Genomic DNA, 72,089 nt, shown 5'->3' on the forward strand with positions numbered 1-72,089 from the left:
TGTCCTCTCTGAAATCCATGGAGTTCCGTTTGTCGGTCATGCAGTCCTCTGACCCTGGGAATGCTTCCCAGCTGGCCAGCCTCCAGCAAGAACTCACACAGCAACGCGACACCCAGGTCCATATCCTCAACTATATGTCGTCAGTGGACAGTCGGCTTCTTTCCATACAAGCCGTTTCTGCTCAGTCCTCGGCCCCGCACCCGCTGCCGCGCCTCGGCAAGCCACCCCGATATAGCGGGGACCCTAAATTTTGTCGAGCATTTCTGAACCAATGCCGGTTACATTTTGAGCTTTTGCCGCAGCACTATCCCACTGAGCGTGCCCAAATTGCCTTTATTGTTTCACACTTAGAGGGGGAGGCGTTAGCATGGGTGAACCCCCTCTGGGAGCGCAATGACCCACTCGTCTCTCAGCTTTCTACCTTTTTGGACACCTTCCGCAAGGTGTTCGATGAGCCGGGTCTGCTGGCCTCTACCACCGAGTCTCTATTTAACCTCCATCAGGGTACGCTACCGGTGGGACAGTATGCCATCCGTTTTCGTACCTTGTCCTCCGAACTCGGTTGGAACAACGAGGCTCTCGTAGGGATCTTTTGGCGTGGCCTGTCCGGTCGGATCAAAGACGAACTGGCAGGTTGGGATACTCCCACCTCTTTAGAGGATCTGATCTCTTTGGCGACACGCATTGACCTGTGGTTTCAGGAACGTGCCCGTGAATCAGCCAGAGAGAGGAGCTCCTCTCACCTCCTTCGTTCCTGCCACAAGAAGCCGGGAAACTTCTCCGCCTAGGGTTGGTAGGAGAGGCCTCCCTAGGTGTACGTGATCCCTCTCCTCCCCTGCTCGTGTCTGTGTTATTGAATCTCGGTGCCAAGCATTATTCTGAGGAGGCTTTTCTGGATTCTGGCGCGGAGGGGAATTTTATCACACTCGAGGCGGTTAAAAAATACCAGATTCCTGTCAGATCCCTGGAGCCTCCTCGGTCGATAGTTTCGGTCAATGGTACGTCTGTGCAGGAGACCGTTACCCAGGCCACCGAAGACATCGAGCTGCAGATCGGAGCCCTGCACCAGGAGAAGATCTCCTTCCTCGTCTTGTCTACCATGTCTCACACACTTCTTCTAGGTCTCCCTTGGCTACGGACTCATGAGCCAACCCTGGACTGGCGGTCGGGTGAGATACTCCGTTGGGGACCGTCCTGTCAGGAGAAGTGCCTGTTGCCCGTCCATCCGATGAACTCTGCCTGTCCATCCCCGGCACCTACAGGTCTGCTGTCGGCTTACTGGTCCTTTGCAGATGTCTTCGACAAGAAGGAGGCCGAGACTCTGCCCCTCCATCAGCCATATGACTGTCCGATTGACCTCATTCCTGGTTCTACGCCAACCAGGGTTAGAATATATCCGCTATCTCCTGCTGAAACCCAAGCTATGTCTGAGTATATCCAGGAGAACCTTGCGAGAGGATTTTTCTTTGTCAAAAAGAAGGACGGCTCCCTCCGTCCTTGCATAGACTACCGAGGCCTGAACGATATCACGGTCAAGAACAAGTACCCATTGCCATTGATCCCGGAACTCTTTGACCGGCTTAGAGGAGCTCGAATTTTCACCAAACTGGATCTTCGTGGGGCCTACAACTTGATCTGCATTCGTTCCGGTGATGAGTGGAAGACCGCCTTTAACACCAGAGACGGTCACTACGAGTATTTGGTCATGCCCTTCGGCCTCTGCAATGCCCCAGCGGTGTTCCAGGAATTCGTGAATGACGTCTTCCGGGATATGCTGTACTCCTGCGTGGTAGTCTATCTGGATGACATCCTCGTTTTTTCTCCAGACCTCTCCGCCCACAGAAAGAATGTGCATCAAGTCCTCCAGCGTCTGAGGGAGAACCGCCTTTATGCCAAGCTCGAGAAATGTGCCTTCGAGCAAACGTCCCTGCCATTCTTGGGGTACATTATCTCAGAATCAGGTCTACGCATGGATCCGGCAAAAGTGTCCGCCGTCCTCGATTGGCCACAGCCCCATGCGGTGAAGGCAATCCAACGCTTCCTTGGTTTTGCGAACTACTACCGACAGTTCGTTCCTCATTTCTCCTCGTTGGTTCGCCCCATCTCGTCCCTTATCTGCAAGGGAGCTAACCCAAAGGCTTGGCCCTCTGAGGCTGAAGAGGCCTTCCAGTCAATGAAACAAGCCTTCGCCGCTGCTCCGGCGCTTCACCGACCTGAGGTTAGTAGATCTTTCACTCTCGAGGTGGACGCATCCTCTACCGGGGCTCGCGCAGTCCTTCTGCAGAGATCCTCTTCTGGACGTTTTGTCACCTGTGGCTTCTTTTCTAAAGTATTCTCCTCCACTGAACAGAACTACTCCATTGGCGACAAAGAGCTATTGGCCACTAAATTGGCCTTGGAGGAGTGGAGGTACTTACTGGAAGGCGCCATACATCCACTCAAGATCTTCACGGACCATAAGAACCTGGCGTACATCCAGTCCGCACAGAGGCTCAATCCTCGGCAAGCCAGGTGGTCCCTATTCTTCGCACACTTTGACTTTGAACTACATTTTGGCCCGGCGATAAAAACATTAGAGCGGATGCGTTGTCAAGATCATTCCTGTCGTCTGATGCAGAGGAAGAACCCTCTCATATCATTGATCCATCAAAAGTAATTACCGTGGCTTCTGTCAAGTTAACCACGTTACCTCCGGGAAGAACCTTTGTGGCTGAGAATAACCGAAAACGAGTGTTAAATTGGGGACGTTCATCCAAGATTGCCGGCCACGTTGGTGTCCAAAAGACTTTGGACTTAATCTCTCGCTATTATTGGTGGCCTTCACTCTCCCAGGATGTTAAAGACTTTGTGGCATCTTGCCCGTCCTGTGCCCAGAACAAGATACCCAGACAACCACCCTCTGGTCTTCTGCTCCCGCTTCCCGTTCCGTTGGCTCCATGGCAGCACATAGCCATGGATTTCATTACTGATCTGCCTGGTTCTTCCGGTTGTACTGTGGTCTTGGTGGTTGTAGACCGATTTTCAAAGATGGCCCACTTCATTCCTCTTCCCAGACTACCCTCTGCTCCTGACTTGGCGAAGATCTTCATTTCCCATATCTTCAGGATTCACAGCTTCTCCCAGCATATCGTGTCAGACAGAGGGGTCCAATTCACCTCTCGGTTCTGGAGAGCTCTATGCGGACTCATGAAAGTGTTATTGGATTTCTCTTCCGCCTATCACCCCCAAACCAATGGGCAGGTGGAACGTACCAACCAGATCCTTACATCCTACCTCCGGCATTTTTCTAATGCTCATCAGAATGACTGGGTCGGTCTACTTCCTTGGGCTGAGTTCGCCTACAATAATCACTCCAGTGAATCGTCTACCAAGTCTCCTTTCTTCATCGTCTTTTGACAGCATCCCAATGTGCCTCTACCGGTACTTCCTGTCTCGGGGGTACCTGCTGCCGATTCTCTGTATGTGGAGTTCTCCAGGGTATGGCAGGAGACCAAAACCGCTCTCGAGAAAGCACGGGACAGAATGAAATTACACGCTGACAAGAGGCGCCTGGACGTTCCTCCATTTCTCCCTGGTGACAAGGTGTGGCTCTCCACCAAATACGTCCGCCTTAAGGTACCATCTTACATACTGGGTCCCCGTTACATTGGTCCTTTTGAGGTCCTCAGGCGGATTAATGATGTTGCTTACAAATTGAAGCTGCCTCCTTCACTCCTTATTCCCAATTCCTTCCATGTGTCTCTCCTTAAACCTGTGGTTCTTAACCGATTTCATCCTTCTCCTGGCCACACACCCCAGCCTGTTGGCTTGGGGGATGAGTTTGAGGTGAATGACATTTTGGCCATGAAGAAGGTAAGAGGGAGAACCATGTTCTTGATCGATTGGAAGGGTTTTGGCCCTGAGGAGAGGTCATGGGAGCCCAGGGAGAATAACCACGCACCCCAGATTTTGTCTAAGTTCCTCTCCAGTTTTAGAAAGAGGGGGCGTAAAGGGGGGGTACTGTCACGCCGCGCTCACCTGGGGCGGGACCTCGGCTCCGACGTCATCTCTTCCGGAGCCGCGGTCACTCCGGGGGTCCCGCCGCGCTTGCGCGCTTTTCTCAGTTCGGTCTCCAGGTCAGTCCTCTCTATGGTACTGGAGGACTTGACCCGGAAGCTCTCGTGATCAGGTGCTGTATCAGGCTACCTCTTCCTAGGGGAGGTGCCTGATTATTGTTGTGCTTCCTGGCTTGGTCAGCCGTGTCCCTGCCTGGCTGTGCGCTGTATTCAGGTCCCCTGCCTTGCACTCTGTTGTGCCTCTTGGCACCCGCTCTGATCCTGCACTCTGACTTGTACTCGGTTGTGCCTCCTGGCACACGCTCTGACCCTGTGCTCTTTCTTGTACTTAGTTGTGCCTCCTGGCACACACTCTGATCCTGTGCTCTATCTTATACTCAGTTGTGCCTCCTGGCACACATTCGGACCCTGTGCATTGTCTCATACTCAGTTGTGCCTCCTGGCACATGCTCTGATCCTGTACTCTGTCTCTTACTCAGTTTTGCCTCCTGGCACATGTTCCAATCCTGCACTCTGTCTTATGCTCAGTTGTGCCCTCTGGCACACACCCTGCTCCTGTACTCTGTTACACCTCCTGGCACACCTGCTGCCTGACTCAGTGCTCTGACGTGCTCGTTGCACGCATCATGCTTCACTCACACCCGGACGTGCGAAGTCTCTGTATACCACGTGTTCCCGTGTCCACGCTTTACACGTTCCTGCAGACACACTCACCCACTCGTGTCTCCTGTGAGCTGGCCGCCTGGTGCCAGCAGTTGTGGTACCTCACCCCCTGGGGCTTTCCCCTGACACTCCCTGTATAGGGGGTGGTCTTCACTAGGTCAGCTCGCCCTGGGAGGGTTGGTGCCACGACCCAGAGGGTCCACTCCAGGAGTCGTCACAACATACACTAGGTGTGGACTGACCTAGCACAGTATTTATACTAGTTTTGGGACTGACTTACCACAACATTTACAATACATTGTGCACCGACTGACCATAGCATGTATACTAAGTGTAGTCTGACTGAGCACAGTAATAATATCAGACTGTGGAATGACTGTCTATACAATTTACACTATTATGTGGAGAGACAGACCACAATATTCACTATAAATTGTAGACCAGCTCATCCCAGCATTTACACTAGGTGTGGACTAATTAAACACAGTATTTATACTGGACGGAGGACCAACTGATTACAATATTTACTCTTCACTATGGACTGACAAAAACATTGTGCACCGACTGACCATAGCATGTATACTAAGTGTAGTCTGACTGAGCACAGTAATAATATCAGACTGTGGAATGACTGTCTATACAATTTACACTATTATGTGGAGAGACAGACCACAATATTCACTATAAATTGTAGACCAGCTCATCCCAGCATTTAGGCTGAGTTCACACGTGGCGTTTTTTTCGAGTTTCCGCGGCGGTTTTAACCGCGCGATTTTGCCACGAAAACGTGAATAAATAAGCATCCCATGCATTCCTATGGGATTCCGCAATGCTGTGCTAATGCTGCGGTTTTTACCGCGGCGTAATCGCTTCGCGGTAAAAAATACAGCATGCTCATTAATTAGGTGTGGACTAATTAAACACAGTATTTATACTGGACGGAGGACCAACTGATTACAATATTTACTCTTCACTATGGACTGACAAAAACATTTAAGAGTATACTGTGGACTGACTACAGCTTTGACAATAAACTGTGAATAGATTGACCACATGTATTATCTCTGAGATAAGTAATTTTGGCTCTAGTGAGTTATACTTATTGGTGTGTATAGCATGTAGCCGGAACATATTATCATACGTTTGTCTTTTTACAGGTTACTGCTCCCATTGACATATTGAAGTGTAAAATTTTTCTTTGTGGACTACAACAAGACAATTGGAAGAAATACATAAAAGGTAATTAATTTTCAAATTAATTACTGATAATCATTGATCTAGGCTTTATTTCTAGATCTACGGAGGTGTAATAACACCTTCCTGATACATGACAATATACTGTATGTGTTATTTTAAATGTATATCTTCTATACACAATTGTTTGTATAACACCACCTTATCTCAGGTACAGAGGTAGGGAACATTTTTTCTCATTATCATCTGTCCTCGAAATTGGGAATACCCTCTTATATTTCACAAAATACACTTGTTTCAGCGGTGAAACAATTAATACCATGATTACACGAGACACAATGGGAACACGCTGGATACAGTAAAGCGCAGAGCATGCACTGAGAAGCAAGTAGAGAAACAGTAGAATACAGAACGTGCACTGGGATGCAAGTAGAGAAACAGGAAAATACAGAGCGTGCACTGGGAAGCACGCTGAGATGCAGAGAGTGCAGAGCGCGCACTAGGAAGCATGCTGAAATACAGGAGAATACAGAGCATGCAATGGGAAGCATGCTGAGATACAGAGTGCAGAGCGTGCAGTAGGAAGCACGCTGAGATACAGAGAGTGCATACCGCGCACTGAGACACACGGTGTAGGACCTAAGCATATAAAAGCACCCGCACTGAGACCTGCACAGATGCGGAAGTAGTAATCAGTTGCTTCTTCTAGCAGATAGCTTCCTGAAATACCTGTTGCTGTGGCCAAGAATGAGGTACTTCCGGGTCAGGCAGCATAATGATCGGAGGAAGTGCGCCGCCGCAGCCTAAGCAGCCAGGTGCGTGCTCCTGGTGGATGGGATCCCTGACGTGCCCGCCAAGCTGGAAGTTGAAGAGAGACCTCTGGAAGAGCCCGGTCAGCGGCACGCCAAGTGAGGTAAGTATCCTGCTGCTGGGGGGCGTGCGGCGTTGTAACAGTACCTCCCCCTTTACATCCCCTCCTTTTGAAGCTAGAAAGAAACCTCTCTAAGATACGAGGTGCAGTGATGTTCTCCCAAGGTTCCCACGACCTCTCCTCAGGACCAAACCCTATCCAATCGATCAAAAAGAAGGTTTTCCCTCTCACCTTTTTCATGGTGAGTATATCCCTCACCTCAAAAATGTCCTCATGGCTAACTGGATTAGGCGTGTGACAGACGAATAATAGCGATTAAACACCATGGGTTTGAGGAGGGAAACATGGAAGGTGTTGGAAATACGGAGCGAGGCAGGCAACGTCAACTTGTAGGCCACGTCATTGATTCGTCCCAAGATCTCAAAGGGACCAATGTATCGAGGACTCAACTTGTAGGAAGGACTTTTAAGCTGGATAAACTTGGAAGATAGCCATACTTTGTCACCGGGAAGGTACGGAGGTGGGTCCAAACATCTTTTGTCAGCATGTCTTTTCATCCTGTCACCAGCTTTGATAAGTGCTTCTTTGGGCTCCTCCCAAATTTTAGAGAACTACACGGACAAGGAGTCAGCTGTTGGTACACCCGAGACTGGTGGAACCGGCAGGGGCATATTAGCATTTTGTCCCGAGACAATGAAAAAAGGAGACTTGTTGGAGGAGTCACTAGGATAATTATTATAGGCATAATTCGGCCCAAGGAAGAAGACAGGCCCAATTATCCTGGTGAGCATTTGAAAAATGGCGAAGGTACGATGTCAAGATCTGGTTGGTATGTTCCAACTGACCGTTGGTCTGGGGGTGATAGTCCAAAGAAAAATCCAAAGTCACGTTCATAAGCTTGCAGAGAGCTCTCCAAAACTGAGAAGTAAACTGAACTCCTCTGTCGGAAACAATGCGTTGCGGGAATCCATGAATGCTGAAGGTATGAGCAATAAAAGTCTTGGCCAATTCGGAGGCAGAGGGCAAACCCGGCAGAGGGATAAAGTGAGCCATCTTAGAGAACCGATCCACGACCACCAAGATTACCGTAAAACAACAGGATCGAGGGAGATTTGTGATGAAATCCATGGCGATATGTTGCCATGGGGCTGAAGGTACCGGGAGAGGCTGCAGAGTACCAGAGTGAAGTTGCCTCGGAATCTTGTTCTTGTCGCATGAGATACATGAGGATATAAACTCCTCGATGTCTTGGCGTAAAGAGGACCACTAATAGTGGCGAGATATGAGAGAGTTAGTCTTCTTTATCCCAGCATGACCGGCAATCTTGGATGAATGGCCCCAAAGCAGCACTTTCTTTCTGTTATTCTCGGCGATAAACGTCCTCCCCGGGGGTAAGTTAGCAAGACCTAGGGGAGTCAACGTTATAATCCTGGAGGGATCGATGATGTGAGAAGGATCCTCCTCTGCATCAGCTGGCTGGAAAGACCTAGACAAAGCATCGACCTTGACGTTAAAATGGCCTGATCGGAGTGAAATTCAAAATCGAAGCAGGCAAAGAAAAAGGACCATCTGGCCTGCCGGGGGTTAAGTTTTTGAGCCGATTGGATGTAGGACAGATTCTTGTGGTCGGAGAAAATTACGAAAGGATGAGCCGCCCCCTGTAGAAGGTATCACCATTCCTCAAGAGTCAGTTTGATGGCCAACAACTCTCTGTCTCTGATTGAATAATTGCGCTCAGCAGAAGAAAACGCCTTGTAGAAAATACCGCAGGTGACTAAGCGACCAAAAGGGGATCTTTGGAGAAGCACTGCTCCAGCTCCCGTGGAGGAGGCATCCACCTCGAGCATGAACGACTTGTTAGTCTCATGACAATGAAGCACAGGGGCGGCTGCAGAGGCTTGCTTTAGAGACAAAAAGGCATCTTTAGCCTCCAGATACCAGATGTGGTAGTTGGCTTCCTTACGGACAAGAGCCGAGAGAGGCTTAGATAGTGAGGAAAAATGTGGGATGAACTGCCTGTAATAGTTCACGAATCGAAGAAACTGTTGGATGGCTTTTACCCCGAGAGGCCGTGGCCATTTGATTATGGCTGATACTTTCTCCGAATCCATGTTCAGGCAGGATTCCGAGATAATGTGTCCCAAAAATGGTAACGGGGTTTGCTCAAAGACACTCTTCTCGAACTTGGCATAGAGACGGTTCTCTCTTAAACGTAACAGCACTTGGCGAACGTCTTGCCGATGAGATGACAGATACGGAGAGAAAAAGAGAATATCGTCCAAATATACTACAACGCAGTAATACAGGAGGTCTCGAAAAATGTCATTAACAAACTCCTGAAATACAGCGGGTGCGTTGCAGAGGCCAAAGGTCATGACCAGGTACTCGTAATTTCCATCCCGCGTATTAAATGCGGTCTTCCACTCGTCACCAGCGTGGATGCAGATCAGGTTGTAGGCACCATGAAGGTCTCATCCTAGCATTTACACTAGGTGATGACTAATTAAACACAGTATTTATACTGGACGGAGGACCAACTGATTACAATATTAACATTTCACTATGGAGTGACTGACAGCAACATTTACAATATACTGTGGACGGACTGACTACAGCTTTGACAATAAACTGTGGATAGATTGACCACATTCATTATCTCTGAGATAAGTAATTTTGGCCCTAGGGAGTTATACTTATTGGTGTGTATAGAATGTAGCAGGAACATATTATCATACGTTTGTCTTTTTACAGGTTACTGCTCTAATTGTCATAACGAAGGGTAAAATTTTTCTTTGTGGACTCCAGCAAGACAATTGGAAGAATCACATAAAAGGTAATTAATTTTCAAATAATTACTCATAATTGTTGGTCTAGGCTTGAGTTCTAGATCTGCGGAGGTGTGATAACACCTTCCTGATACATAACAATATACTGTAGGTGATATCTTAAATGTATATCTTCTATACACAACTCTTAGTATAACACCACTTTATCTCAGGTACAGAGATAGGGAACATTTTTCTCATCAATTTTCTTCCAAATTGGGAATACCCTATTATATTTCATAAAATACACTTGTTTCAGCGGTGAAACAATCAATACCTTGATTACACGAGACTGACCCCAGCATTCACACTAGACCGCAGCCTGACAGAACATAGCATTTACACTATGTGACCATAAACTGAGGAAAGTATTTATAAAAACTGTCGACTGACTGACCACAACATTCACAGTAGACTGTGCACTAATTGACCAGAATTTACACTAGGTGTGGACTGACTGAGCACAGTATTAATACCTGACTGTGGACTGACTGTCTATATAATTTAAACTAGTCTCTGGAATGATTGACCAGAACATTCACAGTAGACTGTACACTAATTAACCATATAATATACACTATGTGTAGACTGACTGACCACATTATTAATACCAGACTTAGGACTGACTTACCACAACATTTACAATAGATTGTGCACCGACTGACCATAGCATTTATATTAAGTTTGGACCGACTGACCACAGTAATAATACCAGAGTGTGGACTGACTGTCTATATCATTTAAACTAGTCTGTGGACTGACTGACCACAACATTCACAGTAGACTGTACACTAATTGACCATATAACATACACTAGGTGTGGACTGACCTAGCACAGTATTTATACTAGTTTTGGGACTGACTTACCACAACATTTACAATACATTGTGCACCGACTGACCATAGCATGTACACTAAGTGTAGTATGACTGAGCACAGTAATAATATCAGACTGCGTAAATGACTGTCTATACAATTTACACTATTATGTGGAGTGACAGACCATAATATTCACTATAAATTGTAGACCAGCTCATCCCAGCATTTACACTAGGTGGGGACTAATTAAGCACAGTATTTATACTGGACGGAGGACCAACTGATTACAATATTTACTCTTCACTATGGACTGACAAAAACATTTAAGAGTATACTGTGGACTGACTACAGCTTTGACAATAAACTGTGAATAGATTGACCACATGTATTATCTCTGAGATAAGTAATTTTGGCTCTAGTGAGTTATACTTATTGGTGTGTATAGCATGTAGCAGGAACATATTATCATACGTTTGTCTTTTTACAGGTTACTGCTCCCATTGACACAATGAAGCGTAACATTTTTCTTTGTGGACTACAACAAGACAATTGGAAGAAATACAAAAAAGGTAATTAATTTTCAAATTAATTACTGATAATCATTGATCTAGGCTTTATTTCTAGATTTGCGGAGGTGTAATATCACCTTCCTGATACATGACAATATACTGTATGTGTTATTTTAAATGTATATGTTCTATACACAACTCTTAGTATAACACCACCTTATCTCAGGTACTGAATTAGGGAACATTTTTTCTCATTATCATCTGTCTTCGAAATTGGGTATACCCTCTTATATTTCATAAAATACACTTGTTTCAGCGGTGAAACAATTAATACCATGATTACACGAGACGCAATGGGAACACGCTGGATACAGTAAAGCACAGAGCATGCACTGGGAAGCAAGTAGAGAAACAGGAGAATACAGAGCGTGCACTGGGAAGCAAGTAGAGAAACAGGAGAGTACAGAGCGTGCACTGGGAAGCAAGTAGAGAAACAGGAGAATACAGAGCGTGCACTGGGAAGCACGCTGATATACAGAGAGTGCAGAGTGCGCACTAGGAAGCACGCTGAGATACAGAGAGAGCAGAGCGTGCACTGGGGAGCACGCTGAGATTCAGATAATGCAGAGCTTGCACTGGGGAGCACGTTGAGATACAGAGAGTGCATAGCACTCACTGAGAAGCACGCTGTAGGACCTGCGCATAGAAATGCACCCGCACTGAGACCTGCACAGATGATGTAGTAATCAGTGGCTTCCTCTAGCAGAAAGCATCCTGAATTACCTGTTGCTGTTGCCAAGAGTGAAGTACTTCCGGGTCAGGCAGCATAATGATCGGAGGAAGTGCGCCGCCGCGGCCTAAGCAGCCGGATGCGTGTTCCTGGTGGATGGATCCTTGACGTGCCCGCCAAGCCAGAAGTTGAGGAGAGACCCCCGGTAGAGCCCGGTCAGCTGCACGCCAAGTGAGGTAAGTGTCCTGCTGCTGGGGGGCGTGCGGCGTTGTAACAGTACCTCCCCCTTTATATCCCCTCCTTTTGAGGCTAGAATGAAACCTCTCTAAGATTTGAGGTGCAGTGATGTTCTCCCAAGGTTCCCACGACCTCTCCTCAGGACCAAACCCTATCCAATCGATCAAAAAGAAGGTTTTCCCTCTCACCTTTTTCATTGAGAGTATATCCCTCACCTCTAAAATGTCCTCATGGCTAACAGGATTAGGAGTGTGACAGATAGACGAATCATAGCGATTAAACACCACGGGTTTGAGGAGGGAGACATGGAAGGTGTTGGAAATACGGAGCGAGGCAGGCAACGTCAACTTTTAGGCCACATCATTGATTCGTCCCAAGATCTCAAAGGGACCGATGTATCGAGGACTCAACTTGTCGGAAAGACTTTTAAGCCGGATAAACTTGGAAGATAGCCATACTTTGTCACCGGGAAGGTACGGAGGTGAGTCCAAACATCTTTTGTCAGCATGTTTCTTAATCATGTCACCTGCTTTGACAAGAGCTTCTTTGGTCTCCTCCCAAATTTTAGCGAACTCAACGGACAAGGAGTCAGCTGTTGATACACCCGAGACTGGAGGAACCGGCAGGGGCATATTAGGATGTTGTCTCGAGACAATGAAAAAAGGAGACTTGGTGGAGGACTCACTAGGATAATTGTTATAGGCATAACTCGGCACAAGGAAGAAGACAGACCCAATTATCCTGGTGAGCATTGGAAAAATGGTGAAGGTACGATGTTAAGATCTGGTTGGTATGTTCTACCTGACAGTTGGTCTGGGGGTGATATTCCAAAGAAAAATCCAAAGTCACGTTCATAAGCTTGCAGAGAGCTCTCCAAAGCCGAGAAGTAAACTGAACTCGTCTGTCGGAAACAGTGCGTTAAGGCAATCCATGAATGCTGAAGGTATGAGCAATAAAAGTCTTGGCCAATTTGGAGGCAGAGGGCAAACCCGGCAGAGGGATAAAGTGAGCCATCTTAGAGAACCGATCCACGACCACCAAGATTATCGTACAACCAAAGGATCGAGGGAGATTTGTGATGAAATCCATGGCGATATGTTGCCATGGGGCTGAAGGTACCGGGAGAGGCTGCAGAGTACCAGAGTGAAGTTGCCTCGGAATCTTGTTCTTGTCGCATGAGATACATGAAGATATAAACTCCTCGATGTCTTGGCATAAAGAGGACCACCAATTGTGGCGAGATATGAGAGAGTTAGTCTTCTTTATCCCCGTATGACCGTCAATCTTGGATGAATGGCCCCAAAGCAGCACTTTCTTTCTGTTATTCTCGGCGATAAAAGTCCTCCCCGGGGGTAAGTTAGCAAGACCTAGGGGAGTCAACGTTATAATCCTGGAGGGATCGATGATGTGAGAAGGATCCTCCTCTGCATCAGCTTGCTGAAAAGACCTAGACAAAGCATCGACCTTGACGTTAAAATGGCCTGATCGGAGTGAAATTCAAAATCGAAGCGGGCAAAGAAAAGAGACCATCTGGCCTGCCGGGGGTTAAGTTTTTGAGCCGATCGGATGTAGGACAGATTCTTGTGGTCGGAGAAAATTACGAAAGGATGAGCCGCCCCCTGTAGAAGGTACCACCATTCCTCAAGAGTCAGTTTGATGGCCAACAACTCTCTGTCTCTGATTGAATAATTGCGCTCAGCAGAAGAAAACGCCTTGTAGAAAATACCGCAGGTGACTAAGCGACCGGAAGGGGATCTTTGGAGATGCACTGCTCCAGCTCCCGTGGAGGAGGCATCCACCTCGAGCATGAACGACTTGTTAGTCTCATGACAATGAAGCACAGGGGTGGCTGCAGAGGCTTGCTTTAGCCTCTTTAGCCTCCAGATGTGGGAGTTGGCTCCCTTACGGACAAGAGCCGAGATAGGCTTAGATAGTGAGGAAAAATGTGGGATGAACTGCCTGTAATAGTTCACGAATCGAAGAAACTGTTGGATGGCTTTTACCCCGAGAGGCCGTGGCCATTTGATTATGGCTGATACTTTCTCCGAATCCATGTTCAGGCAGGATTCCGAGATAATGTGTCCCAAAAATGGTAACGGGGTTTGCTCAAAGACACACTTCTCGAACTTGGCATAGATACGGTTCTCTCTTAAACGTAACAGAACTTGGCGAACGTCTTGCCGATGAGATGACAGATCCGGAGAGAAAAAGAGAATATCGTCCAAATATACTACAACACAGTAATACAGGAGGTCTCGAAAAATGTCATTAACAAACTCCTGAAATACAGCGGGTGCGTTGCAGAGGCCAAAGGTCATGACCAGGTACTCGTAATTTCCATCCCGCGTATTAAACGCGGTCTTCCACTCGTCACCAGCGTGGATGCAGATCAGGTTGTAGGCACCATGAAGGTCTCATCCTAGCATTTACACTAGGTGATGACTAATTAAACACAGTATTTATACTGGACGGAGGACCAACTGATTACAATATTAACATTTCACTATGGAGTGACTGACAGCAACATTTACAATATACTGTGGACAGACTGACTACAGCTTTGACAATAAACTGTGGATAGATTGACCACATTCATTATCTCTGAGATAAGTAATTTTGGCCCTAGGGAGTTATACTTATTGGTGTGTATAGCATGTAGCAGGAACATATTATCATACGTTTGTCTTTTTACAGGTTACTGCTCTAATTGACATAATGAAGGGTGCAATTTTTCTTTGTGGACTCCAGCAAGACAATTGGAAGAATCACATAAAAGGTAATTCATTTTCAAATTATTACTGATAATTGTTGGTCTAGGTTTAAGTTCTAGATCTGCGGAGGTGTAATAGCACCTTACTGATACATGACAATATACTGTAGGTGCTATCTTAAATGTATATCTTCTATACACAACTCTTAGTATAACACCACTTTATCTCAGGTACAGAGATAGGGAACATTTTTTCTCATCAACTTTCTTCCAAATTGGGAATACCCTCTTATATTTCATAAAATACACTTGTTTCAGCGGTGAAATAATCAATACCTTGATTACACGAGACTGACCCCAGCATTCACACTAGACCGCAGCCTGACAGAACACAGCATTTATACTATGTGACCATAAACTGAGGAAAGTATTTATAAAAACTGTCGACTGACTGACCACAACATTCACAGTAGACTGTGCACTAATTGACCAAAGAATTTACACTAGGTGTGGACTGACTGAGCACAGTATTAATACCTGACTGTGGACTGACTGTCTATATAATTTAAACTAGTCTCTGGAATGATTGACCAGAACATTCACAGTAGACTGTACACTAATTAACCATATAATATACTCTAGGTGTGGACTGACTGAGCACAGTATTAATACCAGACTTAGGACTGACTTAACACAACATTTACAATAGATTGTGCACCGACTGACCATAGCATTTACATTAAGTTTGGACTGACTGACCACAGTAATAATACCAGACTGTGGACTGACTGTCTATATCATTTAAACTAGTCTGTGGACTGACTGACCACAACATTCACAGTAGACTGTACACTAATTGACCATATAACATACACTAGGTGTGGACTGACCTAGCACAGTATTTATACTAGTTTTGGGACTGACTTACCACAACATTTACAATACATTGTGCACCGACTGACCATAGCATGTACACTAAGTGTAGTCTGACTGAGCACAGTAATAATATCAGACTGCGTAAATGACTGTCTATACAATTTACACTATTATGTGGAGTGACAGACCACAATATTCACTGTAAATTGTAGACCAGCTCATCCCAGCATTTACACTAGGTGTGGACTAATTAAACACAGTATTTATACTGGACGGAGGACCAACTGATTACAATATTTACTCTTCACTATGGACTGACAAAAACATTTAAGAGTATACTGTGGACTGACTGACTACAGCTTTGACAATAAACTGTGGATAGATTGACCACATGTATTATCTCTGAGATAAGAACTTTTAGCTCTAGTGAGTTATACTTATTGGTGTGTATAGCATGTAGCAGGAACATATTATCATACGTTTGTCTTTTTACAGGTTACTGCTCCCATTGACATAATGAAGCGTAACATTTTTCTTTGTGGACTACAACAAGACAATTGGAAGAAATACAAAAAAGGTAATTAATTTTCAAATTAATTACTGATAATCATTGATCTAGGCTTTATTTCTAGATTTGCGGAGGTGTAATATCACCTTCCTGATACATGACAATATACTGTATGTGTTATTTTAAATGTATATCTTCTATACACAACTCTTAGTATAACACCACCTTATCTCAGGTACAGAATTGGGGAACATTTTTTCTCATTATCATCTGTCTTCGAAATTGGGTATACCCTCTTATATTTCACAAAAGACACTTGTTTCAGTGGTGAAACAATTAATACCATGATTACACGAGACGCAATGGGAACACGCTGGATACAGTGAAGCGCAGAGCATGCACTGGGAAGCAAGTAGAGAACCAGGAGAATACAGAGCGTGCACTGGGAAGCACTCTGAGATAGAGTGCAGAGCGCGCACTAGGAAGCACGCTGAAATACAGGAGAATACAGAGCGTGCAATGGGAAGCACGCTGAGATACAGAGAGTGCAGAGCGCGCACTAGGAAGAACGCTGAGATACAGAGAGAGCAGAGCGTGCACTGGGGAGCATGCTGAGATTCAGATAATGCAGAGCTTGCACTGGGGAGCACGTTGAGATACAGAGAGTGCATAGTGCGCACTGAGAAGCACGCTGTAGGACCTGAGCATAGAAATGCACCCGCACTGAGACCTGCACAGATGATGTAGTAATCAGTGGCTTCCTCTAGCAGAAAGCATCCTGAATTACCTGTTGCTGTTGCCAAGAGTGAGGTACTTCCGGGTCAGGCAGCATAATGATCGGAGGAAGTGTGCCGCCGCGGACTAAGCAGCCGGGTGCGTGTTCCTGGTGGATGGGATCCCTGACGTGCCCGCCAAGCCGGAAGTTGAGGAGAGACCCCCGGTAGAGCCCGGTCAGCTGCACGCCAAGTGAGCTAAGTGTCCTGCTGCTGGGGGGCGTGCGGCGTTGTAACAGTACCTTTCCCTTTGTATCCCCTCCTTTTGAGGCTAGAAAGAAACCTCTCTAAGATTCGAGGTGCAGTGATGTTCTCCCAAGGTTCCCACGACCTCTCCTCAGGACCAAACCCTATCCAATTGATCAAAAAGAAGGTTTTCCCTCTCACCTTTTTCATTGAGAGTATATCCCTCACCTCAAAAATGTACTCATGGCTAACAGGATTAGGAGTGTGACAGATAGAGGAATCATAGCGATTAAACACCACGGGTTTGAGGAGGGAGACATGGAAGGTGTTGGAAATACGTAGCGAGGCAGGCAACGTCAACTTTTAGGCCACATCATTGATTCGTCCCAAGATCTCAAAGGGACCGATGTATCGAGGATTCAACTTGTCGGAAAGACTTTTAAGCCGGATAAACTTGGAAGATAGCCATACTTTGTCACCGGGAAGGTACGGAGGTGAGACCAAACATCTTTTGTCAGCATGTTTCTTAATCATGTCACCTGCTTTGACAAGAGCTTCTTTGGTCTCCTCCCAAATTTTAGAGAACTCAACGGACAAGGAGTCAGCTGTTGGTACACCCGAGACTGGTGGAACCGGCAGGGGCATATTAGGATGTTGTCTCGAGACAATGGAAAAAGGGGACTTGTTGGAGGACTCACTGGGATAATTGTTATAGGCATAACTCGGCACAAGGAAGAAGACAGACCCAATTATCCTGGTGAGCATTGGAAAAATGGCGAAGGTACGATGTTAAGATCGGGTTGGTACGTTCCACCTGACCGTTGGTCTGGGGTTGATATTCCAAAGAAAAATCCAAAGTCACGTTCATAAGCTTGCAGAGAGCTCTCCAAAACCGAGAAGTAAACTGAACTCGTCTGTCGGAAACAATGCGTTAAGGCAATCCATGAATGCTGAAGGTATGAGCAATAAAAGTTGGCCAATTCGGAGGCAGAGGGCAAACCCGGCAGAGGGATAAAGTGAGCCATCTTAGAGAACCGATCCACGACCACCAAAATTACCATACAACCAAAGGATCGAGGGAGATTTGTGATGAAATCCATGGCGATATGTTGCCATGGGGCTGAAGGTACCGGGAGAGGCTGCAGAGTACCAGAGTGAAGTTGCCTCGGAATCTTGTTCTTGTCGCATGAGATACATGAAGATATAAACTCCTCGATGTCTAGGCGTAAAGAGGACCACCAATTGTGGCGAGATATGAGAGAGTTAGTCTTCTTTATCCCCGTATGACCGGCAATCTTGGATGAATGGCCCCAAAGCAGCACTTTCTTTCTGTTATTCTCGGCGATAAACGTCCTCCCCGGGGGTAAGTTAGCAAGACCTAGGGGAGTCAACGTTATAATCCTGGAGGGATCGATGATGTGAGAAGGATCCTCCTCTGCATCAGCTGGCTGGAAAGACCTAGACAAAGCATCGACCTTGACGTTAAAATGGCCTGATCGGAGTGAAATTCAAAATCGAAGCAGGCAAAGAAAAAGGACCATCTGGCCTGCCGGGGGTTAAGTTTTTGAGCCGATCGGATGTAGGACAGATTCTTGTGGTCGGAGAAAATTACGAAAGGATGAGCCGCCCCCTGTAGAAGGTATCACCATTCCTCAAGAGTCAGTTTGATGGCCAACAACTCTCTGTCTCTGATTGAATAATTGCGCTCAGCAGAAGAAAACGCCTTGTAGAAAATACCGCAGGTGACTAAGCGACCAAAAGGGGATCTTTGGAGAAGCACTGCTCCAGCTCCCGTGGAGGAGGCATCCACCTCGAGCATGAACGACTTGTTAGTCTCATGACAATGAAGCACAGGGGCGGCTGCAGAGGCTTGCTTTAGAGACAAAAAGGCATCTTTAGCCTCCAGATACCAGATGTGGTAGTTGGCTTCCTTACGGACAAGAGCCGAGAGAGGCTTAGATAGTGAGGAAAAATGTGGGATGAACTGCCTGTAATAGTTCACGAATCGAAGAAACTGTTGGATGGCTTTTACCCCGAGAGGCCGTGGCCATTTGATTATGGCTGATACTTTCTCCGAATCCATGTTCAGGCAGGATTCCGAGATAATGTGTCCCAAAAAATGGTAACGGGGTTTGCTCAAAGACACACTTCTCGAACTTGGCATAGAGACGGTTCTCTCTTAAACATAACAGCACTTGGCGAATGTCTTGCCGATGAGATGACAGATCCGGAGAGAAAAAGAGAATATCGTCCAAATATACTACAACACAGTAATACAGGAGGTCTCGAAAAATGTCATTAACAAACTCCTGAAATACAGCGGGTGCGTTGCAGAGGCCAAAGGTCATGACCAGGTACTCGTAATTTCCATCCCGCGTATTAAATGCGGTCTTCCACTCGTCACCAGCGTGGATGCAGATCAGGTTGTAGGCACCATGAAGGTCTCATCCTAGCATTTACACTAGGTGATGACTAATTAAACACAGTATTTATACTGGACGGAGGACCAACTGATTACAATATTAACATTTCACTATGGAGTGACTGACAGCAACATTTACAATATACTGTGGACAGACTGACTACAGCTTTGACAATAAACTGTGGATAGATTGACCACATTCATTATCTCTGAGATAAGTAATTTTGGCCCTAGGGAGTTATACTTATTGGTGTGTATAGCATGTAGCAGGAACATATTATCATACGTTTGTCTTTTTACAGGTTATTGCTCTAATTGTCATAACGAAGGGTAAAATTTTTCTTTGTGGACTCCAGCAAGACAATTGGAAGAATCACATAAAAGGTAATAAATTTTCAAATTATTACTGATAATTGTTGGTCTAGGCTTGAGTTCTAGATCTGCGGAGGTGTGATAACACCTTCCTGATACATGACAATATACTGTAGGTGATATCTTAAATGTATATCTTCTATACACAACTCTTAGTATAACACCACTTTATCTCAGGTACAGAGATAGGGAACATTTTTTCTCATCAATTTTCTTCCAAATTGGGAATACCCTATTATATTTCATAAAATACCCTTGTTTCAGCGGTGAAACAATCAATACCTTGATTACACGAGACTGACCCCAGCATTCACACTAGACCGCAGCCTGACAGAACACAGCATTTACACTATGTGACCATAAACTGAGGAAAGTATTTATAAAAACTGTCGACTGACTGACCACAACATTCACAGTAGACTGCGCACTAATTGACCAGAGTTTACACTAGGTGTGGACTGACTGAGCACAGTATTAATACCTGACTGTGGACTGTCTATATAATTTAAACTAGTCTCTGGAATGATTGACCAGAACATTCACAGTAGACTGTACACTAATTAACCATATAATATACACTATGTGTGGACTGACTGAGCACATTATTAATACCAGACTTAGGACTGACTTACCACAACATTTACAATAGATTGTGCACCGACTGACCATAGCATTTACATTAAGTTTGGACCGACTGACCACAGTAATAATAACAGAGTGTGGACTGACTGTCTATATCATTTAAACTAGTCTGTGGACTGACTGACCACAACATTCACAGTAGAGTGTACACTAATTGACCATATAACATACACTAGGTGTGGACTGACCTAGCACAGTATTTATACTAGTTTTGGGACTGTCTTACCACAACATTTACAATACATTGTGCACCGACTGACCATAGCATGTACACTAAGTGTAGTCTGACTGAGCACAGTAATAATATCAGACTGCGTAAATGACTGTCTATACAATTTACACTATTACGTGGCGTGACAGACCACAATATTCACTATAAATTGTAGACCAGCTCATCCCAGCATTTACACTAGGTGTGGACTAATTAAGCACAGTATTTATACTGGACGGAGGACCAACTGATTACAATATTTACTCTTCACTATGGACTGACAAAAACATTTAAGAGTATACTGTGGACTGACTGACTACAGCTTTGACAATAAACTGTGGATAGATTGACCACATGTATTATCTATGAGATAAGAAATTTTGGCTCTAGTGAGTTATACTTATTGGTGTGTATAGCATGTAGCAGGAACATATTATCATACGTTTGTCTTTTTACAGGTTACTGCTCCCATTGACATAATGAAGCGTAACATTTTTCTTTGTGGACTACAACAAGACAATTGGAAGAAATACAAAAAAGGTAATTAATTTTCAAATTAATTACTGATAATCATTGATCTAGGCTTTATTTCTAGATTTGCGGAGGTGTAATATCACCTTCCTGATACATGACAATATACTGTATGTGTTATTTTAAATGTATATGTTCTAAACACAACTCTTAGTATAACACCACCTTATCTCAGGTACAGAATTAGGGAACATTTTTCCTCATTATCATCTGTCTTCGAAATTGGGTATACCCTCTTATATTTCATAAAATACACTTGTTTCAGCGGTGAAACAATTAATACCATGATTACACGAGACGCAATGGGAACACGCTGGATACAGTAAAGCGCAGAGCATGCACTGGGAAGCAAGTAGAGAAACAGGAGAATACAGAGCGTGCACTGGGAAGCAAGTAGAGAAACAGGAGAGTACAGAGCGTGCACTGGGAAGCAAGTAGAGAAACAGGAGAATACAGAGCGTGCACTGGGAAGCACGCTGAGATGCAGAGTGCAGAGCGCGCACTAGGAAGCACACTGAAATACAGGAGAATACAGAGCGTGCAATGGGAAGCACGCTGAGATACAGAGAGTGCAGAGCGCGCACTAGGAAGCACGCTGAGATACAGAGAGAGCAGAGCGTGCACTGGGGAGCACGCTGAGATTCAGATAATGCAAAGCTTGCACTGGGGAGCACGTTGAGATACAGAGAGTGCATAGCACTCACTGAGAAGCACGCTGTAGGACCTGAGCATAGAAATGCACCCGCACTGAGACCTGCACAGATGATGTAGTAATCAGTGGCTTCCTCTAGCAGAAAGCATCCTGAATTACCTGTTGCTGTTGCCAAGAGTGAAGTACTTCCGGGTCAGGCAGCATAATGATCGGAGGAAGTGCGCCGCCGCGGCCTAAGCAGCCGGATGCGTGTTCCTGGTGGATGGGATCCCTGACGTGCCCGCCAAGCCAGAAGTTGAGGAGAGACCCCCGGTAGAGCCCGGTCAGCTGCACGCCAAGTGAGGTAAGTGTCCTGCTGCTGGGGGGCGTGCGGCGTTGTAACAGTACCTCCCCCTTTATATCCCCTCCTTTTGAGGCTAGAAAGAAACCTCTCTAAGATTCGAGGTGCAGTGATGTTCTCCCAAGGTTCCCACGACCTCTCCTCAGGACCAAACCCTATCCAATCGATCAAAAAGAAGGTTTTCCCTCTCACCTTTTTCATTGAGAGTATATCCCTCACCTCTAAAATGTCCTCATGGCTAACAGGATTAGGAGTGTGACAGATAGACGAATCATAGCGATTAAACACCACGGGTTTGAGGAGGGAGACATGGAAGGTGTTGGAAATACGGAGCGAGGCAGGCAATGTCAACTTTTAGGCCACATCATTGATTCGTCCCAAGATCTCAAAGGGACCGATGTATCGAGGACTCAACTTGTCGGAAAGACTTTTAAGCCGGATAAACTTGGAAGATAGCCATACTTTGTCACCGGGAAGGTACGGAGGTGAGTCCAAACATCTTTTGTCAGCATGTTTCTTAATCATGTCACCTGCTTTGACAAGAGCTTCTTTGGTCTCCTCCCAAATTTTAGCGAACTCAACGGACAAGGAGTCAGCTGTTGATACACCCGAGACTGGTGGAACCGGCAGGGGGATATTAGGATGTTGTCTCGAGACAATGAAAAAAGGAGACTTGGTGGAGGACTCAATAGGATAATTGTTATAGGCATAACTCGGCACAAGGAAGAAGACAGACCCAATTATCCTGGTGAGCATTGGAAAAATGGTGAAGGTACGATGTTAAGATCTGGTTGGTACGTTCCACCTGACCGTTGGTCTGGGGGTGATATTCCAAAGAAAAATCCAAAGTCACGTTCATAAGCTTGCAGAGAGCTCTCCAAAACCGAGGGAGTAAACTGAACTCGTCTGTCAGAAACAATGCGTTAAGGCAATCCATGAATGCTGAAGGTATGAGCAATAAAAGTCTTGACCAATTCGGAGGCAGAGGGCAAACCCGGCAGAGGGATAAAGTGAGCCATCTTAGAGAACCATACAACCAAAGGATCGAGGGAGATTTGTGATGAAATCCATGACGATATGTTGCCATGGGGCTGAAGGTACCGGGAGAGGCTGCAGAGTACCAGAGTGAAGTTGCCTCGGAATCTTGTTCTTGTCGCATGAGGGACATGAAGATATAAACTCATCGATGTCTTGGCATAAAGTTGACCACCAATAGTGGCGAGATATGAGAGAGTAAGTCTTCTTTATCCCTGCATGACCGGCAATCTTGGATGAATGGCTCCAAAGCAGCACTTTCTTTCTGTTATTCTCGGCGACAAACGTCCTCCCCGGGGGTAAGTTAGCAAGACCTAGGTGAGTAAACATTATAATCCTGGAGAGATTGATGTGAGAAGAATCCTCCTCTGCATCAGCTGGCTGGAAGACCTAGACAAAGCATCAACCTTGACGGTAAAATGGCCAGATCGTAAGTGAAGTTCAAAATCGAAGCAGGCAAAGAGAAGGGACCATCTGGCCTGCCGGGGGGTAAGTCTTTGAGCCTACCGGATGTAGGACAGATTCTTGTAGTCAGAGAAAATTACGAAAGGATGGGCCGCCCCCTCTAGAAGGTACCACCATTCCTTGAGAGTCAGTTTGATGGCCAACAACTCTCTGTCTCTGATGGAATAATTGCGCTCAGCAGAAGAAAACGCCTTGTAGAAAATACCGCAGGTGACTAAGCGACCGGAAGGGGATCTTTGGAGAAGCACTGCTCCAGCTCCCATGGAGGAGGCATCCACCTTGAGAATGAACGACTTGTTAGTCTCATGATGATGAAGCACAGGGGCGGCTGCAGAGGCTTGCTTTAGAGACAAAAAGGCATCTTTAACCTCCAGAGACCAGATGTGGGAGTTGGCTCCCTTACGGACAAGAGCCGAGAAAGGCTTAGATAGCGAGGAAAAATGTGGAATGAACTGCCTGTAATAGTTCACGAATCCAAGAAACTGTTGGATGGCTTTTACTCCTAGAGGCAGTGGCCATTTGATTATGGCTGATACTTTCTCCAAATCCATGTTCAGGCAGGATTCCGAGATAATGTGTCCCAAAAATGGTAACGGGGTTTGCTCAAAGACACACTTCTCAAACTTGGCATAGAGACGGTTCTCTCTTAAACGTAACAGCACTTGGCGAACGTCTTGCCGATGAGATGACAGATCCGGAGAGAAAAAGAGAATATCGTCCAAATATACTACAACGCAGTAATACAGGAGGTCTCGAAAAATGTCATTAACAAACTCCTGAAATACAGCGGGTGCGTTGCAGAGGCCAAAGGTCATGACCAGGTACTCGTAATTTCCATCCCTCATATTAAACGCGGTCTTCCACTCGTCACCAGCGTGGATACGGATCAGGTTTTAGGCACCATGAAGGTCTAGTTTGATGAAAATCCGTGCTCCCCTCAAACGATCAAAAAGCTCCAGAATTGGTTGTATAAGATACCTGTACTTGACCGTGATTTTATTCAAGCCTCTATAGTCAATACAGGGTCGAAGGAAGCCATCCTTCTTTTTAACAAAGAAGAAACCCGCGTCTGAGGGAGAGGAGGACTTTCGAATAAAGCCCCTGGCCAGATTTTCTTGGATATAGTACCATATGGCCTACGTCTCCACTGAAGAGAGCGGGTATATTCTGCCTCTAGGAGGGGTCGAGCCAGGAATGAGTTCAATCGGACAGTCATATGGCTGATGTGGAGGACTCTCTGCCTCCTTCTTGTTGAAGACATCCGAGAAGGGCCAGTAGACAGCGGGTAATCCAACGGGAACAGAAGGAGGCAGTGACATCCCAAAGGGTCGAACTGGCAGCCGGCACCTCTCCTGGCAGTACTGACCCCAGCAAAGTATGTTACCAGAGGCGTCAATCATGGGTTGGCTCATGTGTCCTTAGCCAGGGAAGACCAAGAAGAAGAGCGTGGGCCATGTCAGATAGAACATAGATGGCAATCCTCTCCCGATGCAGAACCCCAACTTGCAACTTCAGCTCCTTGGTAACCTTAGTGACCGCCTCAGGTAAAGGCCTTCCATCCACAGAAGCAATCCAACGAGGATTCTCCAGGGTCCTAACAGGGATCTGGTACTTCTCAACTTCTTCAAGCCTGAGGAAGTTCCCTGCCACGCCTGAATCCATGTAAACCACCTCAGAATAGCGTTTAGGACCTGAGAACCACTGAACAGTCAGGGTTAAAGGTAGATAGGAATCACATACACCTATGGAGGCCTCTCTTACCTGTCTTAGGTAGAGGAGTTTCCTGGCCGCACTGGGCAGGAACGAAGCAAGTGAGAACCATCTCCACAGTATAGACATAAACCTTGCACGCGTCTCTCATGACGGCATTGCTCCGCCATTTTAAGACGATCCACCTGCATAGATTCAGCAGCTGCTGCGGAAGAAGACACCGCAGAACCTGGGCTAAGATGCCTGTGGATGGTTAGAGATGAGATAGTAGGTCTCCAATTTCGAGCCGCCTCAAGAGAACGCTCCTGAAATCGAAAATCAATACGTGCAGCAAGAGAAATCAAATCCTCGAGAGAGGTTGGAGTATTTCGACCAGCGAGCCAGGAGTCCACCCCAACTTTGAAGCCAGAGTGCGAAAACGAATGGCGTATTTCCCAACAGTAAGTGAACCTTGGCGGAGATTAAAGAGGGACTCAGTGGTAGAGGCCAGGCGACCCGGTTCATCTAACACTCTGTGGAAGGTTTCCTAAAATATTTCCTACTGAGAGACTATGGGATCGTCTCGCTCCCACAAGGGATTTACCCAAGCCAACGCCTCACCCTCCAGATGTGAAACCACAAACGCCACCTTAGCCCGATCAGTGGGGTATTGCTGTGGCAACAACTCAAAATGCAGACGACACTGATTTAAAAAATCCCTGCAAAGCTTGGGATCGCCATTAAACTGGGGCGGTTTACCAAGGCGAGGTGGGGGATGAGGAGTAGAGTCAGGGGTACGGGCCGACGCCAGCACCAAAGTCGAGGCGGCAGATTGAAGAGAGAGCATACGGTCATCCACAGAGGCCATATTACTCAATATGTGGGCCTGAGTGTTGCGCTGCTGAACAAGCTCCTGCTGGAGACTAGCAAGCTGAATAGCATTCCCTGGGTCAGCGGCCTGTAAAGCGGACCATCGGAAACCGATGGACTTCGGGAAGGACATAATGCGACCCTGATTCTCCCGCAACAATATCCACTCTTTTTGGGCAGCAGAGGCACCATTGGGATCCATGACCTGATTATTCTGTTACATCAGGCAAGAAAGTGAAAAAACTGGGATGGCCATGGAACAAGGAGGTGGAATAAGATTCTGCAGGTGAACAACTGGGTACGTCGATGGTGCCGTCTGCAACGATTTGGATTTATGGATCACGGAGTGAATTACCTTTACGATGGAATACTTGCTAGAGATGGGGTGCACTTTACGAAGACTGGAAAACATGTATTTGGAAGTCGCCTTGCTACACTTGTAAGGAGAGCTTTAAACTAGAACAACATGGGAAGGGAAGCAAAAGACCAGAAAAAGTCACACACCTGACAAATGCTATTGAGAACTCTGCTATTAGAAGTGGAAAGGAAGAACAAAGATAAAAGGATCTAATTAATATAAATATTGGAGAAAGAGAAACCAATCACAAACTAAAATGTTTCTATACTAATGCACAAAGCATGGGCAACAAACAAGGAGAATCGGAACTACTAACGCAGGAAGAGAAATATGATGTCATTGGAATCACTGAAACTTGGTGGGACAATACACATGATTGGAATACAAGACTAGAAGGATACAACTTATTTGCAAGAAACAGACTTGATAAACGAGGAGGAGGTGTCGCATTGTATGTTAGAAACGCGTATATCTGCACAGAGATTGAAGCTTCAGAGACTGGTAGTTCTGTGGAAACTGTTTGGGTAAGAATACAAGGACAGAACAATGGAAAGCACACCATTGTAGGCATTTACTACAGGCCGCCTGTGCAAGCTGAAGATATGGATGAACTCTTTATGCATCAAATGGCCAAGTTCTCCAAAAAATATGACATGGTTGTCATGGGAGATTTCAACTATCCAGACATTTGTTGGGAATCTCTCTCAGGCAAAACTAACAGGTCAAGGAAATTCTTATCCTCTCTTGCTGACAACTTTATCTTCCAAAAGGTAGGGGAGAAAACAAGGGGAACTGTACCTTGGATCTAATCCTTATAAACAGGGTGGAAATGGTTGAGGAGGTAAAAGTGGCTTGGACCCTAGGAGGTAGCGACCATGCTATTTTAGAATTTTGGATAACTAGAGGAGGAAGACCTGTATAGACTCAGACGTCAAGGTTAGATTTCAGAAAGGCAGATTTTAAGGGATTCAGAAAGAGAATTGGAGGGATCCAATGGCTGGATATCCTTAAAGACAAAAATGTCCAGGAACGATGGGAAATCTTGAAAAATTAAATTCTCAAAGCACAATTGTTAACAATTCCGAAAAGAGGGAAGAATAGGAAGCATTTAAGGAAGCCAGGATGGATGAACACAGAACTTAAGCACATGCTAAAAAGGAAGAAAAAAATGTTTATAAAATGGAAAGAGGGAGGCATATCTAAAGAAGAATATAATGCTGTCTGCAGAACCTGCAGGGCACAAATCAGATTATCTAAAGCTGACAATGAATTGAGGCTTGCAAGAGATGTCAAAAGCAATAATAAAGGATTTTGGGGATATGTCAAAAGTAAAAGAAATGTCAAAGATGCTATAGGATTTTTACAGGATGAAAATGATGACATGGTAAGACAGGATGTTGAGAATGCCGAACTTTTAAATTCCTATTTTGCATCTGTTTTCTCTCAGAAAGGAAATGTAACATCAACTGTTCTTCACTGTCCTATTAAGGGAATAGAAGAATCCAGGATATCTATAAACAGAAAGATAGTGAGGAAACACTTATCTAACCTAAATGAATTCAAGTCTCCAGGTCCAGATGAATTACACCCCAGAGTACTGAAGGAGATAGAAGAAGAAATTTTTGAACCCCGCTCCATAATCTTTGAAAATTCTTGGAAAACAGGAGAAGTCCCAGAAGACTGGAGAAGAGCAAATGTTGTTCCTATCTTCAAAAAGGGGAAGAAGGTGGACACAGGCAACTATAGGTCGGTGAGTCTGACTTCTATACCAGGAAAGATCTTTGAACAAATAATTAAACAACATGTATGTCAGTACCTGGATAAGAACGAAGTGATTAAACAGAGTCAGCATGGGTTTGTAACTAATAAGTCATGTCAGACTAACTTAATTTCCTTCTATGACGGAATCACTGATTGGGTGGATCAAGGAAATGCTGTAGATATAGTATATCTTGACTTCAGCAAAGCATTTGACAAAGTATCTCATACAATCCTTATTGAAAAAATGACTAAGTATGGAATGGACAAGGCAACTGTTAGGTGGATTCATAACTGGCTTAGTGATCGGACCCAAAGAGTGGTCGTAAATGGCTGCATATTCAGTTGGAAGAATGTCTCAAGTGGGGTACCACAGGGCTCTGTCCTGGACCCTGTATTGTTCAACATCTTTATCAATGATTTAGATGAAGGAATTGAGGGTAAACTGATTAAATTTGCTGATGACACAAAGCTAGGAGGGATAGCTAATACTAGAGAAGAGAGAGAGAGGATTCAAAAAGATATAAATAAACTGGAGAAGTGGGCAGCAACTAACAGAATGGTTTTTAACAGGGAAAAATGCAAAGTACTACATCTGGGCAATAAAAATGAAAAAAGCATATACAGAATGGGAGGAATAGGGCTAAGCAACAGCACATGTGAAAAAGACTTGGTATACTAATAGATCACAGACTGAATATGAGTCAACAGTGTGATGCAGCAGCAAAAAATGCAAATGCAATTCTAGGATGTATTAACAGAAGCATACAGTCTAGATCATGTGAAGTCATTATTTCCCTCTACTCCTCTTTGGTCAGACCTCATCTGGAATATTGTGTCCAGTTTTGGGCACCACATTTTAAAAAAGACATCAACAAACTGGAGCAAGTTCAGAAAAGAGCGACCAGAATGGTGACCGGTCTACAAACCCTGTCTTATGAGGAAAGGTTGCAGGATTTGGGAATGTTTCGTTTGCAAAAGAGAAGACTGAGAGGAGACTTAATAGCTGTTTACAAATATCTAAAGGGCTGTCACATTGTAGAAGGATCAACTTTATTCTCATTTGCACAAGGAAAGACTAGAAGCAATGGGATGAAACTGAATGGGAGGAGACACAGATTAGATATTAGAAAAAACTTTTTGCCAGAGTGATCAATGAGTGGAACAAGCTGCCATGAGAAGTGGTGAGTTCTCCTTAAATGTAAGTCTTCAAACAGAGGCTGGACAGACATCTGACTGGGATGATTTAGCGAATCCTGCTTTGAGCAGGGGGTTGGACCAGATGGCCCAGGAGGTCCCTTCCAACTCTACGATTCTATGATTCTATGATTCTATGACTCTTGGAGTGGACCCTTTGGGCTGAGATACCAACCCACCCTGAGTGAACTGACCTATTGGAACCACCCCCTATACAGGGATCACCAGGGTCAGCACCAGTGGGGTAAAATATTGTAACTGCTGGTAAGTGTAGACTGACTGAGCACAGTAATAATATCAAACTGTGGATTGACTGTCTATACAATTTACACTAGTCTGTGGACTGACGGACCACAATGTTCATGATAAATTGTATACCGGCTCATCCTAGCATTTACACTAGGTGATGACTAATTAAACACAGTATTTATACTGGACGGAGGACCAACTGATTACAATATTAACATTTCACTATGGAGTGACTGACAGCAACATTTACAATATAATGTGGACAGACTGACTACAGCTTTGACAATAAACTGTGGATAGATTGACCACATTCATTATCTCTGAGATAAGTAATTTTGGCCCTAGGGAGTTATACTTATTGGTGTGTATAGCATGTAGCAGGAACATATTATCATACGTTTGTCTTTTTACAGGTTACTGCTCTAATTGACATAATGAAGGGTAAAATTTTTCTTTGTGGAATCCAGCAAGACAATTGGAAGAATCACATAAAAGGTAATTAATTTTCAAATTATTACTGATAATTGTTGGTCTAGGCTTGAGTTCTAGATCTGCGGAGGTGTAATAACACCTTCCTTGATACATGACAATATACTGTAGGTGCTATCTTAAATGTATATCTTCTATGCACATCTTAGTATAACACCACTTTATCTCAGGTACAGAGATAGGGAACATTTTTTCTCATTATCAACTTTCTTCCAAATTGGGAATACCCTCTTATATTTCATAAAATGCACTTGTTTCAGAGGTGAAACAATCAATACCTTGATTACACGAGACTGACCCCAGCATTCACACTAGACCGCAGCCTGACAGAACACAGCATTTAAACTATGTGACCATAAACTGAGGAAAGTAGTTATAAAAACTGTCGACTGACTGACCACAACATTCACAGTAGACTGTGCACTAATTGACCAAAGAATTTACACTAGGTGTGGACTGACTGAGCACAGTATTAATATCTGACTGTGGACTGACTGTCTATGTAATTTAAACTAGTCTCTGGACTGACTGACCAGAACATTCACAGTAGACTTTACACTAATTAACCATATAATATACACAAGGTGTTGACTGACTGAGCACAGTATTAATACCAGACTTAGGACTGACTTACCACAACATTTACAATAGATTGTGCACCGACTGACCATAGCATGTACACTAAGTGTAGTCTGACTGAGCACAGTAATAATATCAGACTGTGGAATGACTGTCTATACAATTTTTACTATTATGTGGAGTGACAGACCACAATATTCACTATAAATTGTAGACCAGCTCATCCCAGCATTTACACTAGGTGTGGACTAATTAAACACAGTATTTATACTGGATGGAGGGCCGACTGATTACAATAGTTACGCTTCACTATGGACTGACAAAAACATTTAAGAGTATACTGTGGACTGACTGACTACAGCTTTGACAATAAATTGTGGATAGATTGACCACATGTTTTATCTCTGAGATAAGTAATTTTGGCCCCAGGGAGTTATACTTATTGGTGCGTATAACATGTAGCAGGACCATATTATCATACGTTTTGTCTTTTTACAGGTTACTGCTCCCATTGACGTAATGAAGCGTAAAATTTGTCTTTGTGGACTACAACAAGACAATTGGAAGAAATACATAAAAGGTAATTAATTTTCAAATTAATCACTGATATTAATCACTGATAATCGTTGATCTAGGCTTTATTCCTAGATCTGCGTAATAGCACCTTCCTGATACATGACAATATACTGTATGTGTTATTTTAAATGTATATCTTCTATACACAACTCTTAGTATAACACCACCTTATCTCAGGTACAGAGTTAGGGAACATTTTTTCTCATTATCATCTGTCTTCGAAATTGGGTATACCCTTTTATATTTAATAAAATACACTTGTTTCAGCGGTGAAACAATTAATACCATGATTACACGAGACGCATTGGTAACACGCTGGATACAGGATGGTGCAGAGCATGCACTGGGAAGCAAGCAGAGATACAGGAGAATACAGAGCGTGCACTGGGAAGCACGATGAGATACAGAGTGCAGAGCGCACACTAGGAAGCACGCTGAGATACAGAGAGTGCAGAGCGTGCACTGTGGAGCACGCAGAGATTCAGATAGTGCAGAGCTTGCACTGGGGAGCACGTTGAGATACAGAGAGTGCATAGCGTGCACTGAGAAGCACGCTGGGGGACCTGAGCATATAAAAGCACCCGCACTGAGATCTGCACAGATGCAGAAGTAGTAATCAGTCGCTTCCTCCAGCAGGAAGCAGCCTGAAATACCCGTTGCTGTTGCCCAGAATGATGTACTTCCGGGTCAGGCAGCATAATGATCGGAGGAAGTGCGCCGCCGTGGCTTAAGCAGTCGGCTGCGTGTTCCTGGTGGATGGGATCCCTGACGTGCCCGACAAGCCGGAAGTTGAGGAGAGACCCCCGGAGAGCCAGGTCAGCGGCACGCTGAGTGAGGGTAAGAATCCTGCAGGTGGGCGGCTCGCGGCGTTGTAACAGTACCTCCCCCTTTACATCCACTCCTTTTGAGGCTGGAAAGAAATCTCTCTAAGGCTACTTTCACACATCAGGTTTTCGGCGTCAGGCGCGATCCCGCGTCGTGCCGGAATGCCGGATCCGGCAAATGTTTTGTAAAACCTGATGTGCCGGATCCGGTTTTCTGCCGGATCCGTCTTTTTCTTGACAGACAAAACCGGATCCGTCTCATCCGGTTCATCCGTTTTTCTATCCGTTTTTCGACGGATTACGCCGGATCCGGTTTTTAAAATTGACCCTTGTGGCCTTCCGAACTGGATTGGCTACTGGAAAACTATATATAGCATGTTCCTACAGCCCTTCTTTGACAGGTTGTAGAGGAGAAAGTGCAGGTTGGAGAGAAGAGCAAGTTACTGGCGAAGATGGATGTTGTCATTGGAAATATTTTGAAGAATTTGGTGGATTTTATAGCGGAGGCGAATCGTTTGAGGGTGATTGTTCTGGAGAAGGAGAGAGCGAGACAGCAGCGCATCAGGCATCGTAGACAACGTTTGTGGATCCACCCCATCACAGCCAAGAGAATGACGCGTGGGGTCTATTCTACACTCTGCATGGACCTTCGACGAAACCCGGATAAATTTTTTGGATATGTTCGGATGAAAATGGAGAATTTTGATTACTTGGTGGAGCGCATTGCACACCTCATAAGAAAAGCGGACACCTATTGCCGCTTCTCTGTTTCACCCGCAGAGCGTCTGATGGTGACTTTAAGGTAAGCCACATTTACTGGATGTGCTCGCATCAGAGCACACTTTCACTGCAATCTTGTTGGTGGTAGTTTGTATCTCCAAGTGTTATAGCTCAGTTTTGGTATGTAATGCTGTGATTTAAAACTAATTTATTGTTTTTTAATTCCCCACAGATTTCTTGCAACTGGAGAATCCCTTTCGTCACTGCATTTCCAGTACAGACTCGGGATTTCCACCATATCTGGAATTGTGAAGTACACATGCCATGCACTGTGGGACTCCTTAGCTGAAGAGTTTTTACCAGAGCCCACAACAGAGTGGTGGATTGAAATTGCTGACAAGTTTCAACAGATATGTCAGTTTCCCAACTGCTTGGGCGCTGTGGACGGGAAACATATCCGCATTGTAAAGCCAGCTGGATCGGGATCGGAATATTTCAATTACAAGAAATATTTTTCAATTGTCCTCATGGCCATCGCTGACGCGGAATACAAATTTATTGCGGTTGATATTGGGGCCTATGGCCGCTCCATTGACTCTCAAGTTTTCAAACTGTCTGCCATGGGGCGTAAACTGTATGGAAACACCTTCCAGTTCCCACCACCTAGACCGCTGCCGCAAACATCTGGTCCACCTATGCCATTTGTCTGTGTAGGGGATGAAGCCTTACAGCTGTCAGAACACCTTTTGAAACCGTACTCTAGCAGAGGATTGACAAGACCAAAACGCATTTTTAATTACCGCCTCACAAGAGCAAGAAGAATGGTTGAATGTAACTTTGGTATTCTGACAGCCAAATGGCGGGTCCTATTGACTGCGATCAACCTCAAGACAGAAACTGTGGACGAGGTGATCAAAGCTTGCGTGGTACTCCACAATTTTGTTATCTGCAAGGAACCCATTTCCATTGAGGACACCTCTGAAGAAACCACCTTGCAAGATTACCATGACATTACCACTAGAAGTTCTGTGACGGTTTCAGTAATGAGGGACAATTTTGCACTATACTTTATGTCACCTCAAGGCAGAGTACCCTGGCAGGATGACAGAGTGTGAAAGATTTGTGCCCTAACCAAACTTGTGTACCTTCTGTACCAACAGTATATACCTTTGCCAACCAAAGTTGGCTATCTTGTCATGGTCTCTATTTTTAGCTTTAGGCCACAGGTGTGTACCTGGTTGTGTTTTATGCAAAGTATTTCACCTTTTAACAAAAGTTGTGTACATTGTTAGGAAATCACCAACAATAAACACAACTTTTCAGGTGAAATACTTTGCTTCAAACACAACCAGGAACACAACTGTGGCAAAAAGCTAAAATTTACCCACAGTTATATACCTGGTTTTGAATACCTTTTTACCTTTTAAATACCCTGTATTTAACCTTTTTTTTAAACATATTTCGCCGCAGAAAGAAATGACAGACAACCAGTGTAAACAATAATTTAACTTTTATTTAAAATATTTTTTTTGTGTAAACTGTTTTTAAAGTTAAAAAAACTTTTTTAATAAAGGTTTGAAACCAACCAAATGGGCATTTTTATTACAAAAAAAACATTATAACTCGGTGTAGTGTGGGGTGGAAATACTGCTGGAGGGGCTGCGGGACACTTCGACAATGGGAGTGTGGAGAGAGGACTGGGATCGTGGTGGGGAAGGAACAGTTAGAGGTGATGGTGTGGAAAAAGCTACAGAATGGGTGGACATGTGGGAGGCAGAAGAGGTGGTGGGCGGTGGAGTGGAGGGTTGGGCAGGGACTGTAGGAGCAGATGATGTTGATGGAAAGTTGTATGGGGAAGGAGTTTGGTACGGGGAAGGAGTTTGGTACGGGGAAGGAGTTTGGTACGGGGCAGGTTGCTGGAAGTGGGGAGATGTCTGGTACTGGGGAGGTTGCTGGTACTGGGGAGGTTGCTGGTACTGGTGAGGTTGCTGGTATGTAATAGGAGGGGGAGGATAGAAAGTGGCTGGAGGGGGTGCAGATGTAATAGGAGGGGGAGGATGGAAAGTGGCTGGAGGGGGTGCAGATGTAATAGGAGGGGGAGGATGGAAAGTGGCTGGAGGGGGTGCAGGTGGAGGAACTACAGTGGTGGGAGGTGGAGGTTGGGAGGTAACCTGCTGTAGAGCACCGTGGCACGAATGCATTACATGCATCTGCTGGGTAGGAGATAGTGTTGCCATGCGCTCCACAACAGACCTGAAAAAGGTGTGGTTTGGCGAAGATCTTGCTTCTGAATGCATGGTTTGCAGAAGTGTCTTCACCTCCAGAATGCTGGAGTTGATCTGCTGAAAGCCTGCGGAGATTTGCTCTGACAAGACTTTTAGACAGTTCTGGAAAGATGCATTCAGATGCAAGAACTCTGGCGCATAACTCTTTTCCTGACCCCTCTGCCGCTGCCGCCCAGTACCCGCAGGTGTACTAGAGGTGGCAGGGGCAGAAGGGTGGGGTAAAGGGAAAGCGATCTCCTCACCAGCAGCTTCATGTAATGTAGGCGGCCACGATGCTCCTGTGCTGGTGGATGGGACAGATGGGTCGAATGTGTGGGAAGGCTGGGAAGGTGCAGATGTACCGGGGCGGTCGAAGTGTCCCTCGGTGCCGGTCTCCTCAGGGATCGCCTCAGAAGGGTCCAATCGTGCTGGCTCCCGAGTGCTGCTCACCGTGCTGTGGAATAAAGAGGAAAAAAAACAATTAAAATACTGACATGGTATGGCCCTGGCTGAAAAAAAAAAGTTACATCTAACATTTTTTTTCACATGTGGTGTGTAATATTTACCTTCTAGTGACCATTGTTTCCCGGAGGAACGACAGGGCTTGTGCGTACTTGTACTTGCTCCTGCGTCCTCCAGATCCACTCGGGGCCCGCATCTCTTTATTGAACTCCTTCTTGAAACGATCCCTCACAGACCGCCACCGATTCACAATTCTGTTCCCTGAAACGAGAAAGGAGTGGTTAGTATACAACATCAGTGTTTCCCAAACTCCAGTCCTCATGGTCCCCAGGGGTCATGTTTTCAGGATTTCCATAGTAAATAGAAATCCTGAACACATGATCCGTGGGGACCACGAGGACTGGAGTTCAGGAAACACTGGTTTACATCAAGCAACCGGTACTGTATATACTTACGCTCTTTAATCTGGGCCCGAGCATCGAGGTCCTCCCAGCGGCCCACAAGGAGCGAACAGATTTCCTCCCAGAGTCGTCGGGTAACGATAAGGTCAGCATGGCGGCGGTCAGCCATATTCCAGAGCGGCTCCCTTTCTCTGACGAGATCGATGAGGTGGTCCACATCGAGTCCTCCATCCTCACCGTCAGAGTCGGGAGCACGCTGTGAAGGCTGTTAAAGAAAAAGACAAAAATAACATAATTAGCCTCCACAAAAGAAATGAAATAAAAAGTGCAAAAAAACAAAGCAAAAATATTTATACTTACACGCTGGTGACCGCCGCGTTGCTCGCCGACGACCCTGGGAGGCACTGCGAGGACCTCTTGGCCGAGCACCAGATTGGGAAGACTAGAGAAGAAAACAAAAAATGTTATGTCTTTGGATGTAGGCATTTGTTTGCTGTGTGTGGTCTGCAGAACATTGTTTTCTATGTGTTGTGTGTAGTGTGATGTTGTGTTTCTGCGTTTGATGCAAAAACTTACCAATTGTGAGCCCACTCCAAGTGTCTGTCCACCCCTTCCTTCTTCTTCTGGGAGCTCCTCTTCATCTTGTGAATCCTGTTTTGAAATAAAAGGCAATGAATAGACATATATTTACAGAGATGATGGATTTTGGAAATAAAAACTTACCGTCAAACGCTGACGATGCGAGGGAGGGCTCCCAGAAGATGATGTGCTGTCTTCCTGGTGGCCACACTCCATGCCTGTGGGTGGTGTTCCAGCTGCTGCCATTGCTGCTGCTGCTGCTGCTGCATCTATTGGGCGGCTGTTGAATAAAGAGAAACAAAGGGCCAATGAATATCTTGATATTCAATAGCCCTAGTTTGGAGGAATGGGGGATTTGATAATTACCGTCTCTCATCTGCTGCTGGCCTCCCCTCCTCAGCATGTTCCATTTGCTGCTCCATTTGGGGTGGTGGTGGTGCTGATGGTGCTGCAGTGGTCTCCTGCCTTCTTCTGCGCTTGGTTGCTTTCTTGGGTGGCATGTTGGGTGTGGCTGTGGGTCCCACTGTCTTGCTTTTATATATGTCTTGTGGGCAGAGCTACTGAGCATGCTCAGACCAAAAAAACCGGATCCGGCCACCGGATCCGGCTTTCGCCGGATCAGGCGCATTGCGGCGCTCATAGGCTTTCATTGTGTGAAAAAGCCGGACGCGCCGGATCCGGCGTGTCCGGCTTTTTCGCCGGAGACAAAAAACGTTACAGTAGCCGTTTTTTCCAGACGCCGGATCGCGACACATTGCCGGATCCGGCGAAAACCGGATGAAACGCATGGCCATCCGGCGCGATCCGGCGCAAATGCAAGTCAATGGGGGGGAACCGGATCCGGCATTGCATTTCGCCAGATCCGGTTTTTGTCAAAAGCGCCGGATCGCGCCTGACGGCGAAAACCTGATGTGTGAAAGAGGCCTAAGATACAAGGTGCAGTGATGTTCTCCCAAGGTTCCCATGATCTCTCCTCAGGACCAAACCCTTTACAATCAATCAAAAAGAAGGTTTTCCCTCTCACCTTTTTCATGGCGAGTATATCCCTCACCTCAAAAATGTCCTCATGGCTAACAGGACTAGAGATCATCATCGATCCTCCACCGAATTTCACAGTGGGTGCAAGACACTGTAGCTTGTACGCCTCTCCAGGTCTCCGTCTAACCATAAGACGACCAGGTGTTGGGCAAAGCTGAAAATTAGATTAATCAGAGAAGATTACCTTACTCCAATCCTCTATGGTCCAATCCTTATGGTCTTTGGCAAACTTCAGCCTGGCTCTCCTTTGCTTCTCATTGATGAAAGGCTTTTTTCTAGCTTTACGTGACTTGAGCCTGGCCTCTAGCAGCCTGTTACAAACTGTTCTTGCCGTGCATTCACCCCAGCTTCCATTTGTCATTCCTTCTGTAGGTCACTTGATGTCATCCTGTGGTTGCTGAGTGACATTCAAATAAGATGACGGTCATCCCTGTCAATGGAGGGTCGTTTTTGCCCTCTGCCGGTCTGTAGCTTTGTTGTCCCCAATATCTACTGCTTGACCTTGTTGTAATGGACTGCTGTCTTAGAAATTTTATTGATGGAGGCAACATGACGCTCACTGTATCCCTCTGCTAGTAAAGCCATAATTGAGCCCTTCTTTTCCTCACTCAAGACTTTTCTTTTCAACTCCTTTGGCATGGTTAAAAGTTATTTTTTCATTCCTACTTTTGGGATATTACTAGCACTTGTTTTGCCATCCAGCTTGTCCCAATGCAAGAGGATTGTGAACACCACAAGTTGTTTATACTTTCCTTCATTAAATAGGATTTAGTTCAGGTGATCACCTTATCAGAAGCACATTAAGTAGAATGAGGTGTACTCTGGTTGGAATTCAACTGACACTGGAATGGAATGGCTGCCAGACATGTAGAGAAGCTGATTTTTATAAAACTGTGCAGTGGTCTCTTAATTTTTGCCAGAGCTGTATAGTGTACGCACTTATTATGTATAGCACAGTCCCTCAGCATATAGTGTACTCACTTATTATGTATAGCACACTCCCTTAGTATATAGTGTACTCACATATTATGTATAGTTACATCCTTAGTTACATAGTTTCCTCTTTTTTTTATGTATAACACCGTCCCTTATTATGCACCATCCTCTCTAGTTATTTATGGGACAGTCCCTTATTATATAGCTTCCTCTTATATAGCTTCCTCTGCTGTTATGTGCAGTGCTATCCAATTAACACAGTATTATGTCTTGTTATATTTAGCACCGTCCCTTACATAGTGTATTCTTTTTGTTTTTGTTTTTCACAGTGCTCTCTCTTATTACATAGTCCTCTCTTGGTAGATATAAAATGAATATGGGTAGAATAGCTGATGACCAGAAGACCAGTCTATCTGCTCCTCCATCAGAAAAGTAGCTCTCCCATGCTTCATTAGCTGTCATTGTCATTATATATCTAACGAGAGGACGGTATGTATTAAAGACAGGGCTCTATATAATACGATATGTAATCGATGGTGCTGTATATAACAAGAGAGGGCACTGCGTAATAAGGGACGGCAATATACATAATAAAGGAAACTTTGTGAGATATAAATATATATGTTTGTGGTTTTATATATATCTGTTGCTTTGTCACCACTTTGTCCTTCACTGAATATATATATATATATATATATATATATAAAACTATATATATATATATATATATATATAACTATATACACACGCACACTGTGCAATGCCTTGATTATGTCTTCTGCATGATTCTTTATCTTTCCGGGAAGTATGCTTGGTAAGTATTTATTGTGACATAAATTCTATACATTCGCCGCCTCCTCCTCTCCCCGTTATATCTGTGATTTTACCTCATTGTGTTTTTCTCTAGGGAGCAAATGCAACCCGAGGAAACTTTGGAGAATACATAGCACATGTTGTTCAGAGGCATGAGATGAAAACAGTGATATAACTGGAGATCTCAGCTGTGAGCACATAGGGACATAAGGAATGATGGATGGGAACATAATGAGAGCAGGAGAGAACATTCAGGCTATGTGCACACGTAGCAGAAAATTTCTGCTTAAAAACCGGACTCCTGTCCCAGAAACCGCGCATTTTTTTCTGCGCGTTTTCCATGCGTTTTCTGCACGTTTTTTGCGCAAAAAACGCGCGTTTTTTATGCGTTTTTTTCGCGCGCTGTACCAGACCCATAGAAATAGCCAGAAATGCAAAAAAATCCGCGAAATTAATGAGCATGCTGCGTTTTTTACCGCGAAGCGTTTTTTTCGCGGTGAAAAAACCCATCAATATGTACAAAAATTGAAAAATGCATAGAAATGAATGGGAAGCTTATTTTTAGCATTTTTATAGCGGGATTATTGGCAAATCCGCTAAAAAAAAACCGCTGTGTGTGCACGCAGCCTCAGTGATTGGTAAATGCTGGGCACAGGAGGTAAAGCCGGCAATAGTAGAGGGACTCACTAATAGAAAATGCTTCTCACTTCAAGTGCTTGCAACTCCTTTCTGATTAATCTTTAGATGCTCTCTATGTCTTTTGTTGCTTTGTCTTACAATTGTATTCCAGACTAGGATTACAAACCAGTCTCTCAATGATGGCAATGATTTCAGCTAAAGATGAGCAAGTCTTTTAAAATTCACATTTGCCAGATTTTCCATAATTTCCCAGGAAATTTTATTTGTGGCTAATTGATTTCCAATGAACTGAAAGTACTCCAAAACTTCTCATTGCCCTGAAAAACGTGTATGACACCATTGTTTTTAACTCATACACTAATCATCTTTACTCTTGTGCTTCGACACACAATCTATGGGCTGCGCTTGAACGTTGCTGCCACTTTTTGTTATTTTTAAATACAACATTTTTGCTGAGATTTTGAAAATTGCAACAAAAAAAATGTAAAGGAAACACAGTATTACATATTCTTCACAGTTCAATAGCATTTTTCTCTCAATCACTATTGCTAAGCTGTGACATCCTCTTACTATCCGGATTCCCCACAAAATGGCTGCCTTGAGTCTTATAGAAATTATGATTGTCCCTTCTGACTGGCTGCGCTATACCATGTGATATGATGGCTGCAAGGCATTATCCAGGACAGACAGATAAGCAGGGTTATCAAATGTCGTGGAGCTGACTGGCAGGTTCCAGGTGTATGAATAGGAGCTGGCACATGTGGTACTGGTGTTGTCCAGAGGTACGGATGGCTGAGTGGCAGAATGTGACGGAACTGGCATAGACAGTACGGACGTCGTCCTGGATAGCCGAGTAACTGGTAGCTGATAGTCTGTGGAGACAAAAAGTGTAAGCGGAGCCCTGGCAGAATACTGCAGAAGCACAGGCACAACATTAGCGGAAACCGGAAGCTAGCAACAGAAGATACTTGTTGTTCCGGTGCCCTCCCTATGGCGGAGGAGCTAGAAATAGTAATCACTAACATGCCATTGGTCAGAAGTATTTTTGAAAAATGCGCGTTGTCTCTTTAGGAGACCGGGAGCGCGCGTGACCTAAGCACTCTACCCGGAGACCTGCTGGCCGCGCGCCAGGAAGCAGGAGGGAGCGAGGAAGCAGAAGCAGGATGGCGGGGGGCCGGCACAGAGAGGGAGTCCCGACGGGGACCCCGGCGGAGGTACAGGACCGGGTGTAACACAGTGCTCGAGGTCATGTGAGCCTACTCTGCCTAATGCAATCGTCTACAGTGTGTAGAATGGCGGCAGTGATTTCTAGTGATTTGTGTGAAGCAAATTTGCCTGGTTCAGTGAATTTACAAACAATGACACAAATTTGATTTGCATCAAATTGATGCTCTCATCATAAACTGATTTAGTTTCCCTGCTGAATATGACAGCTGCACTAAGTCATCACTATCTAACTGTATTATTTTTGAAACATTTTGATGTCATTTACAGTAAAACTCCATAATGCTGATTGTCCATGTTGTGTCCATCACCTGACCACATACTAATTCCTGATTACTCTAGTTGCTGCAGTCATCATTTAATTGTGCCATAATCGTCAGTCTCCATTTTAAGTTGAATTTCAGACACGATGTTAAGAACTCAGTTGGAGAGGTGGATTCATTAAGTCATTAAGTTGTAAGTCATAGTGAGCAACACAGACTAAAGGTGATGGCCATTGTGAGGCACGGCACAGATGGCACACTCTTGCATTTGTTTTTGCGGCGGTGTCGGCCACATAGAGTGGAAATGGAGGCAGGCGTAGGAAAGGACCCTGCCCGGAAGGCTGTGGGGAGCATCTGCTGTCGGGGATGAGGATCGGCTCGACAGGTTCCCATTGTACACTGGAGAGCAGTACTGGCGGCTGCCGGACCCGGAACGCCACCAAATACAGGAGGAGATTGGTGATCCGGAGGAATGTGAACCAGAAGGAGCTGCCCCGGAGGAGCCTGAATCAGAGGTGACAGAACCAGAAGAGGTTGAGCCGGAGGGCATGACAATTGTGCCGGTGGAGTCTGACGGTCGCGGAGAGCAGCGGGAGCAGGATGATGAGCAGGCGGTGAGTGGAACTCGGTCCCACACCCCGGAGCGCAGCCCCATATTCATAGGCGTTCCATCCCTTGGTCCATCAACCCGATACCAGGAAGGAGAGGGTCCCTTCCCATCCCCCGGGCAGGCAGCGTGATAGCGGGGTGATTGAAGGGAATTTGGAGAGAGAGAAATTTGGGCAGAGCTGCGCCGACCAGGAGGGGGCACAATGGCTGAAGGGCAGACCAGCGCATTGTTGGTGTACACCAACCTGTCTCACGTGTAGGGCTTTATCTGCAAGGCCTACACCGATGACAAGGTGTATGTGAATGCCAACTCTGTCAAGTTTCAGATGCCACTGAGGGAAGGAGATCGGGTCACCTTTTTCAAAGAGGATGGACCCCAGGGGTACTTTGCTGTTGCAGTCGCCCTGTTACTCCCAGAGGATGACCCGGAACGCATGAGCACCAGGAATGGGCACAGTCGTCCTCACGTTCGCTGCCCGTCGCATGGCTGGGCTCTGCCTCTCCCCTGCAGTGGCATCTGAACTACTGTCACCCGCTGGAGTACAGGAGCAGAGCCCAATGTGGGATAGAGTGACACAGGATGTGTGCCGCCGGGACAGTGACTGACAATGACCACTTGAAAAGGAGAATTGTGCTTGTTGCACCTATTGATACAAATGGAGAATAGGACTGTTCTGTGTCCCTGTGGGCAGAGGAGCCCTGTAGCAACGGAGCCTGGTGTGGAGTTGAGTGCAGTGTGGCTGGTGCAGCCACAGTTGAACGTTAATGTGGAACATTCTTTTTCCCCCCTCCCCAAGTTCTATTGCGCCCATTGTGCCTCCCCTGCTGGATTGCAGGATTCTGACCCTGAGGGGTTATGTGCCCTTGGACTAAAAACGGACTGTAAGTGGCTGCTGCAAAGGACTGTGTTTTAGCTTGCTATGTGTAACCAGAACTTTATTCTTAGGAAAGAGCAGCACACATGCGTTAAAGGGCCATAGTACGTACAATGGAGGTTGGGGTAAGAACTCAACCAGGAAGACCTGATGAGTGAGTCGGGTCAATATAATGTGGAGTGTAGCTGCTGGGACTGTGGTGAGTCCTCATGTGAACTGTGTACATGCTCGGATTATGGAGGACTGTATCCAAGCGCCTGGCCAAAAGGTCAAAGGTGGACATTAAAAAAAACAACGGACTCTCGTGTAGAGCAAAGAGAATTATGGTTAAGTATGTTTTTTTAAAAAAATAGTTATGTTGTGCCAGCAATATATGGTCGGAGACAACCATATTTTAGGAGGGTGTGTGTAAGGTGTACGGGGGGCTAGTTTAATGCCCTGCACTCCTTGGATATGTTCCTGGTAAAAGTGGTATATTCCATATGTCATGTAATGTTGACATATTGTGTATTGCATTGTACCTATGTTTATGTGTTGCAAAGATATAGGGATAGTGTAGGACTTAAGGCCCTTTTACATTTAGCGATGCACCAGCGATCCGACCAGCGATCCGACCCGGTCAGGATCGCTGGTGAATCGCTAAATGATCGCTAGTGAGCTGTCACACAGGCAGACCTCACAGCGATGCTGCAGTGACGCAGCGCACGATACTCACCTTTCACACACAGCGATCCTGACGTCCTCCCGCCCGCCTCCACGTGTCGCTCGTCTCACACAGCAGGAAGCCCAGCAAGAAGCAGACGACGAGAAATGGAGCCGCCCGATCTCGTGCGATCAGCGATGGACAGCGGGGGAGCCGGTCGGAGGTAATTATCACACATAGCGATATCGCTATAATGTCACAAAATCAGTGACGTTTTAGCGATATTGCTAGCGATATCGCTATGTGTAAAACCCCCTTTAGACCAGTAGAGGAAGCACAATAGAATACGATGGGGATTAGTTAGACCAATGGGATTTGGCTGTTTAGGAGGGGCTTAGAAAGAGTAGTTGGGGAGCTTCCTGGAGTTAGTTAGTATAAGCTGGGAGCAAGGACAGGACAGTCGTGTCTGGGGGAACGGTTAAGCAGAGGAGCCCAGCGGTCTTGGGCCTTAGAGCTGACAGTCACACGGTGGTGGAGGGCAGCATAAGGATGGTAGCAGATAACTTAGTGGGAACAATCCTTAACATCTGAGGCCTACGGCCTGGAAAGGAGTGGAAGAGCCATACTTCAACTTCACCTTCGGAAAGGGAAGCGAGTGAGGAACTCCTGAAGCGGGTTAGTCTGACCAGTCAGGGAGCTACGGTACCGGTGGATCCGGTGCGGAAATGTGATATTCCTGAAGGATTAAGGGACAGTACAAGGAACGGAATGGTTATATTCTGCGAAGAATCTTGTGCTGTTTTTGTGACTAAGCTGGACAAGCTGAGTAAAGTTGTTTTGCTGAAAATAAACTTGGACTCTGACTATCATTGTGTGGTGTTAGAAGAAGAGGCGCCCTGGCAGTGCAAAATAGACCCCGACTTACAAGTGAGCTGAATACAGTGTGTTAATGTGGCAGGGAGCCAGGGTGTGCCAGTTCTGCCACTATCAGCCAAGACTACTCCCTGACCTCCGTTGCACTTGTGCCAGGAGATGGAGGAAGTGAATTGTGACCATCACCTATTGTAAATGTTCAGTGCTGTGTTTTCTACTACATATGGAGGTGTTAGCATTCATTTTATGTTAATAACTGCTGAAAAATCAATTTTATGGAACTGGAAGGGGCAAATTCATCAAAGAATTTATGTCATTCCAGCTCCAACCAGGTGGGTAAATATGACTGGATCAGGCAGGGCTGCCACCAGAAATTTCAGGGTCCCATATACGTAAAATTTTTGTGCCGCTTGAAACTCCTCCCAGGCTCTACCCCAGCTCCGCCTCCACCTCACAAACCTTCCACAGTCCCATTGCTCACTCTTGGAAAAGCACCACTTCTGCTCCACATCCTCACCATTCACACACTAACAGTTCCCATCAAACTCCAGATCACATACATAGACATCAGCTTTTGTTTTGGACAAAAGATTTTTTAAGCCCCCATCATGACAAGGTAGATTCTTCTGGCTGGGCCCTACTCTACTCTAACCTATTAAACATTTGTTAAAATGCCAAACACTATTGTTAGGTATAAATGTATTTATTTTTCTTTAAGGGAATGTGTCACATAAATTTTTTTAAAATGACCAATAATACCACATACAAGGGACATATAACCTCATATATTGGCCAGACCACATATTACCACCACATAGTGACCCAAAAATACCACATACAAGGAATAAATACTGTCACAACGTGTTCAGACCACATATTACCATTACTACCACATAGTGACTGAATAATACTACATACAAGTGTGGCGCCCCTGAGGCTTCAGTCGCCACAGAGGTACTGCACCTTCTCCTAAGGTGTGGTACCCCACCATCCAGGTAGAGTGGGAACTCCCTTTCACATTCCAACACCTGCACCCCACACACAGGATAGTTCAGCAGGGACCCATCCATGCTTTATGCTGGAAAGGTCATAGGATGCCTTTTGTGGTCCCTGGCTTCGTAACACGGGAGGTGCTGGGGAGGCGGGTGGAGTTAGATATAAAAGAGAGGGAAGGTGTAGGATTTCAAGTCAGTCAGGGGTGAGTCCCAGAGAAGTCAGGTCAGTCTGACAGAGGGTGAGAGTGAAAGGAAGTCACTCAGAAAGGAGTGAGGATCCCTGGAAGAGGGATGGAGGAAGGAGTGCTGCAGCTGCCTCAGTGACCTGAGCCAGCTGACACGGGAAAGAAGAGAAGGAGATGTAGACTGGAGACTACAGATTCCATAAGAGAGATAGAACAGATCGGAACGAAGGCGAATAGAAGGACGGTGGGAAGCAGGTTGAGAAAGGGAGAGAACCCTTCCAGTCCTGAGCGCAAAGGCCGTGGCCCGGTCCCCGAGGTTGATTGGATCTTTATGTCCGGCAACAGACACCGGAGGAGTAGTGAGCCACTAACGCCTTACTCCCATCCTAGACTTGGGACACAACAGCACTTGGATAGTGAGCCGGGACGCAGAGAGGAGTCCCTGAAGCAGGCTACAGCTGTCTGTCATACAAGTAGAGACTAGGAACACCTAGAGAGAGGCATTCCAGGGTAACTAAGTACTGGAGTGCTTCGCACCTAAAGGCGCATTGGAGGAGTCGTTCAGTAAGGTACATATTGGCGGAGTGTGGAGGGGAGAATCCTATCCTGCCTGGAGGTTGGCTGGGGCCCTGACCTGAAGAACACAGTGCGGAGGCAGGCATTTGTGTGAACTGCAAACAGTGAGTAAAGCTTTGGAACCGCATACTCTGTTGTCCTCCAGTTATTCCAGCACCGCTACACCTGGGTACCAGCATGGATACCAATATAGCCTGAATATAGCAGTATATTATATAAATCAATCAATTACTTACATATAATATTTAATAATTCTACTATATATAGCAGCTAAAAGAATGGTAGACCATTCGAAATATTTAAGAGAAACCAACAGAACAGTATTCGAATTTAGGTCAATAAAGAAGTACCATATTGTAATCTAAATACAAAAATTCGGATAATAATAAGAGAAACAATATCTTTATTATAAAAGTATACCTTTATTAAAATAGGGTAACAATAGTATACAACCGTGTCCTCTGTGTACAATAAATAATAATAATTAAAATAAAGATTGAAGAAATACCAAAGACATAGCAGGCTGGCAGGTCATTAATCCCAAATATGTACATATATATATAAATGATCCTGATACATAAAAAATCTTTCTCATATAGATACGTGAAAATATAAGTGGGGAATTTGTATATAAACACCCTGAGAAAACGAAAATATATCTGATGTAAACAAAATGTCAATATCCAAAAAATTCAAAAAATTGTCATCTTGATATGAAGTGCCAAGAGAACAATATAACTATTACAAATAGTAAAATAAAAAATTGTCATCTCAATATAAAGTGCCAAGTGCCAAGAGAACAATATAACTATTACAAATAGTTGAATAAGGTGCTTTTCAAACAAACAACATATACCTTGGAACCAAAATGCCAAGTGCAATATAAATAATAATCATTAAAAGTGCCAATGTGCATATAGTTAGGGTAAATAATGAGAGAGAATGAGAAAGGTGTATACCTGGAGCACAGCCTGCCGGTCACAGAGAAACACAGCCCCGACGCGCGTTTCGGAATTGAAGGGGGACACGGTTGTATACTATTGTTACCCTATTTTAATAAAGGTATACTTTTATAATAAAGATATTGTTTCTCTTATTACTATCCGAATTTTTGTATTTAGATTACAATATGGTACTTCTTTATTGACCTAAATTCGAATACTGTTCTGTTGGTTTCTCTGGGTACCAGCATCTATACCATTCTGCGCCTGTCCTCATCCATTGCACCTACACTGCCCTGGGACTACAGTTCCACCTGTGGGGAGCTACACCATCTTTGCTGCACCACACCATCAGTCCCAGTGGATCTGCATGCAGCGTTGGCTCAACATCTTACTTGTCAAACACCACGGGTGGCGTCACGAACTATCCAAATAATCTATTACACCGTTAACATCACTGCCATTGATATTGGGCGCCCAGGGCCACGGACCGGGTCACCGCTGCTGTGACACACATTCCCCCTGACACCGGCCCGATACCGAGTACCCCGCTGCCCTGGGTGTGAGGGGCGACCCACAAGGACCAAACACTGCCACACCATGACCAGACCAAATATTACCACCATATAGTGACTGAATACTACAATACTTACCGTATATACTTGAGCATAAGCTGACTCAAGTATAAGCCGAGGCACCTACTTTTGCCACGAAAAACTGGGTCAGCTAATTGACTCGAGTATAAGCTGGATATGCATTGTCCCCTCATCCCTATGTGGTATGCATGGCTCCCCGTCCCCTATCCCTGTCATTGTATGCATGGTTCCCCTGTCCCCAGTCCCTGTCATTTTATGTACGGATGTATGGCTCCCCAGTCCCTATCCTGTATGCATGGCTCTCCAGTCTCTATCCTGTATGCATGGCTCTCCAGTCCCTATCCTGTTTGTATGGCTGGCTCCCCAGTCCCTCTCCTGTATGCATGGCTCTCCAGTCCCTATCCTGTATGCATGGCTCTCCAGTTCCTATCCTGTATGCATGGCTCTCCAGTCCCTATCCTGTATGCATGGCTCTCCAGTCCCTATCCTGCATGCATGGCTCTCCAGTCCCTATCCTGTATGCATGGTTCTCCAGTCCCTATTCTGTATGCATGGCTCTCCAGACCCTATCCTGTATGTATGGCTCCCCAGTCCCTCTCCTGGTATGCATGGCTCCTTATCCCCTTATCCCTATGTATGATTCCTGTAAAAAAAATCCTATTTACCTGCCTGCGCTCCCTCGGTGGCACTGCATCTTGTTCCGGCTTCGAGCAGCTCTCTTCCAGCCGAGCGGTCACATGGTACCGCTAATTAAGGTAATGAATATGCGCTCCATGCCTATGGGAGTGGAGATGCGTGCATATTCATTATCTTAATGAGCGGTACGACGTGACCGCTTGGCTGGAAAAGAGCTGCTGGTGCCAGCGCCCGGAACGAGATGCAGTGTCACCGACTCACTGAGGGCACGCAGGCAGGAGAGTATGTGTGCTGGAAGCAGACGGCTGTGGCTGGCACTGTGCGTTATTACAGCAGCGGCACAGGCTTTAGCCACAGCCGCCGGCTCCTGGCTCTGTAACCCACAGCTCCGCCATTCCCCCTCCCCCATCGGCTCCTGTCTCTTACCCACTGCTCCGCTGCTCCGTGTTCCCCGCCGGCTCCTGTCTCTTACCTGCTGCTCCCCCTCCCCCGCTTACTGGGACCCTGACTCCTGTATAAGCCAAGGGGGAGTTTTCAGCACAAAAAAAGTGCTGAAAACCTCAACTTATACACGGGTATATACGGTATCATTAATTAAAAAAAAACACATACTAATATTACCTTAAGTGCCATTATACACAGGAGATCTGTACATAGTATACAATGTATAGTGACAGTGTAAAGGTACTAGTGGCTGAAAAGTGACATTATGCACAGATAAGTGTGTGTGTGTGCATGTTTCAAAGCCGTGTTTGTTTTTTGAATAGCTGTGTAAGTAGAAGAGCTGTATGTGAATGTGAGGAAACTGTATATGTGTATGGGTGAGAGCTGAGTGTTTTATAGGAAAGGTGTGTGTGTATATGAACACAGGAGAGCTGTGTGTTTCTATGTAGCTGAGCTGTGTGTATGGTGGAGAGGTGTGTGTATGTAGGACAGCTGTGTGTAACTGAAATGTGTATATGTATGTTGCAGAGCTGTGTGTATGCATAGCAGGGCTTAGTGTGCATATACTGTGCATGGAGCAGTGATGTGATTACATATGTGCTCCAGAGAATGCATATAAACTGCATGCTGCAAAGGTACATGTGTATAACATACATGCTGCAGAGAAATACTAACATTAGATCTCTATCCACTCTATTCTACCCTACAGCAGTAAAGTTAATGTTATCAATCCCCTACAAATTTACACCTGAGGGAAATTTTAATTAGTTGTAAAAGTGTTTTTCCTATATTTTTACTAAGTAAACCTGGGGGTGTGTTTAAAATTAAGGTGTGTCTAATAGTTAGAAAAATGTGAAACTTTACATGAATTAATATCAAAATGTTTACATTACACCTACATAGTGTATAGTGTAAGTGTACAGGTAATACACTGACTTACCAGTGACATTTCTAGTTGAAGATATTCATCTTTGTTTGCTTCTCCGTCCAGTGCAGACCGTCATCACTTTTTCCAGCCAGTAATCGTCTCTGCAGAATATAACACAGTTATCTAGAGCACATTCCCCAATTTTTGTCCAACTTCTACATTATAATCGATGAAGAAAAAAAGCGACAGTGTCACCCTGCACAGTAACCGGACCACTGCCCCTCTCCACTGAAACCAGTCTCCTCAAAAATAAAATACATCACAGCGGTAATAATATCACTTTATTACCCCCTACAGTAATAATGTCCTACATCCTGGCACGTTTCTGTAATAACGTTCTCCATCCTGGCCTCCATGCGTCTCGTTCCTGGCCCCACGTGTCTCCATTCTGCTCCCATGTGTCCTCCCAACATGGCCCTGTGTGTCTCCATTCTGCCCCCATATGTTCTCTCATCCTGATCCCGTATATGTCCTCCCATCCTGACCCCATATGTCCTCCTATCTGGGCCCCATATGTCTCCATACTACCCCCCATATGTGTCCATCCTGCCCCCATATTTCTCCATCTTTCCCCCCATATGTCCCCATCCTGCCCCCATATGTCTCCATCCTGCCCTCCATATGTCTAGATTCTGCCCCCCATATGTCTCTATCCTGAATACAAATATGTCCTCTCATCCTGGTTCCATATGTCTCCATCCTGACCCCCATATATCTCCAACCTGCTCCACCATATGTCTCCATCCTGCCCCCATATTGCAGATTTCTGTACAAAAAAAATTATCCTTACCTGGCTCCAGTCCAACGGCGTCGTCTTCCTCATCCATTTGAGGTGCGGACGTGCCGGCGCTTGATAGTGATATCATATGCTGACAACGTGTGCGCCGACTTCAGCTGCCGGCCTCTAATTGCCTGGCGGCTCCTGTTGTAGTGCGGAAGGTGGGTCCTGCATGGTAATAGATTTCAACCGAACATGCGTCCGAGGATTGGGTTCCCCTCCTCACCGGGCCCCATATAACAGTAAGTGCAGTAATGCCCTTATGATGGCCTGGTGTCAAGATGGGGGCATGTCAACGTCATGTTCATGTTTAGTAAGTTACGCCAGACAACTGACTCCAGTCCCTGGGGTGTGCCTTTTAATGACTCCAACACCCCCTTCTTTAAGATTGGCATTGTACAATGCAATGCCAGCAGTCTCAATGAATCAGGGCCTTGGTGTCAACTTAATAATAGACTCTTTGACCACAGAACATTTAACAAGACTTATGCTTAACATAAAAAAATCGATTTAAACACATTTTTTGATGACACACATACAGTAAGTTATGTTCTTTCCCCTTTTGGAAGTTTCAACAGCAAAATTAGTACAATCAACATTATTTTAACACCAGGAACAGTGGAGTATCTTGAAGCTCATAGGACCCCATGCAAAGAATAAGACATTGCATTTCATACAACGCATGTTATACACTCAGGCCTCACTCAGATGTAAATGATTTTTTTTCAAAGGCACAAAACCATCCGAGTGCCATCAGTGTTTTTCAAGTATGGTTCATTTTGGTCTGTGACTCAAAAATGGAAATGTCTCCATGATTTTTTTGATTCCGCAAAAAAACATGGACATGCGAATATCCCCAAAGACTTAATGGGTGTATGTTTTCTCTGTGAAAAAACACAGATAAAACACATGTGAAAAATGGGCATCTGAATAAGGCTTGAGGCTCTGTACACAGGAAAAGAACCTGGAAAACTGAGCGGAAACTCTCCAAATCTCAAAACTCTTCAAACTTTGTGTTTCTGTTCAGTTTCTGCTCTGAAAACTCGGCATAAATATTCCATGTGCACATAGCCATAGCCTGCAAAGTCATAGGAATGAGTTGGGGTTTTATGGTGCATTTGAGGCTAGGGTGTTCAGGGCTCTCCAGACACACCTGGAGGCATCTGAGGCACTGAGATGGGCAACTGAAAAGCACATATATCCTTTCTGTAGCTCTTTTCAAATGTTAGAATGTATTCAATCCTAAGTGCTTCTAATTGCTCCCAAGGGCTTCTCGTGCAGTTTTCCCACATTTCTGAATGTGACAAGTGTTGCTATAATAGATCTTCTTCTCTAATGTTTTCCATAATTAGGCAGATTTGCCATACAGAAGGGCAATGTATACAACTAGAAACATCTGGCGTTTATTGTACCTCCACAGAAAAAGAATACATAAAGATTTTTATTTACTAGTGTTTGTCTTTATTTCCCTTTCTCAGTCTGTGCTTGTTAAAAGGCAGCACCGTACAACAGCCGCGCCGCCACATCGTCCACGCCGTGGGTGTGAGTAATATACAAACCTTACATAGCAATCACAACAAGAAATCAGTTATGGAAAATAACTAAAATTCTCCTGGGCAAAGAAACTATTATAAATATGATTGATGTGTAAAATATTAAATTTTTATATCATGTGAATTTTTTTGTAACAAGGTTCTGCTTACACTTCTAGTGCAAATTCTAGCATTTGTACAGGAAGAAATAGTCCAGCATGCTGCGCCATTTCTTCCTGTTGAAGGGACTGTGTAGTCAAAAAATGACATATTTATGAAATCAGAATTTTATGCTAACTGTATTTTTTATTTACTTCTCACAAGATTAGAATATCATCAAAAAGATCAATTATTTTAGTTCTTCAATACAAAAGGTGAAATATATTGTATATATTTATATATTATATATATATATATATATATATATATATATATATTATATAGAGTCTTTACAAACAGTGTGATCTATTTCAAGTGTTTATTTCTGTTAATGTTGATGATTATGGCTTACAGCCAATGAAAACCCAAAAGTCATTATCTCAGTAAATTAGAATACTTTATAACACCAGCTTGAAAAATGATTTTAAAATCCAAAATGTTGGCCTACTGAAATGCATGTTCAGTAAATGCACTCAATACTTGGTTGGTTGGGGCTCCTTTTGCATCAGTTACTTCATCAATGTGGTGTGGCATGGAGGCGATCAGCCTGTGGCACTGCTGAGGTGTTATGGAAGCCCAGGTTGATTTGATAGCAGCCTTCAGCTCATCTGCATTGCTGGGTCTGGTGTCTCTCATCTTCCTCTTGACAATACCACACAGATTCTCTATGGGGTTAAGGTTAGGAGAGTTTGCTGGCCAATCAAGCACAGTATACTGTTGTTTTTAAACCAGTGTGGGAGAGAGAGTCCCCGCCGAGTGTCCAGGTCGGAACCAAGGGGACCGTCACCTAGTTTCCAGGGGGAAACTGTTCCCGGGGGACAGAGTTCAGAGACGGACCGGTAAGACTGACAGACAGGCTGGGGGAGGAGCTGATATAAAAGGGGAGGGGAAAGGGAGTCACGATGAGTCAGCAGAGCGGTACAGAGGGAGCAGGAGACCGTGGGAGCGACTGAGAGCCAGAGCAACTTACCAGAGCCAGGAAGGAGGACAGAGGCAGGAGAGACACTCACCCGGGACATCAGTGAGATGGCGCTGAGATGACCGTCCAAGAGCCGCTGCCCCGCGTCAACCAGCAGCTGCTGCCGCCCTACTCCAGCCCGTGGCTGCGGCCTGCCGCGGTCACTCGCGGCCGTTGCCGCCTCGCCCCTGCCCGCAGCTGCGGCCTGTCCGTGGTCACCAGCGGCCGTTGCCGCCCCTCTTCAGCCCGCAGCTGCAGCCTGCCTGCGGTCACCAGCGGCCGCTGCCGCCTCGCCCCTGCCCGCGGCTGCAGCCTGCCCGCAGGTCCCAGCGGCCGTTGCCACCTCACTTCAGCCCTCGGCTGCAGCCTGTCTCCTGCCGCCCGCAGCTGCCCCGCTTCCACCCGTGGCCACGGCTAGTTCAGTGCCGTCGGCGGCCACCGCTGTCCCGCTCCAGCCGTTGTGGCCGCTGGCTGCGCAGGTGGCCTGCCAGATGCCACTCTGCATCGCCGCTGTTTGCCACGATAAGGGGGCTGCGGCCCATCTGTCCAAGGACTCTTCCGGTGCCTGTCGTGCCCCTGCTTCACCGCAGCGTCGGAACGCTCGAAGACTGCGACAGATCTTCAGCGGCTGGGCCCAGCGGCTACTACGCCGAAGACCCAACGTCCGGGACGCCAAGGGACGTTGAGCCGGTTGAGTGACATTTTACAGATAAGGACCCGTAGTCGGCCATACCGCGGCCCTTTAGTGACCGGCTTTGCCGGACTTAGTCGTCTTCTTATATTTCCGTGTTTGCTTGTATTGAGTGTCTGCGAGGACAATCCCTGTTATTTTGTTCGGTTGCTTAGACTATCCCTGCTGATAGTTACCTATAAACCTATAAGAGTTTTTACCAAAAAAACAAGACCGTCTCGCATCTCGTCACTGCATCCTGCGTACCTGCTAGTACCACATTTGGCGTAGTCGGCAGGATGCAGTCTCCGAGCGATACTCCCGACCAAAGTGGGGCCGCAGGCGCCGCCGATAATGTGGGCCCCCGATCCAGCATTTCTCTGGGGGCTATGCTAAGCAACCTGCCACGGTTTTCCGGCTCCAATACCCTATTGTGGAGCTGGACAGAACGCATGCGGGGGTTCTTTCGCATGCATCCAATGACCCCTGATTTGGAAGATGAGGTAGCTCTCATGGCGTTAGATGGGGAAGCCCAGAATTCAGTAATGTTGAGACCCCCGGGACACTGCAACACCTTTGCTAGGGTCTTGCGGATTCTGGAAGAAACCCATGGGGATCTGACAAACGTGGGAGAGTTGAGGACCCAGTTGTTCAGTCGAATGCAGGGAGAGGGGGAGACCATGACCCAATATATGAATGTCCTCCAGGAGTTGTACACAGCCATCGAGCGGAAGGATGGAGTAGGGGTAGGACCTATCGACATTACCCTACGTGACCTGTTAGTGACTGGTCTCCGGGACCCGCTAATAAAGCAGGCATTGCAGGAGCAGATCCGAGTGAACCCACGTATAGCTTTCTCTGAGGTGGGGAGTCAGGCCCGGGTATGAGAGCAAGAGCAGGGGATGACGGTCCCTGTGGGGAAGGCCGGGGGCATGGAGACCTCCGTGAATGCTGTCGGAGAGCCCCAGTGGATTGAGGAAGTGAGACAGGAGCTGGAGAATCCGAGGTGAGCTGGCTGAGGTAAAGAAAAGAACTGAGCCCACTCTTGGGCGGCCTGGCTTCAATGCTCGGGGTGGCCGGGCTTCGCAGCCCCGGTGTTATGAGTGCGGAGAACCAGGCCACTTCGCACGAGAGTGTCCGCAGCGTGGGAGATACCCACCCCGACGGACATTAAACTAGAGAGCTCCGAGCAGGGGGGACGCCGCTCGGAGCCGGAAGCCACAACAAGGGGTGGTGGAAGTCCCAAAGATCTGGTCGCCAAGTGCCCAGTAGTATGGGCAGAAATCGAGGGCCGCACTGTGCGGTGCCTAGTGGACACAGGGTCGCAAGTAACGACCATGCCTGGAACCTACTTCCGGCAGCATTTCCCAGAGGCAGCAAGGCCCCAGTGGGGGCCCATGATAAAGCTGGTAGCCGCAAACCAACTGCCGGTTCCTGTTGCCGGAGTGGTTTGGCTCCAAATGACGCTGTGTGGTAAACCCCTCGGCCGCCGGGGAGTGGTACTGACCCAAGGAGAAACTAACGACCGCCATCCAGTTATCTTGGGTATGAACATATTACGGGAGTTCGGCAATATACTCCTCAATGACCCCACACAGGAGACCCTGAGCTAGTGGGGTTCCCGCATGGCCCAAGGGCGGGTCTTCCAGCAGTTGGTGCGGGAGGCGCAAGTGCTCCAGGACTGCCAGGAGGGCGAGGCGCTGGGCAAAGTCATCGCGCCGACGGCTCCCCTGCTTGTGCTTCCCCCAGGGCAGACGATGGTGGCTCTGCCGATCCGTGCCCCAATGCCATTGGAGGGTGTGAAGATGCAGGTGGAGCCATGCTACTCGGAGCGCCTGCATCCTGGCATACTGGTAGCTCGCTCCCTGGCCTCAGTGCGGGAAGGGACCGTCCTGGTGCATTGCGTCAACCTGGAAGACCAAGATATCGTCTTGAAACCCCGAGCCGAAATGGCCAAACTAGTAAGGCCTTTGGTCCAATTGAAGGTGCAGCTCGAGGATCCTTGGGCAGAAACCATACGGACCCTACAGACTGCCGAATCCTCGACCCAGGAGAAAGGTCGAACCATCCTGGAGAGAATGCGGGCTGGGCTCTCCGGCCTAACGCCAGCCCAACTTCTCCAGGTGGAGACACTTCTCGGACAGTATTACAGTGTCTTCGCCAGCCAATAGGATGACTTTGGATGCACCATGGCCATCACGCATGGAATCTCCACAGCAAGAGCAGCCCCCATCCGGGAAGTATATCAGCAAATCCCTCCACAGCTATACCAAGAGATGAAAACCCTACTGGCCCAAATGCTCCGAAAGGCGGTCATACGAGAAAGCATGAGCCCCTGGGCAGCCCCCATTGTGTTGGTACGCAAGAAAGATGGCACCCTGCATTTTTGTGTGGACTATCGAAAGTTGAACGCCTGCACCATCAAGGATTCATATCCACTGCCCCGCATAGAAGAGTCTCTGTCCGCCTTAGGAAATGCAACATACTTCTCAACTCTAGACCTGGCCATTGGGTACTGGCAGGTGCCGATGTCAGAAGAAGACAGAGCCAAGACGGCATTTATTCTTCCCATGGGGCTGTTTGAGTTCAATCGTATGCCGTTTGGGCTAGCCAACGCCCCAGGAAACTTCCAATGGTTGATGGAGCGGTGTCTAGGAGATCTCAACTTCGAAGCCACCCTGATATACCTGGATGATATCATCATCTATTCCGCCACGTTCGACGACCACCTACGGCGGTTGGGGCAGGTGCTCGGCCGGCTGCAGAAGTACGGGTTGAAGGTAGAGCCCCAGAAATGCCACCTGTTTCGCACTCAGATCGAATATCTGGGGCATGTCGTCTCGGCAGAGGGTGTTAGACCGTCCCTGGAAAAGGTTGCCGCCATCCAGTGGTGGCCTACCCCCGAGACGGTGAAAGACGTGCGAGCCTTCCTGGGGTTGGCCGGCTGCTACCGTAGGTTCGTGAAGAATTTTGCACTCCGAGCCCGAGTCCTGCAGGACCTGCTAAAGGGGGCTCCTGCTGGGGAGAATGGGCGGAAGATCCAGTGGCAGCAACCGCAAGAGGACGCGTTTCAAGATCTTAAGGCTGCACTCTCGGAAGCCCCGGTGTTGGCGTATGCAGATTTCTAACAACCGCTCATACTGCATACCGACGGGAGCCTCCAGGGACTAGGGGCTGTGTTGTCACAGGTTCAGGACTGCCGGGAAAAAGTGATCGCCTATGGTAGCTGGTCGCTGCATGACTCCGAACGCAACCCTGACAATTCAGCTCCTTTAAGGTCGAACTCCTCGTGGTAGCGTGGGCAATGACGGAGCGGTTTGCAGAGTACCTGGCGGGCTCTGAGGTAGTGGTGCGGATGGACAACAACCCGCTAGCCCATTTGGAGAATGCCAAGCTGGGGACTCTGGAGCAGCGTTGGGTGGCTCGGATGGCTAAAGGGCCTGTCACACTAAGCGATATCGCTAGCAATATCGCTATAACTTGTGACGTTATAGCGATATTGCTAGCGATATCGCTGTGTGTGATACTTACCTACGTCCCGCTCCCCCGCTGGTTATCGCTGATCGCGCGAGTACGTCCTGGACCGTTTCTCGTCGTCAGCTTCCTGCGACGCTTCCTGTGGAGAGACGAGCGACTAGTGTGGAGCCGGGCGGGAGGACGTCAGGATCGCCTAGTGTGACAGGTAAGTAGCGACCCCCGACCCCTGCGATGTCGCTGGTGAGATCTGCCCGTGTCGCAGCTCACTAGCGACCACTTAGCGATGCGCCAGCGATCCTGACCGCGTCATATCGCTGGTCGGGATCGCTGGTGCATCGCTAAGTTTGACAGTACCTTAAGTTCAACTATAAGATCATCTGTAAGAGAGGGGCTGAAAACGTGCACGCTGACGCCCTCTCGAGGATCCGCCACCCACCCCAGGGAAAAATCGAGACGAATTGGAAGGAAAGGAGACGCCATTCGCCCTCACAGCCGCCGCACTTACGGCTGCCGTGCAGGGAGTGCCCCAGCCAGGACCCCCTGGGGGATGCTGGAACAGCCACGCAACAGATGGATCCAACAGCAGCAGGAAGATGGAGAAATTGGACTCCTACGCCGATGGGTGGCCCCGGTAAATTGCCCACTGGTTCACAGAGACAGACTTTGACCCAGGATATGTTGCTGATGTTGCGCCAATGGGAAAAACTATTCATCAAAAAGGGGCTATTATATCGAAAGGCCGTGTCCCGGACGACGTCTGCTACAATGTGGCAGGTGGTCATGCCCAGAGCCCACCTAGGCAAACTGGCGCATGAAGCCCATGAAAAAGGGGCTCACTTTGGGGCTCAAAAGACTTTGCAATGGTTACAGCAGATAGTCTACCACCCGCGCTTGCACGCCGCTGTGGAAGAAGTTTGCCGAACCTGTCGCCCATGCGAGCTTGCTAAACTACCGGCACAACGAGCCCCAGTGCAAACCATCGTGACATCAGCTCCCCTCGAGCTCCTCACGGTAGACTATCTGACCATAGGTCCCGCATACCAGGAGTATGAACATTGTCTCGTTATGGTGGACCATTTCACCAAATTCGCCGTGGTCACCCCCACCCGAGACCAAACTGCAGAGTCGGCCGCCTATGCGATTTGTAAAAACTTCATCCAAGTGTACGGCTGCCCGCAACGAATACATTCGGATCAGGCAGCGTGCTTCCTAGGAGGAGTCATGGAGGAATTACATCATCTCTACTGTATCGATAAGTCTCGGACTACGCCATACCATCCGCAGGGGAACGGAGCCTGCGAATGATTTAATCGGACACTAATTCAAATGCTGCGTACCCTGGAAAGCGACCGAAAGAACAACCGGGTGCATAGGGTGACCAGTTATACCCCCTATTCACTGCTGTTTGGACGAGAAGGCAAAGGAATCACAGAAGTGGCGTTAAACCCGGAGGAACCTCAACCCTGGACCGGAGTTTCCTCTTGGGTCCGGAGCCACTGGCACCGACTACAAACCCTCCACCGAATCGTCCATACAAAGCTCCAGGACCAAGAACACCAGGGGGAGCGCTACCCCCACCTATTAACTTTCAAATTGGGGTTCGGGTACTCGTACTAGATCAACGCCCCCAAAACAAGTTAGAATCCCGGTGGGAGGAAAGCCCGTACCGAGTGTTGCGCCGAATAAGCCCCGATGGGCCTGTGTATGAAATACACTCCGAAGAAAAGGGCGCGCCTGTCACTCGTGTTGTGCACCGTAACATGCTACGTCCTTGTACATCCACTGATCCCCTGCGATCCGAGCCGATCCCTCAGGTCCCCGACCCCTCATCAACGGTCTGGGATCTGGATGAGGAGGAGGACTTCCCAGCCGCATCCCCGGGCCATCCAAGTGGTGACATCGCAGTGGGCCCAGCCACCCCACCAGAATCAACTGACCTACCACCATCCACCACCCCAGAAAACTCTACCACAACTGAACTTAGACGCTCCGAGCGGTCAACAGCCGGAAAACCCCCTGAACGCTACAAACAGGATCAGTTCGTATGGCGACAAGAACTGTCATCTCAAAAGACTAACTTGAGTCTACTAAAGCCCTCACCCGAGGACTGGCGAGCATACAGGGTGGGGGAGTGTGGGAGAGAGAGTCCCCGCCGAGTGTCGGAACCAAGGGGACCGCATACGGGCGATCAGCCTTTGGCACTGCTGAGGTGTTATGGAAGCCCAGGTTGATTTGATAGCAGCCTTCAGCTCATCTGCATTGCTGGGTCTGGTGTCTCTCATCTTCCTCTTGACAATACCACACAGATTCTCTATGGGGTTAAGGTTAGGAGAGTTTGCTGGCCAATCAAGCACAGTATACTGTTGTTTTTAAACCAGTGTGGGAGAGAGAGTCCCCGCCGAGTGTCCAGGTCGGAACCAAGGGGACCGTCACCTAGTTTCCGGGGGAAACTGTTCCCGGGGGACAGAGTTCAGAGACGGACCGGTAAGACTGACAGACAGGCTGGGGGAGGAGCTGATATAAAAGGGGAGGGGAAAGGGAGTCACGATGAGTCAGCAGAGTGGTACAGAGGAAGCAGGAGACCGTGGGAGCGACTGAGAGCCAGAGCAACTTACCAGAGCCAGGAAGGAGGACAGAGGCAGGAGAGACACTCACCCGGGACATCAGTGAGATGGCGCTGAGATGACCGTCCAAGAGCCGCTGCTCCGCGTCAACCAGCAGCCGCTGCCTCCCTACTCCAGCCCGTGGCTGCGGCCTGCCGCGGTCACTCGCGGCCGTTGCCGCCTCGCCCCTGCCCGCAGCTGTGGCCTGTCCGTGGTCACCAGCGGCCGTTGCCGCCCCTCTTCAGCCCGCGGCTGCAGCCTGCCCGCGGTCATATAGTGACCGGCTTTGCCGGACTTAGCCGTGTTCTTTATATTTCCATGTTTGCTTGTATTGAGTCCCTGCGAGGACAATCCCTGTTATTTTGTTTGGTTGCTTAGACTATCCCTGCGGATAGTTACCTTTAAACCTATAAAAGTTGTTACCAAAAGCACAAGACCGTCTCGCGTCTCGTCACTGCATCCTGCGTACCTGCTAGTACCACACCAGGTATTGGTACTTTTGGCAGTGTGGACAGGTGCCATGTCCTGCTGGAGAATGAAATGTCCATCTCCAAAAAGCTTGTCAGCAGAGGGAAGCATGAAGTGCTCTAAAATTTCCTGTTAGACGGCTGCGCTCACTTTAGCCTTGATAAAACACAATGGACCTATACCAGCAGATGACATGGCTCCCCAAACCATCATTGATTGTGGAAACTTCACACTAGACCTCAAGCATCTTGAATTGTGTGCCTCTCCACTCTTCCTCCAGACTCTGGGACCTTGATTTCCAAATGAAATGCAAAATTTACTTTCATCTGAAACTAACACCTTGGACCACTGAGCAACAGTCCAATTCTTTTTCTCCTTGGTAAGACACTTCTGGCATTGTCTATTGGTCATGAGTGCCTTCACACAAGGAATACGACACTTGTAGCCAGGGGCACACCTGCCATGATTCAAGTTGAGCACTTTGCCAGGCAGCGGAGTGTCCCTGAAGACAGGTGGCGGCAGATTCTGCCGATGTAGTAACTGAACTTGCGTCAGAGACGCAGGTTCAATTACTACTCTATTGCCTTGTGGAAACACAGAAAAACACAATAAAATGTGTAAAAATACTCTTGTAAAAAAGTAACAGTAAACAGCAAGTGCTAGTATGCTAGTAAAAAGATGATTAAAAAAACAGGGTATTTGGTTGACACGTTTTTTGCAAAAAATGTATACTAAGCCGCTCTACCAAACGTCAAGGTAACCCATGAATTTAAACCTTACAATACCGATGGTTGAAATTGGGACCCTCATTTTTGATATGAGGAAGCAGGATCCTATAACTCATTGTTGTATTTTGGTGCACATAATTCAGAATGCCTCATTCATGATGCTGCTTACATCCCACTGATAAGGCTTGTTCAGCGCAGTGGTTGCTCTTTTGGCACTCATATAGGTGGATATACAGGCAGTGACCTGATTTAGAGTCACATTACCATACATTACGAAACAATCACTGACCTCAGGGAGACCAGTCAAAGAAAACACTGCGGCAGCCGGCAAAGGCGCTCAATTAGTGAAATCCTAGGTACAATGCTCCTTGGGAAATACGAATATGCAAATAAAGTCCGTGGAGCCTCATTTAAGAGTCTCAAACTTGGGAATAGCCAGATCTTCCTCCAGGGAAGGACCCAGCCATGGGGTGGCACCTTTTGGAAATCACCATTACCCCTATATTAAGTGGCCCTTTAAGTCAATATCCAGCTCTTTATGAGTTTACAGATATGACAAGGGAAATACCAAAGCCAGGTATCCATCCACAGACAGCTGTTTTGGGGTGTTGCCCCTCATCAGTGTGGAGTAGGATTCTGGCTAGGTGGGAGCAATGCCTAGTAGACCAACATTACGAAACAATCACTGACCTCAGGGAGACCAGTCAAAGAAAACACTGCGGCAGTCGGCAAAGGCGCTCAATCAGTGAAATCCTAGGTGCAATGCTCCCTGGGAAATACGAATATGAAAATAAAGTCCATGGAGCCTCATTTAAGAGTCTCAAACACGGTATTTCCCTTGTCATATCTGTAAACTCGTAAAGAGCTTGATATTGACTTAAAGGGCCACTTAATATGGAGGTAATGGTGATTTCCGAAAGGAGCCACCCCTTGGCTGGGTCCTTCCCTGGAGGAAGATCCGGCTAGTCCCGTGTTTGAGACTCTTAAATGAGGCTCCACGGACTTTATTTGCATATTCGTATTACCATACATTGAGACTCGCTTCCACCGGGTGTGACTATATGTTTGCAATAGCACTTGGAGCACTTTACTTTACATTACGAGGTCTGATGAACAGTATATATATGATCTCATATGGTACAAATAAGTGTTGCTTATAAGAAAAGGGTGCTATACCCATACATGTTATTGTGACTTACTTGGGCAAGTGGATGACATATCCTATGGGCAACTATAGTCATTTTGCTATCAGGTCAGATTAATATTGAGGATCTGCATTGAATGGGCTGCTTAACGTAATGTGAACCTAGCCTTAGGGATATTATTACTGCAGTGGGGTATTTATTTGATTTTTTGAGGATGCTGTTTTAAATGGGGGGCGGTCCTTTTACTGTGCAGAGCGACACTGTCACTTTTTTTCTTCATCTGGTGTAGTTTAGAATTTGGGATAAAGTTAAGTAATGTGTTCTGCAAGCGGTGCTCTAGATAACTGTGTTATTTTCCTGTAGAGACGAGCCCTGGCTGGAAGATGAGATGGAGGTCTTTGCTGGATGAAAGATGAAAAGCAAAGATGAGGAACTTCACCTAGAAACGTCACTGGTGAGTCAGTGTGTTACCTAATGTATAGTACAAGTTATTTTTATATGGTTTCAATCAGTTTAATATAATATACACTGAGATGAGTAAGGGTACCGTTACACCTAGCGATGTACCAGCGATCCCGACCAGCGATATGACCCGGTCAGGATCGCTGGTGCATCGCTAGGTGGTCGCTAGTGAGCTGCCAAACAGGCAGATCTCACCAGCGACATCGCTGGGGATGGGGATCGCTCCTTACCTGTCAGACGCGGCGATCCTGCGTCCTCCCGCCCGCGTCCACGCGTCGCTCGTCGGCGCCACAGGAAGCCCAGCAGGAAGTGGCCGACGAGGAATGATCCAGCAGCTTCTCGCGCGATCAGCGATAACCAGCGGGGGAGCCGGTCGGAGGTAAGTATCACATGCAGCGATATCGCTAGCAATATCGCTGTAACGTCACAAAATCGGTGACTTTACAGCGATATTGCTAGCGATATCGCAGTGTGTAACGGGGGCTTAAGCTTAAAGGTCACTGAAACTTACTTAAGATAAAGGAATGTAAATTAGTGGTCATTTGTTTATCCATCAACAAAGGACCATTGATTTTCAAGGCAACTACCTTAATTAGATTGGGTGTGTTAACTTTCCCCATGGATGTTATCTTGTGCTCCGAAGCCCCTCCTCCAGCTTGCTGTATTTCTGCCATGTGGCACACATGAGGCCCCCTCTAGCTTCCTGTATTATATACTGGTTAAAACAGGTATTGAGGGGATGTGTTTATAGCCAATGGACAATAGACTTGTGACATCATTCCCCATATGGTGGGGCTGGACACACCTTTTAGCTGGACATTTTAAAAGAACTAGGACACATGTTCTCGCTCTCTTGGTTCCTGGAGGATGACTGGTCGACGTCTATCTGAATAATGTAACGTATGAATAATGTTTGTTTCTGATTAATGCATATGTATTTATAGTTTTATACTGTTTATTATTTGATCTTATCACTTATTAAGTAAATCAATTTAGTAAATTCAGTTCTTGTGTGAGCATTTTCTTATTCATCACAATCCATTGGAACCCTTACAATACACCTATACACTGACATTATACACTGCATACTATATACAGCGGTCCTGTGTATAATGTCACCAGTGATCACTGTATTACCTATACGTTATATACAGAGCTCCTGTGTATAATGTCACCGGTGATCACTGTATTTCCTGTACACTGACACTATATACAGAGCTTCTGTGTATAATGTCACTAGTGATCACTGTATTACCTGTACACTGACAGTAAATGCAGAGTTCCTGTGTATAATGTCACTGGTGACCTCTGTATTACCTGTACCCTGACACCATATACAGAACTCCTGTGTATAATGTCACTGGTGATCACTGTATTACCTGTACACTGACACTATATACAGAGCTCCTGTGTATAATGTCACTAGTGATCATTGTATTACCTGTACACTGACACCATATACAGAATTCCTGTTATAATGTCACCGGTGATCACTGTATTACCTGTACACAGACACTGCATACTAAGTACAGATCTCCTGTGTATAATGGCACTTATGGTGATATTAGTATTGTGTTTTTCTTATTATTAATCAGTATTGTAGTATTCAGTCACTATGTGGTGGTAATATGTTGTCCGGCCATGGTGTGGTGATATTTTTTCCTTGTATGTGCTATTATTTTGTCACTGTGGTGGTAAAATCTGGTCTGGTCATGGTGTGGTGGTATTTGTTCCTTTATGTGATATTATTCGATCACTGTGGTGGTAATATGTTGTCTGGTCATGGTGCAGTGGTATTTATCCCTTGTATATGGTATTATAGATCACTATGTGGTGGTAATATGTGGTCTGGACATGGTGCGGTGGAATTTGTCCCTTTTATGTGATATTATTGATCATTTTAAAAATTTAAAAATAAACAAAAATATACCGAAATTGTATATTGTACGGCCCGGCCAAAAAAGTCTACCTTGTCGTGGTGGCGGCTAAAAAATCTTTGGCCAAAACAAAAGCTGCTGGCTATATGAGTGATCTGGTGATGTGAACTGTTAATGAGTGATTGGTGAGAAGTGGAGTTTTTCCAAGAGAGAGCGGTGGAATTGTGGACAGTTTGAAGGGTGGAGGCGGGGCTGTGGCGGAGCCTGGGTGGAGTCTCAAGGGGGCCCCGAAATTCCCAGTGGCAGCCCTGCCTGTGTGCACACGGGCAATGTTTGCTCCCAGGAAGGTGCGGAGGCAGGCTAAAGCAGGAGGAATCTCCATTATTCTTACAGCATTTGTTACACTATTACTAAGCACTAATTTATAAGATTTATCACCAGTTTTATTCACAAGTAATTTGTGTCAGCACAATGGCCCCAAATCCTACACCCCGGGTGCTGCTGATATATCCAGGTTGTCTGCCCTCTGTGCCATGCTCCTAAATGCAGAAACACTGCGTTTTTCCACATTTTGTCTTTAATATATATATTTTTTGTTGTTATCAATCTGCTCCAATTATTGGGTCTTTACTGTATTTTTATGTTTCCCAGTGTATGTATTTTTGGTGTAGATTTAATGCTGGGATTCTGCAATCTAAGCACCACTTTGTTTTTTTGGGGGGAGGCTGCCCTGGAGAGGTGCTTCAAACCTAAGATCCCTGCCCTGCTCCTATACTCCCAGCTGTCATCTTCACCTTTTATTGGCGCCATCTTGTGACTGCAACTTCTGTCTGTGGGAAGTCAGAAGTAATAGAAACACTCTATCAAGCCACTTTCACATCTTCAGTATGTTACCTTGGTATTTGTAAGGCAAAACCAGGAGAGGAACAATCAGAGGAAAAGTATAATAGAAACACGTCACCACTTCTGGAGTTATTACCCACTCCTCATTTGGGCTTACAAATACTCATGTAAAATACTTACCAAATACTGAACGTGTGAATGTGGCTTTAGGCTGGTTTCCCACATCCTGATATTTTCGGTACCGGAAAAAACGGTACTAGTGTAATACGTGTGGCAACTGTGTGCTGCCCGTGTGCCGCATCAGTACCACATGGACGGCTGCCGGGGAAGAAGCGCTACAGTAAGCACTATTCCCCAGCCTGGGGCGCCCCTAAAATAAAGCAAGTTGATCACTTCGCCTCAGGCGGCATTGAGTCCTTGAAGACAAGTGTAAAGATCAATGTTTCAAATATATTCCCATTTAAAAGTGTATGTATTTTACATGTGCATCAGGTTAGGCTAGTAAAGAGTAAGCCAGATTTATTAGTACTGATTTTACTATGGGGGGCGCCATTTTGCAGTTTGCCTCAGGCAGCAGAGAGGCTATGTTCACCCCTGCTTGTAGCCCATGTCCTGGATACGTCTGTGTGTAGTGGCTCTTGAAGCCATGACTCCAGCAGCAGCCCACTGCTTATGAATCTGCCCCAAAATTTTGAATGGCATTTTCGTAACAATCCTTTCAAGGCTTCAATTATCCCTCTTGCTTGTTCACCTTATTCTACCACACTTTTTCCTTCCACTCAACTTTCCGTTAATATGCTTGGATACAGCAATCTGTGAACAGCTAGCTTCTTTAGCAATGACCTTTTGTGGCTTACCCTCTTTGTGGAGTGTGTCAATGAATGCCTTCTGGACATCTATCAAGTCAGCAGTCTTCCCCATGATTGTGGAGCCTACTGAAACAGACTAAGGGACCTTTTCAAATGTTTAGGAAGCCTTTGCAGGTGTTTTGTTAATTATTCTAATTTACGGAGATAATGACTTGGGTTTCCATTGGCTGTAAGCCATAATCATCAACATTAAGAGAAATAAACTCCTGAAATAGATCACTCTGTCTGAAATGACTCTATATAATATATGAGTTTCACTTTTTGTATTGAAGAACTGAAATAAATTAACTTTTTGATGATATTCTAATGTTGTGAGAAGCACCTGTATATAGTTATATGTAATTATTATTCTTGTTTTTATATCCCTATCTAGATAAAAAAGAAAAAAATCTTGCAGCTTTCACACTGGACACAAAGCCTAGTGTTGGACTCTTGCTTTCTGTTCTGCAGATGAACATTTCCAGAAATAGACTCAGTTCCTATTCAATTTTATTGAAGTAGTAAATGAGCTCTGATGAAGGTAAAAATTATTGTGAACGCAGAGGACGAGGGGAACAGTGATATCACCTATCGTGAATGGTGGAGTCTGTGTTATCTACTGTATATAAAGGTATTTTCTTTCATTGTAATCCTGTCTGTAATGGTAATGATACTGCTGAAAAGTCATCTGTACAGAACAGGTAGCGTGAGGATAGAATTAGGGCCAGAGGCAAGTGTTAAGAATATGTACTTTTTTTTTTTTCTAATATAAAGATGTAGAAACAATAAAAAAAAACATGAACATTTAACAGCTGTCATTATTTTATGACACACTCCCTTTACATGATAGGTCTGAATTGTCAGGTTGGTGGTGTTGGTCCTGCGGCTCTAGAACCCCTACACGTTGCCATAATGTCCCCTGGTTCTGCCCTGACTGCACAGCCACAGCCATGAGGAGTTGAATGGATCCGCCAATCATGCATGCACCATATCACTGCTTCACTGATGGACCCCTTCATATTCAGTGGGGTTCATCAGGATGGGTTCGTGCCACACATCCTTTCGCTTTATAAATTCCTTTTCTCTTTTCCCTATAGCAAAACAGAAAAAAGGAATTCCCAACCCAGATCTGGATGTGTTAATCATTCTTTTGCTTATCTGCTGTGTAAGTCATTCCCATGGCTGTAAAGGGTTTATTGGTAAATGAATCATGTCCGGACTGTCAGCTGCTGCAGATAAGGTTCAAATTCGAGTTGTTTAGTTACTTCTCTTATCTATTGGCTGGTCCAAACAATCAGGGCAACTGTTACCACCCACCTTTCGTGTCTACCTCTTTCCTCATAGACTGTAAGCTTGCGAGCAGTGCCCTCATTCCTCTTTGTATCTGTTATGATCTATGTGATTATTGTTATGCTGGAATGTCTATTGTCTGTACAAGTCCCCTCTGAAATGTAAAGTGCTGCGGAATATGTCGGCGCTATAGAACTAAAATGTATTATTATTATCTATTGTGTATGTGCAGAAAGCCCACTGCCAGTTCTCTTTGCCTTCCGCTCATGTATTGGCTGCACCTGTAAACACCTCCATAGCCAGCTCATTGACGGCAATACTGTCAGGGCTGGGCCATGTACAGTACAAACCTCTATCATGTGAGGCGCTGCGATGGGGCATATTTCTGTTGGACCCTCTGTACGTCCATATGTCCCCAATACATGTTTGTGTACTGTTAGATTGAAGGGATTGCTCACTACTCAATCACAATATTCCCACATGTAAAATAACAGCTTCCAATCACCCTCAGTTCTGGCGCCCGGTCTCCCATGACGTTGTTATATCACGTGAGTGTGGCGCCCCTGAGGGTTCAGTCACCACAGAGGTACTGCACCTCCTCCTGTGGTGTGGTACCCCACTATCCAGGTAAGGTGGAGACACCTGCCCACACTCCAACACCTGCACCCAGTACAGACACTTTAGAATAGCGGAGCACCCTGTAAGTCAGCTGCTTTGGTTCACGAAGGGTGCTGGAGAAGCGAGTAGAGCTTAGACTGCACAAGAGAGCAGAAGAAGGTTAGGAAGGTGTCAGTGAGAGAAGATCCTTGGAGAGGGATGGAGTGGAAGGAAGTGCAGCAGCAGACTGTTGTGAGTCGGAGCTGTTGGCACGGGAAAGAGCAAGAGAAAGCCTGATTCTTCAGAAGAGATATAGATTAGTACGGAACGTGGGGAGAAGAGAACTGAGGACAAGGGTGAGCGGAGCCCTTCCTTAAGTTAAAGCGCATGGTTCGGAGTCCAGTATCCGAAGTTGTATGGATGCTGATGGTCCTGCAGCAGAAACTGGAGGAATAGAAGTTGTCACCACTTTATTCCCACATAAGACTCGGGGGCACAATAGCAACGTGTGCGAGCCGGGACCTGATAGTAGGAAGTCCCCGAAGCGGGCTACAGCTGTCTGCCGTATGAGTAGAGTTCCAAGTAACATCTGGAAGGAGGAACTTGAGTCTAATTCACAACTACAAGTACCTCAGTTTAGGCGCTAGTGAGGAGACATTCAGGAAAGGCATATGTTGGAGGAGTGCTGGAAAAGGTCTATTCAATCTTGCCTGGGAGTTGGCTGAGCCCCTGACCTGGAGGACCTGGCACCGACGCGAGCATCTGTGTGCACCAGACTGTGAGTAAAGCCTTGGAACTACAAGCCCTTGTGTCCTCCACTTATTCCTGCGCCACTCATCCAGCACTGCTACATCTCTGTGCCTAACACTACACCATCTACCTCAACACCTATTCCTACTGCCTTGGGACTATGGGACTACAGCTTCACCTGTGGGGAGCTTCAACATCATTGCTGCACTACACCATCTGTCCCAGAGAAGCAACCCTGCAGCGCTGGTCAAACTGACCAGAAACCACAGGTGGCATCACGAATCATCTCAATAACTTTGTCCCCATCACTCTACCCCTTTTACATTGACTGCCAGAGGCCACGGACCGGGTCACTGCCACTGTGACATCTCCCATTGAAATCAACGGGTCCGGCACCGAGTACCCCATGGCCTCTGGGGGCGATTCATGAGCCTTGCAGCCAATCAGAGGCCATTAATGTTCCACTTCAATCTCACTTCCTTTGAACAAAACTGACATCCGGAAGAAATGAGAATGGCTGCTGCTCTCTGAATTCCTCCAGATGTCATTTACATCTGAACTAAGGCTAGTTTCACACTAGTGTTCGGAGGCGCAGCGCAGGGCCGCTGCTAAGCCCCGCCTCTGGCCGTGCTCCTCCTCTGATGGCATGACGCTGCATGCGATCAGCGTACCCTATATCTAGCGTTGGGTACGCTGGTCGTGCGCTGACATGATTTTGCCTTTTGGGGCTGCACCGAGCGCACAAAAATGCAACACAGTGCATGAGGACATCAGGGCACCAGGCGAACATCAGAACATCAGGACATCTGGGCACCAGGCGGACATCAGGTCTCAGGCAGGACATCAGGACATCAGGGCTTGGATCTGAGATAGAACATCAGTACACTGGCATCGGACTCCAGACATCTGGCAGCGATCGACAGGCTCCGGACATCAGGCAGCGGACATCAGGCTTTGGACATGAGGCCGCAGTTATCAGGCTCTGGACATCTGGCAGCAATCGGCAGGCTCCGGGCATCGGACAGGGAAGGATAGGATCCGGACATCTGGTGGAGGACATCAGGCACAGGACATCTGGAAGCGGTCGTCAGACACCGGACATCAGGCCGCAGTAAAAAAAAACAAGAAGGAAAGGGCCTCCAATAAAAGTAAAAAATTTATATTTTTATTGAGACATATGACAAAAGAGTAAAACAGAATCGGCAAACCATACTCGACAATGAAATAGCAAAAACACACACACCCCTTCTGAGGAAGATATCCATATCGAAACGCGCGTCAGGGGGACTCTGGGTGATCCTTTCTGGTAATAACTTGCATTAATATACTACTAATGGAGCCATGAGGTGTAATTTCTTACACTTATCCTTCTTCTTATGAATTTATTATATATTTTTTCATAATCTTGTATTATGGGTTATTTCCATATGGAGAAGGAATAATTGTGAGAAACCAGCAATGCTTAACATTTATGTATGTTTTTTAACGTAAAATATGTATTTATTTATTAAAAGAGAGATAATGTATTTTTCAGCTGCATACTATTTAGACATATATTGCGTCCATGTGCCCTGTGAGATATATGGGATTACTTCTTGCCAGATTGTATATGTATATGTATAATTACATTTCATTTCATATATGAATAATTGTTCTTTCACCCAGAATTTGTGAGTTTTTGCTATTTCATTATCGAGTATGGTTTGCCGATTCTGTTTTACTCTTTTGTCATATGTCTCAATAAAAATATCAATTTTTTACTTTTATTGGAGGACCTTTCCTTCTTGTTTTTCTTAATGCAATTTCATGGTCCTCCGTGTTATAATTTTCATTTGTGAGTGGTTTATCAGGCCGCAGTCGTCAGGCTCCGGACAAGAGGACATGGTCGTCAGGCTCCGGACATCTGGCAGCGACCTAAAAAGGAACTCAAGCGGACTGGTGCAAGCCCCGCCGGGTTGAACTGGAGCCGGCCTGGGATTGAACCGAATAACTAGCTGAGCACAGAGTAGCAGAAACTCAGTGGACACACTGAACTCCTAGTTCCAAGATGAACCCAGGTTAGATCACAGAGAGTCAGTTGGCAAAGAGTCACAGTCACTGGGCGCAGGGTTCAGGACACAGAACAACTTCAGAAACTTAACACAGCAGGAATCAGGACTAGGACTTCATAACACAGCAGGAATCAGGACTAGGACTTCATAACATAGCAGGAATCAGGACAAGGAATGTAGTACCAACACATAAACAGGATAAGTCCAGGAACTCACACATCAGCTGTCCCAAAGCTGATAACAGACTGATCAGAAACGGATCTGTGTACTCTGCCCCCAGAGCAGGTGGAAGACAGGTATCAACTCATCCAGAACTGCAGGCAGACAAGACAGGTGCTGAACACCAAACAGACATAGCAAGACTCAGAAACTTGATGCGAAGCTCTGGCAACACCCGACAGGGCAGGGAACTTTATATAGGAGCTACCTCACAGCAATAGGCTGGAGCAGCCATACTAGCACACACCCATTCCTCATAAAAGCAGGGGAGGTGTGGCCACATGCACCTTAAGCACAGCCAGACACAAATCAGCATAGCAAAAGACACCTTGGAGCGGCTGCAAGCCTGAACACACATGGTAAGTCACGCACAACTGCAGAGGACCTTGCAATCCGCAGATAGCTTTCCACAGCGGCAGCCAGGGACCACACAAGCAGGTGGTCATGTGGCGCAGCGGAGCCACACACGCATGTACAGCGACGCAGCAGAGCCAGGAACTGAGCAGAATCTACACAGGTAACTGACCACAGCATTCCAGCTCATTAGAGGGAAAGGAGCGAAGGGTTAAAGCAGAGATATGAATAGTAACGCCGGGTAAACAAAGTACAAAACACACCTATCTTATATCCTTCCTTCTGTTTTGGATCTTCTCTTTGTTGCGAGTCTAAAATTGCATGTGTGATTCCAATGGGTCACCCTCACACCCAGGGCAGCGGGGTACTCGGTACCAGGCCCGCGGATCTCCACGAGTGGGGTTGTTGTCACGGCAGCTATGACC

The sequence above is a fragment of the Dendrobates tinctorius genome, unplaced genomic scaffold, assembly GCF_039654945.1.
Source record: "Dendrobates tinctorius isolate UK_male_01 unplaced genomic scaffold, ASM3965494v1 ptg000169l, whole genome shotgun sequence".
In the NCBI taxonomy this organism is placed as follows: Eukaryota; Metazoa; Chordata; class Amphibia; order Anura; family Dendrobatidae; genus Dendrobates; species Dendrobates tinctorius.